At 34.5% G+C, this 72,089-nt stretch overlaps 5 protein-coding genes and 1 non-coding gene across 9 annotated transcripts; 4 read left to right on the forward strand and 2 right to left on the reverse strand.

Annotated features, from left to right (window-relative positions):
- Positions 1–8,688: 8,688 nt before the first annotated feature.
- LOC136232342 (pentatricopeptide repeat-containing protein At2g29760, chloroplastic) lies at positions 8,689–11,004 on the forward strand. The gene has a single exon (XM_066021435.1). It carries the CDS (start codon positions 8,718–8,720, stop codon positions 10,920–10,922), a length of 2,205 nt encoding a protein of 734 aa, XP_065877507.1. The 5' UTR covers positions 8,689–8,717; the 3' UTR covers positions 10,923–11,004.
- Positions 11,005–11,316: 312 nt separating this feature from the next.
- Positions 11,317–13,340, forward strand: LOC136232345 (uncharacterized). The gene is made up of 4 exons (XM_066021437.1): positions 11,317–11,506; positions 12,220–12,262; positions 12,345–12,505; positions 12,585–13,340. Exons 1-4 carry the CDS (start codon positions 11,342–11,344, stop codon positions 12,978–12,980), a joined length of 765 nt encoding a protein of 254 aa, XP_065877509.1. The 5' UTR covers positions 11,317–11,341; the 3' UTR covers positions 12,981–13,340.
- Positions 13,341–13,519: 179 nt separating this feature from the next.
- On the reverse strand, positions 13,520–18,372 carry LOC136232343 (zinc finger CCCH domain-containing protein 25-like). The gene is made up of 4 exons (XM_066021436.1): positions 18,072–18,372; positions 17,410–17,519; positions 17,132–17,319; positions 13,520–14,407 (listed from the first exon to the last, which is right to left on the reverse strand). The coding sequence occupies exons 1-4, from the start codon at positions 18,242–18,244 to the stop codon at positions 13,760–13,762; spliced, it is 1,119 nt and encodes a 372-aa protein (XP_065877508.1). The 5' UTR covers positions 18,245–18,372; the 3' UTR covers positions 13,520–13,759.
- Positions 18,373–24,889: 6,517 nt separating this feature from the next.
- On the forward strand, positions 24,890–26,957 carry LOC136233265 (alkane hydroxylase MAH1-like). Its single transcript, XM_066022875.1, has one exon. The coding sequence runs from the start codon at positions 25,073–25,075 to the stop codon at positions 26,594–26,596; it is 1,524 nt and encodes a 507-aa protein (XP_065878947.1). The 5' UTR covers positions 24,890–25,072; the 3' UTR covers positions 26,597–26,957.
- A 7,119-nt stretch (positions 26,958–34,076) lies between these two features.
- On the forward strand, positions 34,077–51,157 carry LOC136233986 (villin-1). Of its 4 annotated transcripts, XM_066023723.1 has the most exons (23): positions 34,079–34,287; positions 34,382–34,481; positions 34,582–34,650; positions 34,889–35,125; positions 35,515–35,692; positions 35,777–35,909; positions 36,311–36,476; positions 37,206–37,353; positions 37,454–37,542; positions 37,627–37,782; positions 38,317–38,385; positions 39,804–39,872; positions 39,999–40,136; positions 40,677–40,805; positions 40,925–41,072; positions 41,219–41,229; positions 41,512–41,652; positions 41,779–41,904; positions 41,993–42,055; positions 43,978–44,188; positions 44,593–44,738; positions 50,824–50,911; positions 50,987–51,157. In XM_066023723.1, the coding sequence occupies exons 1-23, from the start codon at positions 34,232–34,234 to the stop codon at positions 51,058–51,060; spliced, it is 2,745 nt and encodes a 914-aa protein (XP_065879795.1). In that variant the 5' UTR covers positions 34,079–34,231; the 3' UTR covers positions 51,061–51,157. The 4 variants fall into 4 exon arrangements, with proteins under 4 accessions (XP_065879797.1, XP_065879798.1, XP_065879795.1 ...); XM_066023724.1 differs by lacking the exons at positions 50,824–50,911; positions 50,987–51,157 and adding an exon at positions 44,844–45,294 and having other exon boundaries at positions 34,082–34,287; XM_066023725.1 differs by lacking the exons at positions 44,593–44,738; positions 50,824–50,911; positions 50,987–51,157 and having other exon boundaries at positions 34,077–34,287; positions 43,901–44,174.
- Positions 51,158–63,926: 12,769 nt separating this feature from the next.
- Positions 63,927–64,033, reverse strand: LOC136234453 (small nucleolar RNA R71). Its single transcript, XR_010691336.1, has one exon. It is a non-coding gene; the product is annotated as a small nucleolar RNA R71 (small nucleolar RNA).
- Positions 64,034–72,089: the final 8,056 nt, after the last annotated feature.

The raw sequence follows: 72,089 nt of genomic DNA on the forward strand, positions 1-72,089 counted from the left end.
TCTGTTCTTCGGTCAGTGTGGCAGTATGTTCCTCCAAATCGGGTAATGTTAAACAGACAGCTTTCTGCGTCTTCTGTTCTTTACCAATAGAGGAAATACTTGGTCTGGAAGTTGCTTTGTAGTCAGCGGCTGTCTTGTACGCTTTGTCGAGACAGCTCAGCAGCTTCATACCGAAGTTGTCTACGTGGATCTTCTCGATCCTTCTTTGCTCAGCATGCGTTTCATTACTTCGACGGCAGCGTTTTGGAGATACGCGGGCTGAGTGATCTTGGGCTTGCTTGACTTGGGCCTTGACTTCCATATAGGGCTTGGGCCTTATGATCTTTTATGTCTTATAATGAATTATAAACTCAACATTGAACAAACACATTAGTAACACTAAATCAAAGCATTTAAACTTAGTGTGTTATAGAATATTTACTTTCACTTAATTAATTTTGTCAAATCAAAATCCTGTGGAAAGGTGTTTCAACAAGCATAACATGCCAAACAATGCACATATGTTCAATAGTTGTATATTTATTCCTTAGTGGTTAATCACAAAGGTTGTAGTTGTTAACAACCACCATAGTGGTTGGTAACAACCAATTCATCCAAAGTAACAACTAAGTTAGTTCCATTAGAACTGCTCTAATACTAAAGGAAATGGACCTTAGAGAACTATTTACAAGTTGTTTAAGTCACTCTATGGATTAAAACAAACAAGGGAAATGGAATAAAGACTTTACACTAAAGTTGATTGACATTAGTTTTAATAAAAACATGTAAATTATGTGACTATGATTGGAACATCTAATGTTTATTGAATGGCTAAGTACTTTCTTTGAGTGGACTTAGCAAGGTCAGAATCAATGCATAGATGTTCAATTGTTTCGAACATACTCTTACTTATTGTTGTTGGTCTATTGCCTGTGGGTAGCATAACATGCCAAACAATGCATAGATATTCAATAGTTGTATTGGAATTGCTATTGTTGTTGGTTTAAAACATGTGGGTAGCATAACATGTCAAACAATGCATAAATGTTCAATAGTTGTTTCGAACATGCTCTTACTTATTTACAAGTTGTTTAAGTCACTCTATGACTTTGAATTATAGACCATAACATTCCAAACTAAGTGTTTCTGTTTGTGGTTATTCAAGACAATACTAATGGCCTTAATTGTATGCATGTTACCGTGTTTGTGATGTTTGTGTTGTGTTGTGAATTTAAGGAGAATACATAATAAACATGTATATGTTAGATATTAAACATACATAAAAATATAAACATATTTAAGACAATATTAATGGCCTTACAATCTTTAAACATATATAAACATACATAAAAACATATGTTTGTGGTTATTCTAGTCCAATGCTAATGGCCTTACAATCTCATGCTTTTGACTCATAATTCTAAACATATATAAACATACATAAACATTTGTTTGTGGTAGTTCAAGACTACTATGGTCATGAATTTAATCATATGCATGTTACCCTGTTTGTGTTGTGCATTTAAGCATAATAAACACACATAAATATATATAAACATATTTAAATATATTAATAATAATATAAATTGTTCAAACTTTAATATAAAACAAAAATAAATAAAACAGTCATTACATGCTCCTCCCTCCATCTCCTGGCAGTGGCATCATATTTTATCATGTTACTCCTGTATAGCCCATCCACTTATTCTTGCACTGGATATGGCTCCTCAATGCAGGGCTTTATCAACCAGGCAAATATATGCCATAGCAGCTAACAAATGCATAGATAAATTAGAACTAAATATATATAATTACCCAGTAGAGAATAGATAAAAATTAGTGGCAAATCTAACCGTGGATGTGTGATATATAAGGCAGGTTGAAGGGGGGCAATTGAGTGAATCAGCATAGTGTACTGTCTAGTTAATGTTTGAATTAGTGTGCCTTGAAATTTTAAAGATTTTTTCTAATATCATGATTGCTTTTTTGTGCAAATTTCGGCCATTTGGATTTTTTGGGGGGGAGCAGTGAATTCAAATCACAACAATGAAGATGTTATTTTTATTTTCTTATGTACAGTATGTTTAATTGAATTTCAAATCTTGATTAAATACAGATTATGTCCACAAGTATATTTAATTGAATTCAAATTTTTGGTATATAAAATTTTATATACACAAGTACGTTTAATTCATGATTGAGGTAAACACATGAAATTGGTTTCTATGCTAAGGTGAATAAAAACAAAAAATGGTGTATAAGCCACATTTTATTTAAAAAAATGGCATCTAAACGACAATACAAAGACAAATAATGAATAAAATCTTTCATCTGAACAAATATTCATTGACATAATTGGTTAGGACTTATGTCATCTGAAACACGCTTGTAGACACCGAGTCGGAGGACCTGTGACGAAAACCCACGATAAAACAGCCAAAGCGGTTGATTCCATTAGTTCGAAAATTTAAATCAAGAAAATCTCGGAGAGCCGGCACTTGTGAGTCCCACTAGCAAATTCAATATCTCCCGGATGACGTCGGGTATGTTCACCGTTTTGTCGGTGGACGAGAAGGCCCCGGAAGTCGGACGTCGATCGCTCCCGATAGGCGAGCGTCGTCTCTCGTGCACCAGACACAGAGCTCAGCGCGTCAAACGCTCGTCCGACGGGCGTTTGACGCACGCCCGATGCTCGTTGGGCGTCGCCCAACTCGTTGGACAAACGCCCGACGCATGGTGGGCGTCGCCCAACCAGCATTGGGCGTACGCCCAACGAACGTTGGGCGTCGCCCAACGATGGTTGGGCGTGCGCCCAACCCATATCGGGCGACGTCCAACACTTGTTGGGCGTACGCCCAACGTATGTTGAGCGTCGCCCGACGAGCGGCAGGCGACCCTCAACATAGGTTGAGCGTACATGCCCGACGCCTTCGGGCATGTACACTCAACCTTGGGATCCGTGCCTATAAAAGGCACGGATCCCCATGCATTTGAGAGAGCTCTTTTTGGGAAAAATTATTTTTCTAGAGAGAGAAAGTGGATTTTTTTGGGAAAAAATTTATTTTTTCTAAAAAAAATTGAAATTTTATAAAAGTTAAATATTGGACCAAAAACACACAAAAAAAACGTAACTCGTGGAATCAACCGACTTTGACTGTCAATACTGATCTTGAGGTATTATCTGAGGACTAGACTCGTTTAATTTATTTATTTCGTTTATTTATTTTATTTATAATTCTAGTTATTTATTTTATTTTTCACTTTTATTTATTGTTTCGTATTTATTCAATTTCCGTCTCGTATTAAATAAACGTTTGGTTTTGTTTTGAAATAAAAAGCTCGTTTTAAGTCCCAATACGAACCGTGACCCCGTTTGAGGGTAGTTCGGGACTAAAACGTTGTAGATATAAGATTTAAAAATGTTTTCCTAATTAACGTTTTGGAATAAAACATCGTTTTGGGAGATTCTGTTATAGACTATGACCCAATTTGGGTAGTTCGGGGACCAAAATGATAGAATAGAATGGATCTAAAGCTTTTTAACGAATATGGAAAGTATAGGGACTGTTTCTGTAAATCTGTCTTTTCTGTCACTAAAAGCAGTTTAGCGACGGATTTTCCGTCGCTAAAGCTGCTGGAATCCGAATGCCTTTTTAACCCTCTTTTCTTAACTTTTTGGCATTTATACTTGTATATATATGTATATAACTATTTAATATATTTATTAAAATTATTTTGGGAGTATATAACTAACAATTACTTATTTTGTACATTTGGGGCATCATTTTCATTAATTTGGTTTTGTAAAGACTATATGTATACGTATGTGTTTTCCTTAAATTCATTTAAACTATATTAATTACTATTTTTGGGGGTTATTTTCTATATATTTATTATGTAAAAACTATTTTGGCTTAAATGTTGTTTTCTTATTTATGAACTTTATTCATTATTTTTACATGTTTTTAAATTAAAATAAAAGTGTATTATATCTAGTATTGTATTCATTACTATTTTTACTTATTAATAACCATAGTATATATATCTTCTTTTTACCTCACTTTTAATCTATAGGTGTAATTACCATTTTTACTAAAAATGTATATATATGTATATATTCCTTCTTTTCCCTTTGACATCTATATGTATATATTTCAAATGTATTTGGTTGGGTGAGTTTTGGACTAAAATGGTTAATTGTTGTAACTATGTTTGTATTGTTTAAAGGGAAGTAAGGATTAAAGTGAGTGAAAATGGGAAAAACAAACCACCAAAAAGATTTTAATTTGATTATGTAAATTAAAGGTATTTGGAAACTTTCCAAAATGTAAGTAAGAGTTTTCAACTTCTTCTTTTTGGTTCCAAATGGTTTTCTAAACGTCGCGTTTTGAAACCTTAATCCGTTCCAACGACGGATTAAGCGAGCCTTGTAATTAATCGTTTTTTATAAATAATAGAGTTTTGAATCGTTTTACGTTTAAACGGTTTTGTACAAAAATAAATGAACTTGTATGCTTAATCACGTTTTCGGTTGAATGTGTATTTTTCACGTTTTCAAACTCTCGAGTCGTTCCAACAGTGATTTGAGTGAAAAGCAAGTAAATCAACAGGGTTTTGAAACGTGCCTAAATCGTTCCAACGGCGATTAAGGCACGAACCATGAAAATAAACACGTTTTGGGAAGAGATACTAGTTTAGATTTGATGTGTATAGCTTAGAAAGATATTCATATGTTGTAATTAATCAAGGGTTAATTACAAATAACTACCCTGTGGTTTGGCCGATTTGCGATGTGGTACATGTGGTATTTTTTTTTTTTTTGCAAACACAACCCTGTGGTTACAAAATTTTACATGTTTTTTTTACTTTGCCAAATTTAGCCAATAACGACTTCGAAATGAAAATTTTCAAGAATTAAACTTGTTTGGTATCATATTTACTATGGAACCATATTCTTAATTTTTCAAAATCATCATTTTTGGAGTTTTCTCTCTCTAAACATTATCTTTCTCTCTCATAAAAAAACAACACCTAAATGGCCTTAAACCTAAAAGGTTGAAGAATTAAAGTTGCTTAAAATATCATTTAGCTCTTGAATTTTTTTATTTCGAAGTCGTTATCGGCCAAATTTGGCAAAGTAAAAAAAATATGTAAAATTTTACAACCATAGGATTGTATTTGCAAAAAAAAAATACCACAGGTACCACATCGCAAATCGGCCAAACCACATGGTAGTTATTTGTAATTAACCCATTAATCAATTCTCCTACCTCTCTCCTTCTTCTACATATTCTAAATTCATGCAAATGGGTGATTCTTTACTAAAGTGGCTTTCAATAATATATTCTTAAAACGGTTTTCAAAACGAGAAAGAAAAGGTTTCAAATGAATTTTAAACTTAAAGAAATATGCGATTAGTCCGTTAGCGCCTAACATGCTAAGTAGGAGGCCGGTGGTTCAGAACCGGACGATGTCGGGGTGCCTAGTAGCCTTTCTCCGGAAAGGAGCTAGCCTTCTCGGCTCGTACCTAATTTCCCAAACCCTCACCGGTCTCCCACAAGGGATCGGTGTTCATTTCCCATTCGTGGGTGGCGACTCTTCCATACTCCGAGCTCCGGCCCTGCCGAGCAGCTTGATTCCGCGATTGGTTTCTTTCGGCGCCAATCACAATATCTGTCGTCAACGGTGTCCACTCCCCGGGTCTTTCGGGCGAGGCCGCGACACCTACAACGCTACATTGGTATAACTGATTAAGACCTATGTCATCTGAAACACACTACAACGGCAGACATAAATATGCAAAATGTCATCACGATAAATAAGAAGCCAATTTCCAATAAACTTTTTGACATATATATTAAATGGGCTATCATTCAAGGGTCATCCAATAAATCTGTAATCTTTCTATCATTCCCAGTAGACTTTTGTTACTTCGGTTATAAGTAGCAGAGTGTAAAATAGTGTGAGTGTTGGGTGAATGAGGGAATTACATTCGAGATTAGGCTTTCTATAAAAGGTTTGTTCTTTACCTGTGAAAAAGATCGTTAGTGGATTAAAACTCAAGAGAAGGTATCTTAAGGACTGGACGTAGGCAAGAGGTCAAACCAATATAAATCTGATGAGTATTTATTTCTCTGTTATTGCCCATTACTTCTACTGAATTATATATGCTCTGAACATTATCTCACATATCATCACTCTGAATATTCTTGAAGATGTACATATTTTACATATCACTTGCTTTATATTTTTCAACACTTCTAATAAAGAGTCATCCTCTGAATTGGGAATTGTCAAAAGCTGAAACAATCTCAATAGATTGAATTGGTGACAAGCTTAGTAGACTGAAATTGCCTCTGATACTGAAATTACCCTCTTTGATATATTGACTCAAGTAAAAAGTTTTAAAGGCTTAAAATTACTCAATAGTTCTATCCCCCCCCCCCCCCCCATTTAGAACTATTCCGCCTTATTAAGGACCAACAGACACAACTAACAAAACTGAAGGCATTAAGGGTAAAAAGGTTACAGAATAATTTAATGTCAAACTAGTAAATAGATTAATGATGGGAAATATAAATAAGTAGTGATAGGTTCAAAATTGCCCTTAGAACCACACCACGTGTTACTGTCTGACACGCAGTATGGGGCTATTTGAACCACATGATGTGTTACTGTCCGACACGCTGTGTGGGGCCTGTTTTATTGACTCCTCGTTTCCTTTAGTGGTTCCCTCATCATTCTTTCTTTCTCGAAAAAAATTGGACCCCAAGTCTTGGATAGTATAATCGAGAGACGCATCTAAAACTTTAGTGATGCCCTCATCAGTAAAACCTTATTCTTACAACAATAATATTATAGAGATTAGAACAGTGTTAAAAACGTGTTTTATGGAAATAAAAAAGATAATTTTATCAAAATTAAATAAATACAAACAACTTTTTTTTTTATAAAAAGCTCTAAAATGCTACTGTTTAGAAAAGCTAAAAGCTGTTGTTTTATAAATTTAACCAAACACTATATTTAATGTGGTTTGAAATAAAACATTAAAAGATGTTCTGAAAAGCCGAAACAAAGACTCCTAAATATTTATGGTTTAGACATATACAATAAAGTCCATGCATACCTCCACTGCAAATGAACATGTGTAGACTTTTCTTTCTTTTGAATTTTTTTGTCTCATAACGTGGTGAATTTTTTCACCTTAAAATTAAAATTTTCTTACATTTTACTGAATATGTGTAAATAAGTTTAAAATCTATCTTAAGTGTGTTAATTTCTTTTATAAAAAAAATGTGTTAATTTCTTCTGTTCATCCTATAAATGGAAGGTGACACAGATTTATCAAGGCAATGAGGTGGTAGGAGTGAAAGAAAGTAGTACGATACGGGAGAGCCCTTAGCCTCTTTCTTGACATACGGTTCATGATCTTTCAATACAATCTTTATAACAAAATAAATCCTTAATACATTTCATAAAAAAGACAAAAAAAAAATAATACATTTATGATCCTATGTACTTGTCTTACAAAATCAAGAGTGTCTTTATATTTTGAAAATATCTTACTTACCCTTTAAATTTGCTTAAAGTAACATATCCACTCATTAAGGATGATTTATTGGTCATGTGAATTTGCTAACAGTAATGATCTATCGGCTTCCTGGACTTGTTTAAAATATACTTATTTCAACTTTTTCAAAATATCTCATTGCCTAATCACATGTATTTTAGAGAGTTAATATAAGTTAACTTAAACAAGTTGATAGACTAACCTATATAAATGAATACCATTGGGACCTAGAAAATTACTATCTTATACATGTTTATTAATTTATCGATAAATGAATATTTTATCAATTTATCGATAAATTAATATTTATTAATTTATAGAATATTTTTATTTTATACATTATATTTCTCAGAGTAAACAATTACTTTTTTTTCGATAATTAAGAAAACAAAATAAATAAACAATTAATTAATGATGGTACATTGTATAGTTTATTAATCTTATGAAAAAGAAGTTTTATTAATATTGGGTTAGCATGATTCAAAATAGAATGCTTATAGATGCATGGCTACTCATTTAAAAGGTTTTTCTTGTTATAAAGACTTTGAAAATTACTATAGATACATATTTTATGAAAACATACAATTTGAAATAAAAATTGTTTAGAAAGTGCTTTATTTTATTAATTATATATGTAATTTTTATTCGTATTTAATGAATCATTATTATTTTATATTTTTAGTGGGTTTCAAAAAAAATTAAAATTATTATCTTATATATTTAGTGAGATTATTATTTTATTCCATTGGCTTAACTCGGAGTCGAAAAAAATTATTAAAATTATTAATTTATGGAATATATGAGATTCAAAATGTAGATTACAATTGATTTTGGAAACAAATACAAAGATGAAATGTGTTGGGCCCAAAAAAAACTAAAATCATGTGATGCATATTCGTCTAGAGATGATATTTTTATTTATTCTTTTTTAAACTTATGAGCAGAAAAAGAAAATACTTAAAAATCAAATTGGTCTCTTTGATCTTTTTTTAGTAGTGACATTTTTATCTAATTTAAATTCTATCCCCATTGGTTACCTCTAACAGTATAATTTAGAATCTAACACTAATAAATTAAGCTAATTTGAAATATTATTAACGAAGCATTATGTCTATTCATGTTATAATTTATATATAACATCGAAATAGCAAAGGAGTAACATCGCAAAATGGGTCTAAACAGTGGGGTTATTTCCCCTCCTCCTCCTCCGTGGAGCCCTTTAACCGTGGATGAGTATAGTTCCGGTAGGCACCCTCATTCTCTCATCGACCAGTGCACCAACTTAAACCATCTTAAACAGCTTCATGCTCGTATACTCCGTTCAGGCCTCTTCTTCCATCCTTATTCTGCCAGCAAACTCTTCAAAGTCGCTGCTCTTTCTTCCTTTTCTACTCTCGATTATGCTCTCAAGGTGTTCGATCATATTCCCCACCCAAATCTTTTCGCTTGGAACACTCTCATTCGCGCTTTTGCTTCCACCCCAGACCCTATTCAGAGCCTACTTGTATTCAACCGAATGCTTCATGAGAGTTCAGTGTTTCCTAATAATTTCACTTTCCCTTTCGTCATCAAAGCTGTTTCTGCGGTTTCTACTTTGACTCTATGTCAAGCTATTCATGGAATGGTTATTAAGGCCTCATTCGGATTGGATTTGTATATATTGAATTCTCTCATATATTGTTATGCCTCCTGTGGAGATTTGGATTCTGCTTATTTAGTGTTTTTCAAGATTAATGAGAAAGATGTTGTTTCTTGGAACTCAATGATTGCAGGGTTTGCACAGGGGGGTTGTCCACAAATGGCTTTGGCATTGTATGAAAGAATGGAGCTTCAGAATGTTAGTCCTAATGATGTAACAATGGTTGGTGTTTTATCTGCCTGTACAAAGAAGATGGATTTGGACTTCGGGAGACGGATTTGTCGGTACATTGAGAGAAATGGAATTAATGTGAGTCTGACTGTAAGTAATGCTATGCTCGATATGTATGTGAAAAATGGAAGTATTGAAGATGCAAGAAGATTGTTTGATAAGATGGAGAAGAAAGATAAGTTTTCATGGACAACTATGATTGATGGTTATGCAAAAAGTGGCAACTTTGATGCTGCAAGGAGTGTTTTTTATGCAATCCATGAACAAGACGTATCTGCGTGGAATGTGCTAATATCTGCTTACGAACAATATGGAAAGCCCAAGGAGGCTTTGGCTGTTTTCCATGAATTGCAGCGTAGTAGAACTGCAAAACCAGATGAAGTCACACTTGTGAGTGTTCTTTCAGCTTGTGCTCAGTTGGGAGCAGTGGATATAGGTAGCTGGATCCATGTGTACATAAAGAAGCAAAAGATAAAGTTAAATTGCCATCTAACAACCTCACTTATTGACATGTATTCTAAATGTGGTGACATAGAGAAAGCCCTTGAGGTTTTCGATTCAGCAGAGAGGCGAGATGTGTTTGTTTGGAGTGCCATGATTGCTGGGTTAGCAATGCATGGTCGCGGGAGAGCCGCGATTGACTTATTCATGAAAATGGAAGAAGCTCAGGTGAAGCCTAATTCCATAACATTTACCAATTTACTATGTGCTTGTAGCCACACAGGACTAGTGGATGAGGGCAGGATGTTTTTTAATCAAATGGAGTCGGTATACGGCGTTGTGCCTGGAACTAAGCACTATGCTTGCATGGTTGATATCCTCGGTCGTGCAGGTTTTCTGGAAGAAGCTGTTGAATTGATAGAGAAAATGCCAATAGCTCCTACTCCATCCGTATGGGGAGCTCTACTTGGAGCGTGTCGAATCCATGGAAATGTTGAGCTTGCTGAAATGGCTTCTAGCCGTTTGCTTGAAATAGAGCCGAGTAATGATGGAGCGTATGTGCTGTTATCGAATATATATGCCAAAACGAGACAATGGGAGAATGTTTCTGGATTGAGGCAACAAATGAAAAACTCTGGAATCAAGAAAGAACCGGGTTGCAGTTCAATCGAGGTTGGTGGTGTGATTCACGAGTTTCTTGTAGGAGATAACTCTCATCCGCTATCCGGACGAATCTACAGAAAGTTGAATGAGATAGTAGCTAGATTAAAATCTGTTGGTTATGTGCCTAATGAATCACACCTTCTGCAATATGTTGAAGAAGAAAATATGAAGGAGAGGGCACTTAATCTTCACAGTGAAAAGTTAGCAATGGCCTTTGGTCTTATCAGTACGAGTCCATCACAACCGATGAGGATAGTGAAAAACCTTCGTGTTTGTGGGGACTGTCACTCTGTTGCAAAGCTGGTATCCAAGCTTTACAGTAGAGATATACTATTAAGAGATAGGTACAGATTTCACCATTTTAGTGAAGGGGAGTGCTCATGTATGGATTACTGGTGAATCTGGTTAAGATTTCTCTGTCTGTCTGTCTGTCTGGTTTTGCCAAATTAATGAATTTGATTAGTTAGTGAAAACATTTTGGAGGAACAATTCCTAAACTGCTCTTGCTCATTTCTGAATGTACATTGAGAAACAAATGGATCAGGGAGCCGAACAAGGCTGTAAACCCAGTAAAAGATGCTTAAAACACTCTCAGTCAAATGATATTAACAGATCCATAAATTTCACGCCAAGTGTCAACAACCCACATCATTCAAGTAGTATATATAAATAAGAACAGAACCCACTAAATTCTCCACTCTCTTACTGATACTTGCATTTTCTATTACCAAATCAAATACAAAAGAAACAAGTAAAAAAGAAGCATCTTCATCTCTATTTCTCATACCAAATTTATAAAAGAAAAAAAGAAAAAAAAAATGGCAGCTTTGAGTAGCTGCTTTTCCCCTAAGATGTGCACTAGAAACAGCAACATAACTGTATTGGGTCAATCTGATATTTGCTTTTTAAGATTTACAACTTCCAAGAAACTACAATGCCATCATTTGGTTGCTAAATCTCATTTACTACCTGATGCTGTTGAGGTAAATTTACCTTCTTCTTTTTCTATCAATTTTTAGAGGCAATCCAAATTCAACCCAACAATAAAAGTAGTGTTATTATTGTGTCAACTCAATTGAATAAGTATCAATTTCGTGTTTTGTGCATATCATATGTAATACTTCTAAATTTAATTATAATTTTATTAATTAAGATGAAATGTAAAAAATATAAAAAAAAAAATAGAAATAAGATACAAATTTAGACCTTCTATTATTTGGGAAGACCTGACTTTGTACAAAAAATAATGCAATATTAAACCTAACATTTACCAATAGATGTAGTTTTACTAAAAAAAATTGATTTTTTTCATATGTAATTTCATGTTCTAATCAAACTTGAGCTTTCTGGCCACCCAATAAGGTTTAATGCTGCATAATTTTTATTAATAAAAAAACTCATTTTTTGTCAATTAGACTTAGAATTGCACTAACCGGTAAATGTTAGAGTTAAAGATTGCACTTTTGTTTCTACAGGGATGCTAAATTTGCTCCCCCTCAATAACTATATATCCAAATTTGTAACTTAGTCCCAATGAGATAATTTTAAACATTCATGTCAATTTCATGTTGATTAAAATGACTTATACTTTATTTAATAAAACATTAACCCACTAAATTAATGTCATGTTGTCGGATGATTCTTTTGAAAGTTAATCTAATAGTTTGTAGCTTGATTTCATTAATATATGAAATAGGTGACAACTGACTTCCATAACACAGCACCTGAATTTTCAACTAGTAAGTTGTACCCTTTCTCTTTTATTCCTCAAATTCTTCCATTGAACTATAATTACCATAATTTCCTTCATTTTTTTTATAGCAACATCAAAAACTATCCATGTGAAATTCCAGTTGCACAAGGAATGTATGTTTGGTGATGAGATTCTTCTGGTTGGTGATCATCCTACACTTGGTTTATGGAATCCTACCAATGCTTTACCAATGAACTGGTCCACTGGACACATTTGGAATGTTGAACTGGTAATACAGATCTAAAACACATTTTTAACCCTCAAAACCTATAATTTTAATTTTAATTTTTTTATAAATTTTTGAATAGGATGTTCCGATTGAGACAACAATGCAGTTCAAATTCATACTCAAACAAAGCTCTGGAGAAGTATTTTGGCAGCCGGGGCCAGATAGAATTTTCAAGAGCTGGGAAAGTAAGGTTACTTTAATAATTGCTGAAGATTGGGAAAATCCTGAAGCTCAAAAAATCAGTGAGGAACAAGAGATTATCACTGGAGATTTTTCAAATCCGACGGAAGATATAATGCCTAATGTGGACAGCAATGTAATGTTCTCAGCAGACACTGATTATGCAAAAGAAAAGCTTAAATTTTCCACCAGAGATATTTTGGAGGAGGTTCTTGCACCTGGATTGATGCCTCAACAAGTTCTTTCCCAGGAACCCGGATCCGCCATTGTTGATGTTGATGCAGCCATGGAGTGAAACATGTTGTTTTTGTTCTTCTTTCCATCTCTTACTCTCACTGCAAATTTCTGCCTTGTTGATTTTGTTGAATGCACACAACTATTCTCATTCTATCTGCTCTATTATATAAGCAAATGTATTTCAAATTAAATTGCATCTTCAAATCAATTATTTTTATTTTTATTTTACAAGCAAATACAGCAACTATTTCAACTTAATAAACGATGATTTCAATGCTATATTAGCGTAATGCGAAAACAGTGCAATAGAAGAAATTAAATTTTTTCATGTTTGTCTTCTTAACATAACTATTATAGAACACACAGCAAAATTCGGTAAACAATGCAAAAATGCCAACATAAATTAACTGAAATCTGAATCCAAAATCACAACCGTATTAGCGAGTGTGAAAGTTGAGCCTGCCATAAGATTCATTGGTAAATTTAACCCCCAAATAAATGGAAGCAAAGCAAGATGCAAAATTTCAGTTGATTCCTGCTATTTCACTTCTCATGAAGCCAAAACTTGGCAAGTGAAACCAAGAATATCCGGTCAAATTGATAAGAGCGTCGCGCTATGTTGATATTGCTGCAGAAAATACAACAAAATTCATCCACTTGAAGGGATAAACAAATACTCAAATCAAACATTTCACTATGTCATGTTGCAACATTGCAGTATAGTTCATCTTACAGTTTACTATCTTATTGCAACCAGACAAATCTTAACCAGCCGAAAGAAAACGAGGCATGCTCTTTGTATGTCGGAAGTCTTAAGAGTGTTCTGCTCAGTGATTCTCATCTATCCAACTCACGCCTGTGATCATACCTTTCTTTATGACGACTAGAGGTAGAATCCATACCATGCGACGATCTTTTTTCCCCTCTCTTATCTTGGTCTTCTCTGAGAGAGTATTCAGAGTCATGCTTACTTAATCTCTTTTCTTCCCTTTTACCATCATTCTCTCTCGACCTTGGCTCCAATTCATCATCATACCTTCTGGATTTCCTATCATCCCTCTTATAACCATCTTCTCTTGACTTCGAGTCAAATTGATTGTCATCATGCCTTCTGAAACCCTTTTCATTACTCCTATTAAAATCTCCTCTAGCCTTGTGCTCAAATTCGTTGTCCTTGTGCCCTTTGAACCTCTTTTCATCTCTTCTATATTCATCATCTCTCAACTTTGGTGCAAATTCATTACTTTCGTGTTTTGTTAATCTCTTCCCATCTCTCCCATGGTAATCTTCTTTTGACTTCCGCTCAGCTTCATTGTCCTCGAGCCTTCTAGATCTTTTGTGCTCCATTGAATCAATCTGTTTAAGGTGCACCTCTAAAGGCCTTTCAGTGCCAGATCTTTTCTCAAACTTTTTTGGACCATCAAATTTGTCATGTCCCCATCTCGGACTTTTATCCCCAGCACCCCATCCCGTGTTTGCAGCTCTCTGGAGACAGAATGAAAGAAAAGAATGAATGAGGATGGAACACTAGTTGAAGCATAAAACAAGTCTTTAAACCCACAAAGAATTTACACATTTTAAAGTTTTTGTTTTAAGCAAAAAAAGGAAAGAAAAGGAAAAGGTCTAAAGTGTTGACACAGTTAGAATGAAGGACATCAAAACAACAATTACCAAAGAAAAGTAGAAATTCAAAGCAAATAAAGGATGGTAAGAAAGACAGGAAACAGTCATCTCAGGTAGCAACTTTCTATAACTCATAATAATCATCATTGAGATAATCAACTGTTATGAAAACTGAAACTGTGGTTAATGCATATTTTCACAAATATGTAATTCCCTGATGTACTATTACTATCAAGAAACATAAAAATCAATCAACACTCCTACATCTGCATGAACACTTCCGAAGCATAGATCATTTTTGTGGCAATCAAATTAGAGATTTTCAGTCCCTGCATTTAATCACACCAACAACCAAAAATGTTCAGACCGCTTTTCTGCAGCACAGGATTATAGATGGAATAGAAAAAGGAAAAAAAGAAATTGACAAGAAAAAAATGACCAAGAGCAAACCAACAGAACACATGTGGGTCTCAAAAATGCAATAGAATTTTTCCTCCACAAAATTAAAAACTAAAATAAAATATTCTAAGGCCATAAGGTCTACAACATCATGCATAAGACAGCCAGAAAACAACCAATCACTCAAAATCAAGAAGTAGATCGCCAACAACATTACTTTGGGAAAGAAAACCCAAAATTTGGGCGACAATTCCGTAAAAAAGAACACTCTATAGCGTATAAAACAGCAAGAAACATGTGGAGGTTAGGGGTGAACATATACGAGGTGAACCTGCTAGGCATTTAGAAACAACATTAGTTTCAAAATTTATTAAAATAAAATAGCATAAATACTAGTTCTCCCATTCTTGTTTCACCAGGTTACCAAAATCAGGAAAATATTGCAATCCAACAGAAGCAAATTCAGTAAAAATGTGAATTCTATTTTCAAATAATAAGAGTAGGAAATCATGCTAGGGGCCTATAAAAAGGGCGGCCCGGTGCACTACGCATCCCCGCTGAGCGAGGGTCCGGGGAGGGGTCCCACCACAAGGGTGTACTGGGGGCAAGCCTTCCCCTGCCAATTTATTTGGCAAGAGGCCGCTCCTAAGACTCGAACCCGTGACCTCTTGGTCACACGACAACAACGTTTACCGTTGCGCCAAGGCTCGTAGGGGCCTATAACATATCAAATACAAATACCCACAAACCCATAACCAATGCATATATAAGTAATATGTACAAATGATTGCCAATGATTTACCAAATCACATGCTTTTCTTATTTACAATTTAATTTCTGAAAACTTCACATCTTATATTGCAACCAATAGGAAGATGATAATGCAGCAAAACAGCCTTTAGGTAGTGTCCAATACAAACTAGCAAATGTTTCATTCTTAGAAGCATGCTCTAGTTCACTTCAATCAATTGGGAAGCAGAAAAAGGGAACATACTAAAGAGTGATGTAGGGATAAATATAAGGACAACTAACAATAGCTGAGTTTGTTAGCATGTGAAAATGAATTAAAACTATAACAAAATCAGTCCAACACACTGTTAATGAAAATAGTTTTACTGGAACAAATTTCAAGCTGAACGGAAACTCTTTGTTCTGAATAGGCATGGAGTGCCACAGATAAGCAATAACAAAGATGCATGACGCTAGTTCTGCACACTGATCAATGCAGAAGAATGTGTTAAAAGAAATGCAAAGTGTAGAAAGAAATAAAATGAAAATCTGATTTATAAGCTGTGTAGTTCATTTTTTTATATATACATATGCTAAGTTGTTAAAACCAATTAAGTGAAGAAAATGATGATATTAATAATAATAAAAACAAGCAGGAAAAGAAGAGAACCTAGAACATCCAGCGCAGATTTGTCAATATTATTTCATATTTCTTATTAGCACCATAGTTGTCAAAACGAGATTCGACTCGTGAATCGAAATCCACATTTTGTGAATCGTGACTCGTGAATCGTAAGATTCCGTTCAAATTCATAATATTATAAAAAAATAAAATATTTACCATGTTGAACTCAAAATATTATCAAATATTAGTCTAGAAATGCAATTTTAATGTCAAAAAAGAAATCTTATAACCAAGTACTTACAATTCAAATCTAATGCAAATGCAATCCTAATAAAACTAATTCACAAATCAGACTCTGTTTAATAACTTAGTGGAGAGTTTGAGCTTCTTACTCTTTTTGTGCCCTTGTTGTCAACTTGATAATGATGGAATGAAACTAGTTTGAGTTGATAGCTTGCTAAATAACAATCGGACTAGAGGATAGTGGATTTAGTAGTTAGTGTTGTTGAAGTTTTTGATGAACATTGATAAAGATCCGACTCGAAATAGAGCTGAATCGAATTGAATAGTATGTTTCGAATCGCGAATTGTAAGATTCTGTTACAATTTAGATTCACGTTCACCTATAGATTCGACTCGAAATAGAGCTGAATTGAATCGTGAATCGTAAGATTCTAACAACAGTGATTAGCACTGAATTGCTCCAAACTGGTTTTGAATATTGAATATCTATGAATTAGAAAATCAGCATAGTAATAAAGGAACCCGTCTGTAGAAATGAAGCTTAGATGACCAGTTTTAAAATGCAAATCCAAATTAACCACTGGTCTTACTTGCTCATCATGGGAAAATTTACAGCTTGCTCCACGAGTGCATTCACCTTTCTGGAAAGAACGGCATACCCCTCGAGCCTCCCTCTTCTGCTGCTGTGTCTCTTCATCCTCTTCCTCTTTCTTCTTATAATTAGTAACATGATCAACCCTTACAATTCGACCAGCAACCTCTGCTCCATTCAGATTATCTGAAAACAAAGATCAAACACATCTAAGTACAGACAATTAAGTTTGTAGTTCTTACTGTTAAGAATTTACAGTAGGGTAAGCGAACCAACCTACTGCAAGAATTGTACTTCTTTGATCCTCATATGCAATAAATGCAAAACCTTTTGATTTACCAGTACCCTTGTCTCTAACCAGATTAACATCAACAATCTCCCCATATCTGAGAAGGTTTATTTACAAAACATATTAGTGTATACAGAATGTAGAATAAGTTTCACAGCTACGGAAATACTGATACATATTCACATAATCAAAGAATCAGAAAATTAGTACATAATTCTACTAGGACAAGAAAGCTACTCTAGCAAACATTAACAGACCATTAAGCTTGTTCACATTGCTGATGCAGATTAGAATAACTACTTTGAGACCGAATTACAACACTGCTAACTTAATTTCTCCCTAAAAGAAAGATTTATAAGCACGAATTTCCTCCGGTTCCCTAGATTTCTTCCTTCCATTTTTCATCCCTTTCCTCACTAAGCAATTAAATCAATTCAAATTGAAGCATACAGTCCCAAAGTTGACAATAACTCTAAGCTGAAAAATCAAGCAGCCAAAACCCTAAAATCCTTAAACACAGTATTTATACGTTTCTAATATCAGATTCTCCATTTCAAGGTTCCAGTTAGAGTAGGAAAACACTTGCACTCATTGTATTGAGAATACATAAACAAGAAATAGAAGATGGAAGGTGAAAAGAAGGGTTTACTGAGCAAAGACGGCGAGAAGATCGCCTTCGGTGAGATCGAAAGGAATGCCGCCGACGAAAACATAAGCTGAATCTTTGTATTTGGCATGCCATGAAGCTTCATCTGATATACCTAACTCAGCTTCTCTGGAGTTTATGTTCTGTATTCGTTTCACCAGCGTTAATGGATTCATTATGCCTTTTTCTCCCTCCCTCCCTTTTCTCTCTCGATTCCTCTCCTCCCTAACACGATTTAATCTTCAGCAACGGATTATTTAGTTTCATCCCATGTTTCAATTTCTATTTGATCCTGTTAGCTCCTAAAATAATAAAAGCATACTATATGATAATTTTGTATAAAGTTTGAAAAATTAAATTAAGTAATACAAATGAAGTATATCTCAAAAAAAAATAATAAAAAAAAGTAAATAAAAGAAATAGGGCTCCAAGTTTGGCTTAATTATTCATGACTGTAGGGTCATTCTTAGCTCCAACTCTAATTTTAAGTTATGTTTTATATCTCGTTTAGCGAATAGGGCTGCACATTTGGTAGCTAGGCATGCCTATTCCAATTCCAATGCTAGCGATTTTTTGTCTATTGTAATGCCGACATGGCTGACTGATGTTATTCTTGAGGATGGTAATCCTATTTTATGAATGTGGATTTGGGTTCAAAAAAAAAATTAGTTATTTATATTTTTCAATACCACCAATACCATTTTGACTACTCGTTTGGGATACGAAATAATAGGTTTTTTATTAAACGATAGGGGTTTCTGAAACTAGATATCTCGACGAATTTAATAGTTATTTTTAGAGCCAAAATGAAGTTTTCTTCATTTTTAACCACCACCAACCAACACAACAACTCAACTTTATTATTTTTTTTCTCTGACTTTCAACTCCAATTTTCGAGTTTCTAAACTTCTAAATATTCATGTCGAAAAAAAAAACTTCTAAATATTCTCTAGTAACCAATTTTCAATTTCCAATCATTCGTTTGTCAATCTCGAGCCCGAAAGTTAACGTTTTTTCTTGCCTAAAGTTCATAAAAATCCAATTTCTACAACATTTTAAACATTATGTCCAGCTACTTTCATTAATTATTTCGACCCTTTAAAGCTAATTTTGTCTAAAACTTTCGCTCTATTTCCAGCTCTCGTTTTGCTTCAATCCGCCAAAATCTCATTTTACAAGCCATTTTCAACCTCCAAAATTCATTTTTTTTTTCCAAAAATTTGGTTGTTTCTAATTTTCCAATTAATTCGCTAAGCCAACTTTGTTAATGTTTTCACCCCACCACAACGACTTCTGAGTCAAAAATTCACTCTTTTGCCACTCCACGGCATCTTAAGCCGTTAATCTTGTTACCAAATCCGAAATTAACATTTTTTAGTCATTTCCAAGCATCCCAAATACATAATTAGCTATCGACTGTTCTATTTTTTTGTCAGTATTTGCTGAAGTCTCATGGACTAAATCGTCTACGTTTATTGCAATCGTTCAAGTCACCTGTTTGCTCGTGAATTTGAAGCTGATTGCAACTCAAAGGCCTCATCGAAATAGCCATTTGTTGGCTTCAAGTTTGTTATTTCAATTCCAATTCTATTATTGTCAATCCAATTTTATATTTTTATTTTCATCATGTCATATATATGCCATAGCATCTAACAAATAAATATATAAATTAGATGGAAACATGGAATTTAGAAAGAAATAGATAAGAACTAACTGTGGCAGTGGGAAATGAATGGCGTATACAAACTGGGGAAGAGAGAACAACCCTGGGGACTAACATTACGATGATAAATTCTAGCTCTGAAGATAAACTGATAATAGGAATAGATTAATCTATATATATATATATATATATATATATATATATATGCGCTATTAAATGTAATATTAGTCCATGTATTAAATGTAATATTAGTCCATGTTCTTTATTACTTAATTTTAGTAACAATCAATTCAATTCAGTAACAATCAGTTCAGTTCAGTTTTAGCATTAAGTAATTTATCATTATTTATAATTTTTTTTGGTAGGACAGGAAAGGAAAAACAAAACACCACAAAACTAAAAAGACTTAGCCCGGGATCAGTCTAGGAAAACCGACCTCCACCATATCATCCATCAGAAGAGAAGAAAGGAAATTAGGAGGAGAAGAGAACGTAGAAACTCCCAAAATCCTCATGTGACCTTCTTCTGCAAGACGGTCTGCCACCCTGTTTTGCTCCTTGAAGATGTGACAGAAACTGATGGTCTCGAAGGAAGAACAAAACCTTCTTTTTTTTGGTAGAAACAGGAAAAGAAAAAGGACAAAACCTTCTAATCCCATTGATTATTGTTTATAATATATATATATATATATATATATATATATATATATATATATATATATATTATTTATTATTTATATATAATTATTTATTATTATTATTTATCTATAATTTATCATTATTTATTGGAAAAAAACATAATTAAACCACTGAACTTTGAATGTTTTAAGGATTAAGCTTCTCATCATTTATTTTTCCATATTGAGCCCTTGATGATTGATTCTATTATGGATTAGACCATTATTTAACATTTTCGTCGAGTTTGGACGGCATACATCGTTACGGTGATTTGGCTTGTTGACATGGACCAGTAAAATTAAGATTTTCTTGATTAGGAGAGATAAAAATTAAAAATTGAAACGGAGTTATAGAAATTAATTTCTATTATATTCTTCCAAACTCGATTTTCTCATCTTCCATTTTGTGATTTTCAACATTAGAATCGTCAAATCAATCTTCTCATCTCCTAAACTCGACGGAAAAGTTAAATAAGAGTAAAATCCATAAACAAAATCAATGATCAATGGCTCAATATGGAAAAATAATTGATCAGGCGCTTGATCCTTAAAATATGTAAAGTTCAGAGGCTTAATTATGCTTTTTGCCTTATTTATTTTTTTTTTTTTTTGGTAGAAAAGGAAAAGAAAAATGAATAACAACAAACTACCCAGGAATTAGCCTAGGGAAGCTAACCCCAATCCTATCTTCTAAGAGAAGATGAGAGATGAAACTAGGGGAAACAGGAAGGGTAGTAACGCCTAACGTCCCTTCATGGCCCGCCGCCGCCAAGCGATCAGCAACACGATTCTGCTCTCTAAAAATGTGTCTGAACTCTACGAACTCAAAGGAGGAGCAAAGCCTTATAATAGCTTTGATGAGGTTGCGACTGTTAAGACCCATAGAATGATTCTCAGAAATCATTTTGATTGCTTCCAAATTATCAGACTCCACAGAGAGCCTCTTAACACCCAGCCTTTTAGCAAGATTGATTCCAGTAAGAATAGCCCAGAGCTCCGCAGAAAAGGAAGAACCCAACCCTAAATTCTGGGAGAACCCAGAAAGCCAGACTTTTTGCCTTATTTATTATAATTATAATTATTTATAAATAATTTATAATTTATTATATATTAATTTATCAATTTTTATTATAATTATAATTATTTATATATAATTTATGTTTTATCATTATATATATAATTTTATCATTATTTATTATAATTATAATTATTTGGTACAACTTGTTTGCAAATTTTATGAGAAGTAAATAAATATTATATCAATATGTTTACGTTATAATGTTCTAAAAAATTAACTGTCTCAACTACATTTTAATTGTTTTTAATCATCTTTGTTAACTTCATCATCATCGTCATTTTCATTCTCCGCTAGACGTGATTGAATGGAATTTTGTATTTGAATGGAATTTTGTATTCATATGGAAATTTGTAGTTGTATTTAATTTCGTAGGCTTTAAATTGTATGTAAATTTGTGTTTGTATGTAATTTATATTTTTAGTTAAAATTAGACTCAATTTTATTTAATTTCATAAGCTTTTATCGAGCTGAGAATTTATTTGATATTCAATTTAGTTTTATCTTTTATAATATAATTATTTATTATTGTTGTTGTTATTATTATTATTAGAACCATTATTATTATAAGCTTATTAATGTTTAATGTTATCATTGCAATTATTTTAAAGTCTAATATCATCATTATTGTTAAGTTCAGTTAAGCTCAATTGCATCCAGTTGAGTTCAGTAACATTTAATTAAATTTAGTAGTATTCAGTAGCATTCCGTTCAGTTCAATTCAGTTTTTTTCAGCGATAAAGAGCAGAGCCTTACTACTTAATACTTAATTAGCTTTGTGATATTACTATTGGAGGTCTGGCTGTGAATTCTAGAGGGTAGCAGATGTGTATTTTGAATACACCTCCTTCATATGGGGTGTACTTGGGGCCTTTAATAATGAATGCCCATTTTAACATGTGAACATCTAAAGGTCTTACACGAATATCAAACATTGAGAAGAAGAAATGCAATAAGAAGAAGTCTGCAGAAGTATGCGTACTGAGATACCTTCAATACTTATAAGCCATCTTGGCGACTCATGAGCGAGGCTACACAAGTCCAACCAAATGCATCTCTGCAGAACTTTAAGTGTAGCCATTTGCTGGTATGCTCTTTTCTCTGAATGTTTTTAAGATTAGGGCAAACCTCAAAATAGAAACAACGTTCTATTTATAATGGGTTAGGGGTGGAAAAGTTAAAGGTCACGCTGAAGATGAATCAGTGGTATGTACTATTGTGTCAGGTTTATTTGCTTTGGAATTTTAGATTATTTGCCTAATTAATGATTGCTTTTCCATATAAACAAGACATTTGAGGATTTCTTTTTTAGGGAATGAAGACTACCCTTTATTATATGATTCGCAACAAATTGTGATCTGTATTTGTTCTTGACTATGGTTTCATAAATTTAAAATAACTCGTGTATGTTGCTTTTATCTGTTCTTGACTAGTTTCTGTGATTTGATTTCAAATCTTTGATATATAAAAATTGATGTTAATTTAGCATGTCTGCTTATATACCAATCTGAATATTACCCAGAAATTTTATTGAAATATCGAGCAAAAAAGAAAGCAAGTCACATTGATTTAAAAAAAATGTCATATAAAAAACAATAGGAAGATAAATAATACATAAAATATGTCATCTGAATAAAAATCCATTGACACAATTGATAAGAACTATGTCATCTGTAACACGCTACAACGACAGAAATCATTACACAAACTGTCATCACAGTTACCAATATGCCAATTTCTCATAAATTTCTTGACATTTTTTAATTAGCAGGTTGTCATTCAATGGTAATAGAGGTGACGGTAATAATAAATAAGTCGTCATCGGAATATGCGTAAGATGACAACTTACCAATAGACTGATGTCATGTGAGGTTGATTCAAATGACAGAACGCAACCATCGTCTAAAGGAGCATTAGATGGCAGCGAGCCCCATGATAGTTTTATTTTCTTCGGGATGACGGTTTGGAACCGTCATCTATAGAGGCTATTGGCGTAGTGTATAACTGTTGTTAATTGATTATCTTATATTGTTTTGATTGAATCAACACATCGATGCGTTTCTTTGAATATTGAGGTGTCGGTCTGTCAATACCAATTTACATACGGATCGGACTACGATCGATAGGTTGTTCTTCATCATGACTATCATCATATGATCATTGGGGTTATAAGGACCCCAAATATCTTCTTCATAAACCGTTTCTTCGGGATAAAAAATGGACTTGAGCTTATATCATCTAAATTGGGGTTGGATGTGAGGTTGAAATTTGTAACCTGTTATTTGCATGGCCGATGAGTGTCAACTTCAATAGTGGGATCATAACTTGATTGAACAACATTCTCCTTCTTCATAACTCGCAGTAGTTGTGCATCTATTATTCATGGTTCAAAAGTAACATACAGTGGGATCACATCGTTTAGATTCATTTGGCAATTCTTTATGAAGCACTCAACATCACTAGAATCAACAATAGGAACTACTATTCCAATTTGGACCATATGTTGTTTGCATGGCCATACGTAGGATAAATGATGTTGAATCAATACGTGCAGAAGTGTAGACTTTCTCTTGTAAAATCTCGAAGTTGATTATTGTTGAAAGCCGAAGCAACTTCAATTCACCACTCACGTATGCTATGGTTTTTTCCTCTGTTTTCCATTAGCCATATTCCACATGACCATAAAAAAAAATGGTCGGTTGACATACTGCTACTGTTGAGAAACAAACACATTATCAAAACAATATTAAAGAAAAACAGTCAAAAGAAATTTTCTTCGTATTTCAAACAACTGCGAAACAAGGTAGAAAATTGTGAAAGATATGTGCTTCGCATCTAATGTAACTGCGAAGTTAAGTTGTTTCGCATTTCTTCACAATTAAGTTAACTGCGAACTCTATTCTCATAACCCCTTTATCCAAACGTGGTTCGCAATTTATGATTCTGCGAAGCGAATTGCTTTGCAGTTTACGGTTCTGTAGAGGAAAATCATAAAATGCGAACCCAACAGGTTAGATAAACCCTCCAAATTTCAGTCTCCAAAATGTAAACTAACTTAAAATACATAGAACTAAAATATTCAAAGAAATTTATGTATGTAAAATCAACAAAATACTTACATGAAGAGTTTGGATCTTGGATTGATATATGAAACTCAAGTTGGATTGCAAATGAAATGAAGTGAAATGAGTCTAATATATAAATGAGTCGATGAATTGAGTTAGTTTTGTAATTTATCCAAAAATCAATTACTACACGGTACAACTCAAGTTGTCTTTGGTCCAACAAGTTTAGTCCCACATGTCCAACTTTGCCAAATTTGATAGCAATTATTTTATTTTTACATTTATTTATATTATCTTGTTTGAGAGGTGCATTTATTTTGAGAATCTTTTTTCAGATTTTGATTGTATAGGTTTTGTCTTCCTGAAAGTGTTTTTGGACTGTAATTTTATTCAATGTTGTTCCTCTAAATCTGTAAAAATCTCATGATTCTTCTTATTGATAGGTTTGTAGGCCAATTACTTCTCCAAATCAGCCCTTACTTCTTTTTTATTTTTTTGCTGATATGAAATTTGAATTTAAATAAAATGAAAGAAAACATAATTAGAAAAGAAAAGATAGAAATGGTGTATTTCGAAATTGCAGCAGCTTTTGTTTCGATAGTTGTTGTTTGGGTATGGTGGTCTAGCAGAAACTCACTTGTCACCGATTGGCCTGTGGTCGGCATGGTCCCTGCCCTTCTCTACAATGCATCTCAAATCCACGATTTCGCCACTTGTCTTCTTCAACAAAATAATGGAACATTTCTTGTTAAAGCTCCATGGTTCTCTTCCATGGCCTTTCTCCTCACTAGTGATCCCATGAATGTTCATCACACCTTCAGCAAAAACTTTTCTAATTATCCTAAAGGCTCTGACTTCAACGACATCTTCAATTACCTCGGAGATGGCATTTTCACTGTCGATTCTGATAGCTGGAAAATTCAGAGGAATATGATTCATTCTTTGTTGAAAGACAAGAGGTTTGAGCTTGCTGTTCACACATCTTTACACCAAAAGATTTCAAAATGTTTATTCTCTGTTTTGGATAATGCCTGCAAATTAGGAATTGAGTTAGATTTAAAAGACATGTTTCAACGTTTTACTTTCGATCATATCTGTATTTTATTGTTTGGTATGGACCCTGATACTTTGTCCATGGAATCCCCAACTGCTCCTCAGAAAGCCTTTGATGATATTGCACAAGTTTTCTTTTATCGCCATATTGTTCCTGGTGTTATTTGGAAGCTCCAGAGATGGTTACAGATCGGACAAGAAAAGAAGATGACAAAAGCATCTCATACTTTTGATATTTTCGTGGAGAATTGCATTCAAAAAAACCAACAAAAAGAGAAAAACAATAACGAATTCGATGCGTTAACATATTTTCTGCAGCTGGAAGATCAAAAAGACAATCTATCAAGCAAGTTTATAAGAGATATGGCTGTCAACCTTATGGTTGCAGGCAGAGACACAACAAGTGCTGCTCTTTTTTGGACATTTTGGCTAATTTCAACAAACCCATCTTCACAAAATAACATCTTGGAGGAGATGGAACAACATTTTGGGACTCATAATGATGACAATAAGTTGAACTTTTTGGATATGGAAAAAATGGGGAAACTTGTTTATCTACACGGAGTTATATGCGAGGCTCTAAGATTTTATCCATCGGTACCATTTGAACGGAAAGTATCAATTGAATCAGATATTCTGCCGAGTGGTCATCATATCTCTAAAAATACAAGGATTGTGTATTCTTTGTATGCAATGGGAAGGATGAAGGAAATATGGGGTGAAGATTGCTTAGAATTCAAGCCGGAGAGATGGATTTCGGAGAGTGGAGGAATCAAACATCAACCTTCATACAAGTTTACAGCATTCAATGCTGGACCAAGAACTTGTTTAGGTAAAAATTTGGCCTTTCTCCAGATCAAATCAATCGTTTGTGCAATCTTGTGGAATTATTCTCTTCACTTCACTAAAGATCAGAATGTTTGTCCATCTAGTTCTATACTTCTTCATCCCAAAAATGGTTTCAAGGTTACATTTTTTAAAAGACACCCTTCTTAGGGTCTGCTTGGATGAAAGTTTCGTAAGGTTCATTAAAGGGAGGGGAAGGGAGGGGAGATTAGAGAACCTCCGGATCCCACCAATTTGGTGGGACTGAAATTGGAGGTTTTTGAACCTCCATTTAACCCTCATTTAAACTTAAACTCCTTCCCAAGCAAGGTTAAGTAAGGTTAGAAAAATAACCTCCATTTAAACTCCTTCCCAAGCAAGGTTACACAAATAATCTCCCTTTAATTAACCTCCACTAACCTCAATCCAAGCTGGCCGTTAAGGAATATTAATAAATATATAGTATATGCACTACGCTTGTTCATTGACAAGTATATCTAGTCTTTTATTAAGACATTAATATTATGTTGTTTGTAAAACTATGTTTTCATGTCTACATAATAAATAAATGAAATAAAAATATTTGATAGTTTCATAAGATTATTTCGTTTATATATTGTGGGGGAAGGAATACTAACTAGGGAAAAGTGTAAAAATAAACTCTATGATTGGCTCGATTTGCAAACACAATTCGCTTGGTTTAAAAGTTGACAAACAATACCTTGTGGTGATTCCGTTAGTAAAGATAGTTAAAATTACTAAGGCTATGTTCTTTATCGCTGAACTGAACTGAATGTTACTTAACTAAACTGAATTTAACTAAACACCATTGTGCTATTTAACTTAACTGAACTTAACAATAATGATGATATTAGACTTTAAAATAATTTTAAGAATAATATTATTAATAAGTTTATAATAATAATAATAATAAATAAATATATTATTAAAGGAAAAAATAAATTGAATATCAAATAAAAGCTCGGCTCGATAAAAGCCTATGAAATTAAATAAAAATGAGTCTAATTTTAACTAAAAATACAAATTACATACAAGTACAGATTTACGTAAAGGGATAAGGTACCGAAATAGGCCTGGTTTTTGGGAAAGTATCAATTTAAGCTTCACGTACAAAATAGCACCAATATATGCCTAACGTTTAAAAAATGTACCAATTTAGGCATCGAGAACGGATTGGACAGGTCATTGATATTACTCCGTTAAGTTCTGATTTCTCCCTCCACGTACAATTGACAGAACTTAACAGAGTAATATCAATGACGTGTCTCGTTTTGTTATCGAGACCTAAATTGGTATCTTTTTTAAATGTTAAGCTTATATTAGTGCTATTTTATATATCCATAACTCCATATGAGAATTCGCAAGTGTTGGATTTACGTCTTCCTTGTATAATGGAGGAAAGATTTGGGATGAACCTTGAGGAGACAACATGGAGGTTTCTTCATCCTTTTTCCCTTGGGCTCGACGTTGTCATTTACGTTTGTTTCAGCTGCCTCTTTGTAGCCGTTCTTGCTCCAAGTTCTCTATGGTCTTCCTCTTCATCTTTGCAAGCTCAAAATCCATCTCCCCTGCTTCGGCTTGGAGGACTTCAAGGCTCTTAGCGGCATACTCTTTTATGGCTTGTAGAAAACTCGGTTGAATCATTGTCGAAGAAGTCTCCGTTAGGAAAACGATCGGCTTTGATACCAATTGATATAGATTATTTCAGGACGAGTTAGTTTTAATCATAAACTAACAAAGAGGTTCTTCTCTAACTAAACTAGAAGGAATTGATCCACGGGTTTTACGGCTAAGCCGTAAGGAAATAAAAAAACCCCATTGTTGAAGGTTTCAAACCTTAACAAAACTTCATAAAGAAAAAGTTAATTTTGTATTTGATAAAAGTTAAATTGATTACAAAGAAAGAGATGCATTTATAACATCCAAAACCTAATTCACAAATTACATCAAAGGGTAAAGACATATAATATTAATTATATAAAACTTAAAAAGGGGTAAAATGGGTTGAAGGTAAATGGGTGGCATGGATGGTAATTTATGAGTGGCAAAGGTTGTAATTAAGGAGTGGCGGGTAAATTACATACGTGGTGTACAACATTTACCTGTTTACACACTTTGGTGTACAATCAAAAATTTGTCACACTAAAGTGTATAACCTTCTGATGAACTCCCAGTAAAGTGTACACCAGGTGAAAATGACTGGTCAACCCAGTCAACATGCTAAATCATCAATTTTTAACCCATATTTTAATGAAAATGGGACCCACTCATCTTCTTCAACCTTATATCTTCTTCTTTATTTTCTCTCTTCTCCATTTTTATCAAATATCATTTCTCTCTCTGACTCTCATCTCTCTCATTTTCACTTTCTCCCTCTAACTCTCATCTCTCTCTCTCTAATTCTCCCTCTGTCTCTCCCTTTCTTATTTCTATACGAGTAAGTAGCACTTCCCCTTTCGATTTACGTCTATGCATTTTACCGAGAACTAAGAACATATACCAAATTTCCAAGTATGGTAATTAAAGCCTCTTGTAGAAGCCATATCTCAACCAAACAAAAATAAACTGAGTTCTCTGAAACACAAAAGCTATGCTGGTTACATGTTTGATACATTACCTGAAAGACAATTTCATTAGCTAAAGCTTTTCAGCTCAGAAGAAAATAGATTCTAAAATTGGGAAAAATCAAAGGAAAGAATTGATTGAGCATGACAAAGTTGAAAAAACTTCATCTTCTAATTAATTTGATTACATTCACAACTTTTTTGGTGGAGGATTTTTAAATCAAACCCTGTAAAGATTATAACACTGGCCGGTGGATATCAGTAGCGGTTTGCTCCACATAGAATACTGCAACTGGGTAATGGAAGAAGGAAAGGGGGAGAAGAGGCGCAGAGCAATTTTATCTGCTCGGAAGAAGATTGTCCAATGTCAAGCATGAAGTTATCCTTCTCCAACGTGGTTTAACTTGAGGTTTAGTATTATTATTTTTTTATGGAGAGGTTTAGTATTTCGAAAATGAAAGTTTAGTAAGTTTAGTAAGAGAGAGAAAGAGAGAATTAGAGAGAGATAGATGAGAGTTAGAGGGAGGAAGTGAAGTGAAAATCAGAGAAATGAGAGTTGGAGATAGAAATGATATTTGATAAAAATGGAGGAGAGAGAAAATAAAGAAGAAGATATAAGGTTGAAGAAGATGAGTGAGTCTCAGGTTAAAAATTGATGATTTGACATGTTGATTGGGTTGATCGGTCATTTTTATCTGGTGTACATTTGACAAAATTTTTGTTGTACACCAAAGTGTGAAAACAGGTAAAAGTTGTACACTAAGTATGTATTTTACCCAATGAGTGGCCGAATTGTAAATAGGAAGAAGTTGGAGTAAGGAGCAAGACTAATTCACAAGGCATTTTAAGTGATCCCACTTGGAGCGTGGGTTAGCTGCTGATCCAATAAGTGGCACTCCCTCCGGATCAGATCCTCCTCCACGCGGAGCGTGAGACTATTTTTTGCCTATTTACTCGCTTGATTGTTCGTGTTTGGTTCCTCCTCCATCTTTCCTTGCCCGGACTTGATCCTCAAAGGAAATGTTCCGCATCATTTTGTTCAACGGATTATATTTTACAATAACGTAACCGAAAACTTTTTAGATGTATGAAGGTTCAATTGAAAGACGAACTATTAAACCACAGTTCAGATTGACCAATAGATTATTAGAGTTGATAAAATAAAGAAAAACAGTTAAAAATATTATCTAATTAAGTGTTCGGGGGTAGTGTTAATAATTATGAATGCAACACAAATTTGTGTTGATAGTACTGTTAATATCTATTTTATAATTGGCCTTAGACGAATACAACAGAAGTCAACGTCATTTCTGATCATCGTACAAATTCTAAACAAATGCGTCTCTGGGGTGATATATATAGAGTCCTAATTTGGAGGTTGGCATATAATTCCTACCACAAGCACTGGAGTTACTTAATGTTACGCGTCTCACTGTGTTCCAATAATATATAGAAAGCTTAGCTTACCAACATAGTTATCATGTTTTAATTCCAATAAAAAAAACATTTAACTTAAATCAAGCTTTTATTAATTTAAATCTAACTAGAGCTGTAATCGAGTCGAGCCGAACCGAGCTTTGGCCTATTTAATCTCGGCTCGCTATAAAATTAACGAGTTCGAGCCCGAGCCGAGCTTTGGCTTGCTCAAGCTCAGCTCAGCTCATTAGAAAATGAACGAGCTCGAGTCGAGCTTCGAGTTTGTTTCGAGCCCAAAATCCTCTTTGAACTTGGTTTATTAAGAAAAATTATCTAACCATGAATTGTTTGTGAGTAAGTCGTAAATTATATTTATGAAGTTTGTCATAAATAGCTCTTTAATTGTGTACATAAACAAGCTCACAAACAAAGTTTGTGAATAAATAAACAAGACGCTTACAAATAGTTCGTCTATTACTCATTTATTATGTTTGTGAACGAACTCATCTAATAGCAAATGAAATAATATTAAGTTTTGATATTTGTGAACTAATACAAAACTATAGAGTTTTCTAAAAAACTAAAATTTGTTCATAAATTTTCTAATCAAGTCTGCTCGCGAGCTTTGGCTTGCTCAAGCTCAGCTCGTTTACGAACCGAGCCAATAAATCGTTCTCACGAACGGCTCGTTTACAAATCGAACCGAGTTTTTATCGAGCCGACCACCGAGCCGCTCATGAACGGCTCGACTCATTTATAGTCCTAAATCTAAGCACAAAGTAGTTATATTTGTGCAGGTGGACTTTAGTCATCGCAAAAATATTTTAGATTCAGATATGAAAATTTTACTTAAATATATAGATGCGTTATTTGGAGCGTTATTTATCCTGATTATAATGCTTGAATAGTATTTGACAAGCGCATTTATCTCATATTTTACGTAGTTCTATCACTTTTCTAAATTCATTAGAGTATTTTACACTTGTTTAGAATAGGATTCCCTACTCATATTCAAAATGTCACACTCTTCCAAAAAAAAGTACATTCAATTCACATAAAATAGTTCTTCTCTTTATTCTTGCAATATTGTTTTGTTATTGTTTTTTTCTTAGAAGTCCCCGTCGGGACACAACCAACTTCTCTCTCTGTCTTGTAGGAAAAAGAAAGTAGCTTTCATCTAGATCATCCACCAAGCCATTTGGATCAATTAGAATGGTTTTTACACTTACTTTATCATTGATACGGTGAACATGGACTTGAGAAACCATAATGAGTTCATTATATTTCTTTTTGAAGAAGAACACTAATCACTATGGAAAAATAGTCTTTGGTAATGTTTTATTGGTGACGGTCCGAAATCAATGCCAACAAAAATATTTGCGACGGTTTTATAAAAGGTCGACACTCAATCATCTTGTTGGCGTAGGTTATAAGTAATAAACTGACGTCAAAGACCCTCCGAACTTTTGAAAGAGTCTTTAGCATCAGCTTTCCTTTAAACCGATGCTAATAATATATCATTGGGGTTTGTCCATCAAAACAACTGACCGCAATAATTAATTTATATGTAACGATTCGGTTCGGAATGGGTGGCACTGAGAACGCCTGAGCAAGGAGCGACCCTAAAGGATGGTGATGGGAACATGAATAATCTAAATCCAATATTGGAAATGAAGAGAGAGTGATTGAAGATTATTAGTAAGGTGTGAATCCAATGTATGTAGATGCGTTTTAAAGCCGTGAGACCCAAGGTGCTGGATTTGGGCCAAAGGAGACAATATCTACATGGTATTTGGTAGGATGTTACAAATGGTATCAGATGCGACTCTCCATGTACGATGTATGGTTCGAGGACGAACCAGGCAGAAGCTGGTGGGTCTGTAAAGACCCGGTCCGGAGTGGATGACACTGGGGTAGAAGGCCTGAGCAATGAGCGACATTGAGGAATGGTGAAGAGTACATGAATAAACTGAACCCCCTATTGGAAATGGAGAGAGATTGATTGTGATTTACTAGTAAGGTGTGAATCCAATACATGCAGACGCATTTTAAATCCGTGAGGTCTAAGATATTGGATTTGGATCAAAGCGGACAATATCAACATGTATTTGGTAGGATGTACATAATGTATATTTTAAATTTATTTGTAATTTACCTATCAACATAATAATTAACAATAAACTTTAAAAGTACGAGTCTTTTGAAAAAATTCCCCTTAATAACAAAAGTTAAAGGGATAAAAAAAAACAAAAGTTAACTCCTATTACGTTGTATTTCATTATTATAAATTCAACCCGTGCCATTTGGATTGTTGAGTAACTCAAGCTCAAAGTTATATATGAAAAACGTTTTTATGAATAATGGGTTATGGACTTAAATTGGTTTAAATAATTAGATGAGTCACGCATATTATTTAAATTCAATATGCAATAATTAAGAATAATATATAAAAATTATATCAAGTTATTAATGTGGTTAATAACCTAATAAACTAGGAGTCATATTGTGATATGATTAATTACAAGAATTTATCTATTTGAAACTAGTTTAATTTATTGAGTTTATGGTAATTTAAATAGGATCCTACCTCACTAAATAATTTATAAAATTCTTCAAATTGATGTAAATGCTTCTTCATTTGATTTAAAAAAAATAGTGGGAATCATCCTATCTGAAAATCTAAAGCATAATTTAATTAAATCAAACGAATAACATAATCTCTTTCTGCATCTTCCATCCAGGTGGTATTTCTTAAAAAATGGATGTACAGTAAAACCTCTATATAGGAATACGTTTGGGACCGGACAATTTGTATAACAATTGGGAGGTTATTCTTATATAGAGTTTGGTACCCAAAAAAAAAAAAAATCAACACTTAAAGTTTATAAATTTAACAACAATAAGAACTCTCTAATCTTTTGGAGGCATGATTGATTATTAAAGGAATATGAAATGGGGTCGCTTGAAATTGGTTTATATACACAATGTACAATAGAATAGATTAATAAAACAAATTAATGTTTAGCATATCAAGTCTACGAGTTTTATTTCCAATACCTAAAGAATTGGAAGAGTTTTGAGTTTAGTTTCCAATACATAAAGAAAAGAGTTTTATGGAAAAATGGTAAGAATTTATAGTTAAAGTTGGAGTTTGTGTGCCAACTCATATTTAATCTCAATAATTTTTAAATTTTTTAATAAATTTTGTTTAAATCCTTAATACATATATACATTATTTACATAATTATTCCTATATAGAGATATAGTTTCTAAAGATGAGACTTGGATTATATATAACAATTAACATTTGAGAGGTTATTCTTATTTATAACCGGTCCAAATTGGGACCGACATTTTTTATAACAAATTAAAGGTTATTCTTATATAGAGTATTCCAACACAGAGGTTTTACTTATATAACATTCTTTTAATGGAACAAATTTCAGCAACTGGTTTAGGAGGATAAGATTTCCTATGTGGCAGAAACATCATCGCCTGCCAAACCGACTAATGAGATCATTAAAAAGCTATCTAATTGACGGTGACGGTGTTCAAATTTGAGAAAGTTGACTTTAGTTACCAACCAACTAACATTTCAGTGCAAAAACGACATAGAAAGGAGCGGGAAGGTTCCCTTTCTTTCATTTTCATCCTTTGCTGTTTTTCATTCAGAAAGCAAGCAACCCAATAATTTATGATTTGTGTGCCCCCACCCCACCTCCGATAAAAGCCATTTTTCTTTCTAATTTTCCCACTTTCCTCGACTTCCTCTTATTACACTTCCGTTTCTGAGCTATGAGGCACTATGGCTTTTCTTACTAACGAAATTGATTCAGCTTTTCATGCCGCAGGAGCTAAGCCGTATCCTTACTACTCTTTTTCTTTTTCTTTTTTTTTTAAATTTTCACTTTTTAATTGTGGTTTCACGTTTCATCCTTAACGACATTGCGCTCAGCGGCCTAGAGATCTGGTGCGTCCAGAACCTCCACTTGATTCCACTTCCCAAATCCTTGCATGGAAACTTTTACTCTGGAAATGCCTATTTAGTTCTCAATGTGACTTTTCTGCACTCAATTTTACTTTCTTTTGGAACTTAGTATCATTTTTGTTCTCTGTTCTTTTCCTATCTGAATCATTTGTTTCTTTCCGAGACAGAATGTTTTGCTAAAAAACGGCCCTCCTGAGCACGACGTACATTACTGGATAGGGAAAGATGCAAATGAGGTTTTTATTTCGTCTTTTTGGTTTTGGTTGAATAGACTCTGATGAGTGTATGTGTTGTTCAATAGTTTCTTATAAGACTGCGACTATCTGTGCCCTTTTAGTGTTTTGAATAAATGATCAGATACAACGATTGTTTGTTCCTTTTGTAAGACACCAACTTTAACATGGACCTCAAATTTGATACTTGGTCTTTTCTATTGCAGTATGATGTTTTAATTTACCTCATGCTTATTTGTAGGCGGAATCAGCCTTTGCATCAGAGAAAGCACTCGAATTAGATTCAGCTCTAGGGTCTTGCACTGTGCAGTATAGGGAAGTTCAGGGTGAAGAAACAGAGAAGTTCTTGTCATACTTTAAACCTTGCATTATACCAATTGAGGGAGTATACTCGTCACAGTCACGGAACTTTGACGGTGAATCCTACAAAGTCACACTGTTAAACTGCAAGGGTGATCATGCTGTTTCTGTGAAAGAAGTAAGCATTGAAATTCATGAATGGAAATTATCATACTTGCATATTAAATTTCAGCTATTGTCCATCACTTGCTGCGACAGAAAGGCTGCGTCTTCATTAGGAATTTCATTGTATTATCTACTTCATGAAAACTTGAGTTTGCACGTAATCACCATTCAACCTGATATAAATGCTTGTCCTTGTCTCATGTTCATGTGTCATATTCTGTAATATTGTTGCTGATGTATTTCATTGAGTTAATACAAGAGTGAACTTCTAATTGCACTGACCTTTGGTCTTGATTGTGCGTTTCTTTTATTCCTTTTCTTATTAATAAAAATAGATGTCCATAATCTGAAAGCCCTGTTAGACTTTAGTGAGTCTTAATTTTGAGGTGTCTATGCTGTCAGGTGCATTTTTCCCGGTCATCCTTGAACCACAATGATGTATTCATACTTGACACAGCATCAAAGATTTTTCTCTTCAGTGGGTGCAATTCTAGTTTACAAGAAAGAGCTAAAGCTTTGGATGTTGTTCAGTATGTTAAGGATACCAAGCATGGGGGCAAATGCGAGGTGGCAACTATAGGTAGGAATCTCTCTCTTGCGCTCTTTGACACACATTCTGATACTTGTTTGAGGAAAATTCCAGTTAACCGCTCTGGCTTTTCAGAGGATGGGAAATTTGTTGGTGATTCCGATGTTGGTGAGTTTTGGAGTTTGTTTGGAGGTTATGCTCCCATTCCGAGAGACCCGCCTTCTGGTACTCGGACAGAGTTTGATGCATCACCTGTACAATTGTTCTGGTATGCGTTACCCACTTTATCAGGCTCATCTGTGCTAGTTTAGACTTGTAGATTCTCCACCTCCTGGATATTACATAAGGCCTTTAGTACCTTTTCAAACCTCAACTAGATCTCATAGGATTGCGTAGCATCATAATTGTCTTATAAATAGGTCAGAAGAAGGATACAGTTTACGATTTGTGTCCCATATTCACGACAATTATTTTTTCCCTAACTTGCTGAAGTTCATTCACTATTGAGTTTACTCGGATATTGGAGCAAATAACTTCATTTGTAGTGCATGAGCCATGAATCATGATTGTCATCCTCCCTGTGCTGGCATTGCATGTCTTTCTGTTTATTTTAGTAGATATCACCTTACATATTTTCTGAGGAAACACTGAAGGTTCTTTTATCAACAGGATAACCTGGCAGGGTAATCTATGTCCAAATGAAGGTAAGTCATTGAACAAAACAATGCTTGACTCAAGCAAGTGCTATATGCTGGATTGTGGCGCTGAGAGTTTTGTGTGGATGGGTAGAAATACTAATCTTACAGAGAAGAAGACATCAATTTCTGTTATTGAAGTAAGGAAACTTTTCCTCATATTGTCTTCTTCTTTTATGCTCTCTTTTGAAACTCCTGCTTGCTTTGTTGTAAGGACAGGGAGTCAATTTGTTACGACGTATGCACTTTGTGATGGGATATTCTTATTGGGAATGTTTTATTGGTCTAAATATGATGATACACCTAGCAATGTGGCATTTGATAGGAAGAATTGGAAAAGAAATATTCCATCTTTCCTGCAAACATGTAGCTTTTTACACCTGCTAATAAAGTCTTCCTTAAAAGAAACACAGACGACACTTGTAGGAAATATATCTGTTGAAATGGGAAAGTTACTTGAAGACTCATGGGAGGCCATGAGTCACATATGAACAAGAAAGTACATGAATTCCATGATAGATTTTGGAGATTAAGCATAATATTCTTGTTATTAGCCTAAATCGTAGTTGTCACTATGACCAACGTACTTTTGAAGAAATGATAGCTTTATTTGTTGAGGAGTGCAGACTTTTTCCCCTAGTGGACTTTTGATATATTTTAATTGCACTTAAATTGGTTGGATTTCCTTTAGATATTTTGTGAATACCATAATTATGTATCAGCTTTATTATGTCTAAATTTGCACGATGCATAGGCCGTCCTCCAAATATCATTATGCATTACTGGAGGGTTGCGTATATTAATTTGCTTGTGCATAGAAATTGTTAACCACATCATTCTGAACTTAATTATTTGCTATTATTTGGCAGGGATTTCTGAGAGATCAGGGAAGGTCCACTGCGACCCATTTAACTTTCCTTACTGAAGGATTAGAGACTTCCATATTTAGGTCATATTTTGAGAGTTGGCCAAAAGTGGAGCCCAAGTTGTATGAAGAAGGTCGAGGAAAAGTAGCAGGTTCGTTACTGCAGCAAAGTTATAATAGAGATCCATAATTGGTTCCTCAATTATAGTTCCCGAAATGCTTTCTAATTTCTGTCTCACTTTTTTTCCCCAGCAATATTTAAGCAACAAGGTTATGATGTCCAGGAGCTTCCTGATGATGAAGACTATCAGTCCTATATAGATTGTGAAGGAAAACTACAAGTAATTCCTTATTGACATGGGATCTAGTTTTTGAGCCTTGCCCAGAAATTATTAGAATGATGGATAACTTGTTTGTTCCACTAGGTTTGGAGGGTGAGTGGTGATGACTTGATAGCTGTTTCAGCACAGGAGCAGACAAAAATTTATAGCGGAGATTGTTATATTGTTCAGTATACATATGCAGCTGATGGAAGGAAGGGAAATTTATTTTATGCATGGATTGGTCGGGAGAGTGTACTGGTATACATGACCTTGAAATTTCAATAGTTTCTTATATATCTATAGTTTAAAATATGGGAAGATGAACATCAGTGCGACCAAGGATTTTTATGACAAATTATAAGTCTTGAATTGACAGTAAAGACAATAGTTTGCTTTCACATGTTATCTGAAATGCTTTTACTTGATAGATTGGTTTCAGGACAAGGATTGCTTTCAGTAAAATGTTTGCTCTTGCGTTTGCAAGAAAGTGTTCAGCTTTTGCTTTTCTTCTAACATTTAGTTAAGCAAAATTAGAGTTTTGGTGAAGTTACATTCCTCCAAAAGAATTTCCACTGAAAGGAAGAATGGGTGGAAGTGTGATACAAAATAAAGATAATCGGATGAATTTTGCCTTCATAAGATGTTTAGATTGGAGTAGTCAAACTTGTTGAGGCTATAACTCTCTTACAATTCTCAGAATTCTTCTCAACTTTTGATTTGATTATTTCCTAATCAAACTAAAATTTGGACAGGCTCATTAAAAACTATGCTCAATTTTCCCCTTATTTGCAGGAAGATAGAGTTGATGTTATCTGCCATATGAATGCAATTGCAGACTCAACAAAAGGGGATTCTGTTTTGGTTAGTTATATTCTGTGTTTGGACATGCATCAATCTCTTGGGCCTATAATTATGATGTTGCACATTCAATTTAACATAAGGCAACATGTTAACTTAGAATGTTCAACTACTAGTCAAATGTTCTCTAGCTGCCTTATGGGATTAAAATATTATCTTAAGCTGAAGTACTGAAAATGTCAACTTGAAAATCCTTCCCTTGGCGCAACGGTAAAACGTTGTTGTCGTGTGACCGAAGGTCACGGGTTCGAGTCTTAGGAGCGGCCTCTTGCCAAAAAAAATTGTCAAGGGAAGGCTTGCCCCCAGTACACCCTTGTGGTGGGACCCCTCCCCGGACCCTCGCTTAGCGGGGACGCGTAATGCACCGGGCCGCCCTTTTTTTAGAGAGATTGAAATTATACAGACATTAGTGTGATGGACATGGACCAGCAATTATTTCCTTCCACTTTTTTGAAGTATCCTTCATTGTTTTAGAACCTGGCAGTTGCAAAATGATTGCTGATGCCTCTGCTTTAGTGACATTGATAGCAAGCATGATCCAGGAGCAAACATGAATGCTAAAATCAATAACTTTGGTGTCAATTGTAAGTTAAAAGTTGCCCTCTTGCCCTCTGCATAGAATAACATTTTTCAGTGTCCAATTTTCTTAATGATATTTCGCGTAATAAATCATTTCTGTTGTTCTGCAAGTATGATCCAGCTGCAAACATGTATGGTAAAATCAATAACTTTGGTGCCAATTTTAAGTTAAGAAGTTTCTGTTGGCTAAATTGTATAGGCTGTTCCCAAACTTTGGAGGACGGCCTATGCATAAAAATCTATTATTTTCATTTGCATAAAATACTAAAATCACTGAAATTCAATACTTATCTCACAGGAATAATGAGAACGTTAACGCCACACTTAGTTAAGCCGCTAGATTGCTCCTTATTGCTGGATCTATATAGGTATATAGTATGAAAACTAATAAGTATGTTAATGAGATAGAAAATTTACCATCATCAATGATTTTTTTTCTCTCATCTAAGTACTTAAAAAAAAGATCTTGTTTAGTGCTTACATGGAGTCTGTGGCATGAAATAAGTGCAAGTTGGTGTTAGTTTAGCATTCCAAAAAGGTTAGTGCTGCATTTGATGATTTTTTTTTTTTTATGCAATTCAATTGAAGTTATGAGGTTTTCTGCGACAAATTAAAGTTCAATGGCTTTTGTAAAACCAAAAGTTTGGAGGTGGTCTATACAGTTAGCCCGTTTCTACTTGGACCGCCTGACATTTTCCAATGTCCAGTTTCTTAATTAATTTCCCATAAATAAATCATTTGTCTCTCTAATATGTTGTGTAGACTATTTATTATTTAATTGAATACTTTCCAGGCGAAGCTAATCATTTCCTTTAATTTTAACGCATACACTATATATCCAGGCCAAAGTTTTTCAGGATAAGGAGCCCCTTCAACTTTTCTCAATATTACGGAGAGTAATTGTTTACAAGGTTTCTGCTGAAAACTGTTATGTTTTCTTTCCTTTATTTTTCTTTACATTCCTGTAGCCAATTATTCTTTTTCTGTTACTATAGTTGATGGTTGGTGTGAGGAACTTATATTCTGTTTTATCCTAGGGAGGACTGAGTAAACGGTACAAGGAGTTAATAGCAGAAGAAGAAATTCTGGATGAAACTTATGATGAAGGAAAGACAGCACTTTTTCGAGTTCAAGGGACAAGTCCAAATAGCATGCAAGCCATCCAAGTTGTTCAAGTAAGTTTGATCATTGATCTGGAATCAAAAGACCTTTTTCTGCTTAAATAACTCTTCTTTCTCAAGGATGTTCTGTTTTTAGACATTCTTAGGCAATAAGGCACCTGCTTGTTCTAATGTTATAAAGTTAACAAGTTAAATTCAGAGTATCTGTTCTTGACACCTGATAGTGTCACTGTTAATACATATATACAAAAGTTTGCCTGCATTGATAAAGAAAGCATCATCTACTTAATAATTTGTTATTGGCCTGCTTTGTAGGATGTAATCGATTAAGAAATATACTTAAGCTCGTAAAAATCAGCTTTCATAAATAAAATTGAATTTGCATACTGTGGCTTTATTTTTTGGTAATGTAAGAATTGCTTTCTTTATTTTAAGCATGATATTAAAATTGATGAATAGCTATTATATTCAGGAACTGTTTTACATATTCTCTGTCTGTTATCCAAGGTGCAATATTATTTTGTCTGTACTGTACAATGAAACCATACATGCATAGCAATTTAGACATTGATCGTTCAGCTGAAACTAATGCAGGCTTCAAGCTCCCTTAATTCATCCTATTGTTACATCCTGAAAACTGGAACTTCTACCTTTAGTTGGATTGGGAATTTATCATCTACCACAGACCACGATCTTCTTGATAGAATGCTGGAACTGGTTAATGTACGCAATCTTATCTTCTGCTATACAAAATTCTTGGATTAGTCTACTTATTTCTTTGCTTAATTATTACATTCGGCCCTACAAATAAAATAAGAAATAATCTCTTTATACTTTTGCAGCCAACATGGCAACTTATAATACTGCGGGAAGGGAGCGAACCTGATATATTCTGGGAGGCACTTGGTGGAAAAACAGAGTATCCTAGAGAAAAGGAGATAAAACAACACAATGAAGAGCCCCATTTATTTACTTTTACGCTTAGAGATGGTAGGCTATATATAATTTCTTTCAACTTTTATTCTCAAAAGATGATGTGCTATGGCTGGTTCTGAAGTATTGCAGGTGGAATTGTCGTGGAATGGTATCTAATGGTCGATAATCGGTCTCTTGCTGATCGTTAATTTTCTTTTCAGATGATTTCAAGGTACACTAAAGCACATTTCCATGTGCATGCATGCTTGAAATAGATAATCACTGCACGTATAAAATATTACTATAAGTTTTTACATGGAGGTTTTCCATCCCTAGTTTGATTGTAACAGCAGCTTTGCTTTTAGAGTTCGTTTTGGTTTCATGTTCATATAATAGGTATTCTAAAATTGAATAGTTGATATTCATGTCTTACAAAATGTTTTTCCATTGTAAACAAGATTTTAACTACTAGCACTAAGTACTTGATTCTGATGTATAAGCAATGTATTTTCAGGTGAAAGAAATATACAGCTTTACTCAGGATGATTTAACTACAGAAGATGTCTTAATTCTTAACTGCGATGATGAAATATACGTCTGGATTGGGTGCCATTCAAATGTTAAATTCAAGCATGAAGCCTTTACTCTTGGCTTGGTACATTTTTCAACTCTCTTAGGCCATCTTCTCATTAATTACCTTTCATTCAATCTTTATGCTATTTGGTTTTTTTTATCTTTATCAATGTTTCATTACTTTTATAAATTTACTTGAAAATTGCAGAAATTCCTTCAGACCGTCCATCTGGTTGAAGGACTATCTTTGGAGACTCCTATTTATATTGTTACAGAAGGACAAGAACCTCCATTTTTCACCCGTTACTTCGAATGGGATCATTCAAAGGCAAATGTATCTCTCTGAGCTTTCTATTCCTTGGATAATCTTTCTTGTTATGGCGTTGAAAATATATCACCGTTGAATCTTGGTGATCTTGCAGATGCACGGAAACTCATTCGAAAGGAAGCTTGCCATTGTGAAAGGAAACAAACAAAGTCTCGAAGTAAGTGACAATTCTCTATTCTAATTCAGTTTTGGATCTTGTATGCCTCTTTGCCAATTGAATGTTTCCTACTTTCTCTGGCTGGGGCCTATATCTCACTTGTCGTATGGTACACATTTAAGTGGCTCATGAATAACTCTATATATGATGTCTGATATCATTGCCTCTTGCTTTGTCTCAAGTCCCTGTATCTGCAACACAAAATGAACTACGAAGCCGGCTTCTCCTACATGTAGACTCCTGTGAAGCACGGAAATTTTGTTTTTGAAGAGTTTCATACTTGAACGGAGCATTTCAGTCATGCTTGTGTAACTTATAGAAGCTTGAAACTCGTTTCTTAAAGTGAAATGTGTTTCTAGAAGCAGATTGACGCATTAAAACATTTGGGTTAACTGGTCCATCCTGCACCGGTCACATCACATTTTAGATCCCTAATTCTATTCTGAATAGTCTCTTTACTGGATTTTCAAATGAAATAGCTCGATTATTTCCCTCTTATGAACTTATAAACTCTCAGAATATCATTATTACAATTATACTTTTGCTTTTTTGTACTTGATGGTTATATTGTTATAGAATAATATTATTTATTTTGGTTACAATTACGTTTAAAATTTATTTTATACGTAGTTATCATGATTGAATTTGTAGGTTATGAATAATTTTAGGAATTAGTCCGTACCAGTTTTTGAAATACTTTGGTGTAATTGAAATTTTAGGTTTTAGTTTTTTATTGCTCCGCAGTGATTAAATAGCGGATTAGAGTCTCAATTTTTTTTTCTATTGCATAATTTGAACGGAAATAGGAAATAGGTTTTTCTTTTTGCAATTTTTTTAACTCTTTAATTAATTTAACTAGGTTTCTTGCTGTTGCTTCATGCTTTGAAGAGTGAGGATGTTGGGTAGGAACCTTTCAATTTTTTCTCTTATGTAGTTTTTATAGGGTTTTAGTGCTATTAGGGGTCTCATATGTTGAGTGAGTGATTGTCATGCAGTAACATGCTTGGAAGGTGTTTTTGATTTCCTCTTGCTGTAGGATCGTTACTTTACTCTTTGACTATTACAGATAGCTATTTTCCTCAGTTCATCAATAAAGTTCCTGAAATTCTTCTCTTTATCATTTTAATTTGCATTCACCTAGCTCCATTGATTGTTCTTATCAGTATGAGTCCTCATGTTATCATTCGCTCATTTGATTAGGGTAATTCTCAACTTACAGTTTCTTTTTTTTAGACTCACCTTACAGTTTTGAATGTTGAGTTGTCCGTCCAATTTTTGGCTTAGGTCACATGTTCCACCATGTGAAATAATGGCACTTTCTGGTTCAAAAGTAAAAGCAACCTTATTAACCTATCAAAACCTTTCATCAGAGGGAGGTGAGGGAAAGGTTTTGATGGGTAAGTGTTTACACTCCAAATTGGAGTGTTAAGATTTAGAGCAAAATGAACCTTTCATCAAACCTTATTAACCCTTACCCTTACAAATCCATCTTTCCAAAGAATGGTTTTATCATAATACATGTTGAAATTCTATATATGTGTATGTGCGTGCCTGTAAAGGTACTATATGTTGCGAGGATGTCCCTGCGGATGGGGAATCCTTGCCCTAGCGGCATCCTTCAATGGTTACTGCATGGTTTGTGTGATATTTTCAAAGAGAATGCATCTTCGTTGAAGTCTACTGTATGAACCTTCTACTAGGTTTTCAGAAACCTAAGGGGAATAAGTTTCTAGATTTGAACTCTTGATCACCTGCTCTACAAGATAAGCATTCGAACATTCGTATTGCTAACCCAATGGCATTATTAGATCCTTTCTAATTGTTGGCGTCCAAATTAAATATCAGGTTTCTTTTGACACATCAAGCTGTTGGACAATTCTCTCCTTTTACTGCAACAAAAGTTCCATGCTTTACTTATGCAGGTTCCTACAAGGAAATCATGGAAAGCATCCTCACGGGATAGTACTCCAGATGGTTTGAGACGCAATTCTGTCAGTCCGAATGGGAGGGGCAGAAGTGTATCTCATCCATCCGGTGTCTCTGGCTCATATTCCAAGTCTTCAAATAAGCACCACTTTTCCAGCCTACCTCCAACTGCAAGGAAGCTCTTTTCATCTCCTCATGGTAGCAATGGTAATGACAGAACATGTAATTCCTTATTTTTGTTAAATCCAATAAAGTTTGGCTGTAGTCGCATAGATTTTTTATTTGTGCTGTGCATGATGATCTAGCACCTCCATGAACCCTTGAATGCACTAGAATGGTTGAAATGAAGTTAATAATGTATGCTATACTATGGTATTATTCGGGCCTTCATTGAGGCTTGTATTAGCTAAAGGATTAATCATGTGTTCATTGATAACCTTGGAAGAGTATTGTGTAGATTTTGGCATTTTCATCCAATTGTACTTGAAGAGTGAATTAGTGAACATTAAGGTCCTAGTAGGTGGCTGCAAAATGCTAATGAAAATGCAATAACTTGATGTCATTGTTCTGCATTGAGTTTGTATTTGAATAAGAACGTTTGGTCATTGCAGGCTCTCAAGCAAGCTCGCAGGGGGATGCAAATTTACTTCAGGTTAATCCCATTGACACTAATCCGAACTCACTGGTATATCCATTTGTTCGATTGAGATTGGACTCGAGTGATCCCGTGACAGACATAGATGTGACCAAAAGAGAGGTACACTTTCTTCACTGATTTCTTAGTTTTTAGGAAAAGACCTTGTACTCAATAATGGTATTTTTTAGCTGAACTGGTTGAGTAATAGGAGTTGTTTGTTTTAAGGCATACCTAAGTGAAGAAGAGTTTCAGGAGAGATTTGGAATGTCGCGACAATCTTTCTATCAGCTTCCAAACTGGAAACAGAACAAACTGAAGATATCTCTACACCTTTTCTAAGATACTAGCTTTGAAATCAAAACACTGAGTGAATATCTGATTGTGATGTTTTATTTAAGTGGAATCACTGTTAAGGAAAACCGCGGCCTGGACCGTTTAGGCTTTCGAAATCGAGAATCCTTTCCGATTTTCTCCGATTAGGCCCTTTAGGCGTTTTGTTGCCTCCCTGGTCATTTTTTGGCCACCTGGACAGCGTTTGGACGGTGATCGGAACAAAAAAAAAACGTTTTATGACTTATTATTTTGATTTTTTGTTTATTATAATTCACTTTTGAATATTATATCATGATTGTTGGTGAATTGTTTTTAATATTTTCAAATATTTTTATTTATTGTTTCCTCTGTTTATTTTCATGATATGATTTAAAACTGTAATAACATCTTCGACTCTTGTTAGGCTTTAAGTTAAATTTTGAAGTGTTTGGATTAAAAACCAACTCTGATACCTCTTAGTCACTTCTCAAACAATTATTATTGGGAATAAATGGGATGAGATAGGGATACAAAATCCAAAGTTAATTTATTCAATGTTTGTTTAGAGACATGGTAGGTAGATAAGGGTGGGATAAAAAAAAAATTCCAAAATCTATCATGTCCCTCAAATTAATAATATGTAGTTTAAATTTGGACGATATAGTAAAATATATTATTTTATTCATCCATGTCCAAAGAAACATGTAATAATAATTTTCAAACTATTTTATTTTTATGTTATCTCAATCTTTTATCTTTATTCATATCTCAACATATGTCTTTATCCATATCCTCATCAAATATCAAACAGCCCAAAGAGTATCTCCAAGAGATTTTTAATCCATACTTTAAAAATAATATAAACAATCGACTTTTAGTGATTTGAGAAGTGACTAAGAAATATCATCTCTAATAATATTTTTTGTGTTCACTCTTTATTTATTATTTCATCAATTTTTTATTAAGTATTATTATATTTACCAATTTATAAAAGTGTAGAAACTATACAATAATAAATTATTAATAGAAAATGAGCTTCTTGTTTTGTTTAGCTCAATCTCCTCATATTTTAAAGTGGATTGCTAAATATCACCCCAAATTATTTATCACCGCCTCCATTTGGACTTTTTTGTCCTTTTATAATTTTGATCAAAAACTGAAAATTCTCTCCAAAATCATAAACCCGAACCTTGGAAATGGATGATTACAAGTCGGAAACATTAAAATTTACGTTTTTTTATAAAAGAACTCATGAAAATAATATATATATTTATATATTTTATGACGATTTTGTAATTTTTGTCATAAAAAATTGGAGAATTTTGCATATTTTATCACAAAAAATTGAACGATTTAGTATTTTTCATCACTAAATTTTTTACGATTTTGCACCGGCCAAAATTTGACCTAAAAGGATGCCGCATCCGCTCGGTATATGGCGGGAACATATGCCGCATCCGCCTTCGCCATAGCTGAAACGGATGCCGCATCCGTTTAGGCCAAATTTTGGCCGATTCTTTAAAAAAAAAAAAAACCAATTTTGAAAAAAAACTATGAAAAGCAAAAATTGTCCAAAATAGGGGCAGTGATAATTAATTTGGCGGGTGGTAAATACCAATACCATTTTAAATTTAGGTTAAGAGTCCAACTGACAGTTGTTGGAGATGCTCTAAGAATCTATCTCTCCTCAATATTATTGATGAGTTTCTTGTCATTCTTAGTCCACTCTTTATTTTATTTTTTATTAATAAATTTCTTTTCACTCACTATTGATAAATATAACAATTTTGATCTAATAAATAAAAAGTGAGTACGTCGAGTATTATTGGAGAGATTATATGTATTGTTTTCTTTTTGAAAAAGTGATTACATATATTTTAACACTCTTAAATAGATAAGAGTCAATTGTTTATATTATTAATAGATATTATTTTTTACTTATTTCAATTGTTCGAATGATTTTTTTTTTTTGTTAACAAAGGAAGCCTAAACGCCCAGGAGAAAAAAGAAAAAGAAATTAAGAGAGTGATAAGATAACTCTGCTAAATGCTAGATCTCTAGTGTCATCATTGAGGATATCCTGGAGGCTTGCAGGAGGCACACCAAACTCATGGCGAAGGACATGATCCTCCGAAATTCGCTAGCCAGTCAGCAGCGCCGTTACCTTCTCTGTAGGAATGAATGAATATAGTATCCCACTCTCTGTCATGGAAGGAAAGGCATTCTTGGATGAGCCAAGAGAACGGGTGATGTATGTCAACTGCCTCTGTCACGAATCTAAGCACGATTCTTGAGTCGACTTCAATTATTACCTTTCTAAATCCCTTTTGCCAAGGAATTTGAAGTCCAAAATAGAGGCCCCACAATTCAGCCATTGAAGAAGTACAATATCCAATATTAGCTCCAAAGCCACTACACCATCTCCCATGACAGTCCATAATCAGTCCTCCAGCTGAAGCTAAACCAGGATTTCCTTTGGAGGCCCCCATCCGTGTTTATTTTTACTCAACCCTCACCAGGCGGTTGCTGGGCTACCCAAATTGTTCTCGGTTGATGATAAGGGTTTCCGGCTTAGGCAGCTTTTGCTCATAGGAATTCAATATAGAAATGTAAGCTTATATTGATATGGTTTTCAGGCAGTTGTTTCGTTTGGAAAACCAACTCATTTCGAAACTTCCAAATCCACCAGATACTACACGCAAAGAACAGAGGCCATGGGATATTCTTGTACCGATCCTTACTTCCGAGATTAAATTCTAATCATGGTCATGTAGGTGTTACCCTAGCAAGTGTACTAGGTCCAAGTAATAAAGTGATTTTCCACGAGGATAGAACAACCGCACGCTTACTCTCTTCAAATTATGTCTAGCCAAGTTCAATAAGTAACCAAAAGCTTAAGTTGATTAGAAGGTGGTTTGATGCAATATGAAGTGTAAAACAATTAAAGTGTTTGATCGAAATTCAGATGAAAAAGCAACAGGTACACAGCATACACAAATCGGTTCCAGAACAGGCATACCCTTCCTTGTTCATTAGGTGAGAACAGCTTTGGCTTAAGGTATCTTTCACGAAAATCGGTTGGGTCAGCTCTCGCTATATTCCCAACGTTCTTTAAAAACAATTAAAATAAGTCTCCTTGAGATTAATATATTCCTAAGCTTTAAGAACAAGAAAGCATTTAGTTGGAGCAACTAAAACCCTTAACACTTAATTAATTACGTCTCCGTATCATAATTAAATGTGTTCAATGAAAGTTCAGCTTTGCAAAGAGAGTCTCCTCGTGATTGCTCTGCTTAGAAACAGGTTAGCTACTCCTATTTAGCGTTAATTACTCATTGAACAGCCAAGCCATACACACTTAATGAATTTAGAGAGGGATTATCCTTCTCTGATTACCTGTATTTGTTCAGCTGCATACCTGCTTAGTGAATTACTCACTCATGGTTGAATGAGATAAAACAAAACAACAATGAAGAAAACAACAATATATTAAAACACATAAAACAAAGTTTTACACAAGGCTTCAGATCCGAAAATCTGAATGAGTCACATACAAAACGAGGGCTCCTTAAATAGCCCAAAAATTGTTCAGAAATCATTGTTCAAGATAAAATAAAATAGAGAAGATATGGTCTGCCAGACTGTTCTGACAGTCAGGAACAGTCTGCAGTGCAGCAGTCCGTCCATGCTTGCTGATTTCTTCTGTGAGGGATGGTTGTTCTGCCTCCAGCATTAATTTTTCTTCAGGAAAGGTCTTCAATGATTTAAGGATGATTGATTCAAGTTCTACGGGTACAAATTGTTCCCATGAGTTCTTGTTCTCTTCCTTATTCTTCGCTTGTCCGCACTCCTTTCCTGCTTGTTCACCGTGTGGATTTAGCTACCGAACAGGCAGCTGCATTATCACAAACAATCTGCAAAAACAATGTATTGTGAGAATGATATGTTGCATTATTGTTCATTTATTCCCAAAATTGTTACCAAATATTATACATATTTAACACTCATCAGTAGGAAAATAGACAAGCCTATGCGTAGCGAAATAATAAAATTTTATCTATTTTATCTATTTCCCTTTTCCAAGATCTGTTAATTGTTATTTCATATAAAGAGGGATAGAAAGTAATACCTTCGGTGAAGAACTATCTACGGTTGCAAACGAAGTGCCCACAACTTCTTATTATCAATCCGTGAGCAACGAACGTTTTTGTTCAACACAGAAAAACAAAACTAATCAGTAATCAACCTTTAAAGTATAGCAATCGCAATGATTGCCTCTAACAGAAATCGATACGAGATCAAAGAGGGAGTAAGAAATAAAGTAAATTAGCCGAGACGACGACGGAACGATTCCTCCTCTTATTCTTTGTGTTGGCCGAATTTCCTAGGCTAGAGAGTCTATTTATAGATTTCTCAAAACCCTAGTCCTAGTTGTGTTAGGTAATTAATTAATTAGGATCTTATTCCGAATAGGATTCCTAATTAGATAATTAAATAATCACTTTACTATTATCTAAATAATAACTAATTATATCTAGATAATTATTATTAATCAAATTAATAATTAATTAATATTAGGGATAATTAATTAGAGTTTCAATCACATAAAAACTTCTAATTAATATTATCAAATAATCCTTTAATTTAATTCATAACCATAATCAAATTATAATTATTAATCAAATTAATTTATCCCCTAATTAATATACAAATTTCGGCCCATATATACATGTCTCACTAATTACATTTTCGTCCTCCGATTCCAAGTCCCATATGCGACCCATTAGGTTCTTTATTGCCACTAGCCGTATATATCCTTTGAAATTATTCATCACGATTAATTCCAACATATATATAACGGAATACCGTCGCAAGCTGTTACTAGCAGAACCTATGATATTCCCCCAGAGCAATTAAGAAGTCAGGTTGATAACTGACGTTAACCTTTCTGCATTAGGTACATTATAATACGATCCTTCATCAACTATATCCTGTCGGTCAATTCCTTATAACCATGGAACGTGTTAAGGTTACATATAACGAAGAGTCTGGTTTTATTTGTACAGGTTGAATTCACTCTGAAAGATAAGTTAAGTGAAATATCCATTTCTACTCTTAACTCTATCACCTTGCAAGGATTTCAGTCAATTCACCACAAGCGGCCATTTGGATATATCTCCCACTTATCGAGAGTGACGAATGCTCAATCTGACATTAACTATTCTGCAATTACTTTGTGTGATACCCAACCCTGCTCTCACACACCCCATGCTCTCACCTGTTGGATCGTGCTCGCACAGAATCAAAGTATCAGACTCCATAATCCAGAATCACTAATTAACGAATGTTTGAGTCTGAGGATTAGTTATACCTACTAATACCAATGAGATGAACAGTTGATACATTAGATAAATCAATCCATTCTGTTATCTCAAGTCGAGTCTCAATCCTAATGAACTCCTTCACCGGATCCATGTAACTGTCTAGATATCTTAATATCTAAAGCTTGTGAGATCAGCTTTCTGTCTCGACGGAAAACATTGTTACATGCAAGTCTCAACAGTAATATGCCAACCCCTATAACATATTACTTGACTTGGGTTTACTTTAAATCTATTGGTCTATTATAAAGTACAGTCTCACTTCATGCTTGTATGAACACTTTATAACTACTTAAATAAACTTAGGGTTACTTTCTTTATGAAAGATTTGTGCCTTTATATATAGTTACATTTTAATGCTATATATCTGATTAAACAAATGATCAAATAAACAATTTATTCATTAATATTAATATCCTAAAACAATTGTCTTTAGGACACTAAACTCCAACAGGGCGCATCGTTGATTGGAAAAAAGTTGAACTAATATTTCTAGGTATTATAAAATACAGGTATCGCGAATGCGTGGGCAATCCCGCAAAACATGTGTGACGGACTCAATAGCATTGCATCGGACACACCGAGGATCAGTAGTGAGATGTCTGTGCATCCTATTGTCATTACAAAGAATAATACTATGCCCCGTTTGCTAAAGGAATCACTTTACTTTCTCAGGTGCCTTGGTTCTCCATATTAAATGCCATAGAGGATCAACCGTGTTAATTGGAGATGGTTCCAAGATTTTGTAACCCGATTTAGTTGTATACTCACCCGTCGAACTCTCGGCCCAGAACCGCATGTCAGGAGTTTCACTTTGTGGACAAACTACAAAGGCTGCAATTTTAAGAAAGCATGAGGCACTCAGTAAATATACGTTATTGAAATGTTGTTATTTGTATATTTTGAAAAATATACCTTATAAATATATTTGTATATATTATGGTTTTATATTATTATTTTTAAGTAGTATAATATATATTTGATATAAACGCTTGTTTGGCTAATGTGGTATCAAATTTTTTGTCATAACATTTGCCCCATATGATATCCTCATAGTTGTTATTTAAACCATTTTAGAAGAAAATTTATCCGATTCGTTAATTACTCATAAATGACACAATTTTTGACATGTGACAAGTACATATGACAAATTTTTTTCATATAGACTTTATACGTGGATAAATAAGAAAACAAATTCTTTACTTATTCACATATTAAGTATATATGGACTTTTTTGCCCTTCTCATAATTTTGATAAAAAACTAAAAATTCTTTCTCTAAAATCACAAACTCGAACAATAATAATTGAAATTATGAAAATAATTGATATGCGACAATCTAAATCCCGAAAATAGATGATTATGAGTTGGAAACAATAAAATTTACATTTTTTTCTCAAAAAAATCATGAACATAATGCATATTTTTTGTGACGATTAGCATTTTTCATCACAAAAAATTGGAGAATTTTGTATTTTCCATCGCTAAAAAGTCTACGATTGTGCCTAGGCCCAATTTTGGTCTAGGTGGGTGCTAGATCCGCCCAGCCAATGGGCTGGGCGGATCCAGCATCCGCCCAGCCAATGGCTTGGGCGAGATTGGCTAAGCGGATGTACATCCGCCCAGCCTAGGGATGGCAACGGGTACTCTACCCGCGGGTACCCGGCATTACCCGACTCTAATGGGACTAGCCGTACCCTGTATAAAAGGGTATGAGACGAGTATGGGATCAAAACCATTACCCGTTAGGGTAATGGGACGGGTATGGGAAGACCCCCCAGGGTACCCGGTACCCGTTACCCGTCTTAAATTTTTTATATATTAAAAAATATTATTGTGTTTTGGATGTAAGATGTGAGATTTGAATACTAAACTTTTGTTCTTTAACCATTAAGTGATACCATTAAACTATTTTATTTTTATTGATTAAGGTTCAATTTGTTCAATTTTTAAATCGATGATTTATTAAATTTATACTTTGTTAAATTTGTAATATTTTTATTTTATTTATTGATTCTTAATGGGTAAGGGTACCCGCGGGTACCCGCGAATTAAATGGGAAGGGTATGGGATGCAAAACATATACCCGTTAGGGTAATAAGAAGGGTACGGGTAATTAAAAAATAAAAGGGTAAGGGTTTGGGATTGGCACTACCCGCGGGTACCCTACCCGTTGCCATCCCTAGCCCAGCCTAGTGGTGGGACGGGTGCTGGATCCGCCAGCCCATTGGCTGGGCGGATCTGGCACCCACCTAGACCAAAATTACTGTTTTTTTCCAAATAGAGGCGGTAAGAGGTAATTTGGGGGCGGTAAGTAGTAACACCCTATCTTTATCAGCATTTGCTAAAGCTTGATCTTGAAACATGTGGCTGTTGTCAAGACTTTATTTTTCTTTCACTTTTTAATTTCCACATAAAAGATGCAGTTAACCTAATTTAGTAATGTAAGTATTTTCTCCATGAGTTGCTTACATAATTTTGGACGTATTTTTTTATTTATTTCAGTATCTACCTTGTGACTAGAGTCATGCAAGTTGAAAATAGGCTTAAAGCTCAATTAGTCTAACTTATATCTTAAAAATCAATTAGTTCATTAACCTTTAGATCCACGATCTATATTTTCAAAGTTAACTAGGTTTCTGACATTCTAAATTCGCTAATTACGTCTCTAACATATGATGAAATCGTTAATTCACTCCCTACCCGATGAAGCGGATAAAAACAGTTTTGCTAGCAGTTTGTTGATCGGGTTGAATGCCAGAAGAAAGCTAAGGTTTTCTATTAACTTGTTGATTCTACGGATATCAGGGGTATAGGAATAACAAGAACACATTTTGCTGCTAACAATTGATTCGATGCACGAATATCTTACTAAAAAACCTTCAAAATTCTCAACAACTTTAGTAATTCGAAAATATCAATTTCATTAATCTCATAAGTTGTCTCTATACAATAATAACAAGCCTTTTAAATAGACAAAATACTAAATTAGAATCACAAAAAGGAATAGAAAATGAGAAACCTAATTAGAAAAAGAAAAAAACAAAATGCAAATTAATTTTTCACGATTTTGAGGCCTCAAACAATCAAATTTGGCCAAACAAGGGTGGGACCCATCAAAGCTACAAGTTTTGACTGTTAGCGCGTTTCCAACCAGAATAGGGTTCGAAAATACAAAAATCCGACACTTTAAAACTTGATAGAACAAACTGAATCGCTTGATCTTCGACCACATCATTCTCTATGGGTGGAAGCCAATTCGCCCTCGAATTTCATCATCAAAGGAATCACCATCACAAACTTCCCAATAGAAAGCCACAAAGCTAAGTTTACCATCATGAGAAGAATCATCATGACAAAATTTTCAATAAAAAGCCACAAAGCTAGGCTTTTCATCATTAGATGATAATCATGATTCAAACAGAATTTTTAACTGGATTTAATACTTGCACGACTTTATAGAATCCATTTAAAACTGATTGTTCAAATCAACATTCAAGAACACTGACAAACATCTAAATTTATCAAACAACAATTGAGAAATATCGTCCCGGCCTTTCAATTCGATTTCGCTGTTTACTCGAGGAACCTCTCTGTCACCATGTTCGATCCACTCCTCTGTCCTGTCATCACCGATGTCCTCGCTGAAAATAAGTTATGGACCAATAAACACATCTTCCTCTTCCACCTCATATGTAAACAATTCGACCATTCGTTGAGTCATCTTTCCAAGCTTATTTGTGTACTGTTTCTCCAAGTTTGGCTCTCATACCAACAAGCAGCGAATAAAAATAGTTTTAAAACTTAAAAATTCTCAACAATCATTAATAATAATCTCCTACAACACATGGAGACTTTTAAATAAGTAAAAGAAGTCCTAAATGTTAATGTATGCCCTAGTCTCAAGATTTTGTAATCTGATTATTAATAAGGCTTAATAGGTATCTAGCTCCCTAAACTTGTAACTTTTTTTCACCTGGCCCCCTCTTAGGGGACAACCTCTCAACCCCCTTAACTCTCCAAAATATCACATACAACCCCTTAAACTTGTAACTTTTTTTCACCTGGCCCCCTCAACTCAAGGGACAACCTCTCAACCCCCTTCAACTCTCCAAAAACATCACATACAGCCCCTTACACCCCTATATCCGGTCAAAATATTGACCCGTGTAGAAAACGCGCTGGACTGTTGACCACACCAATGCCATGTGTCATTTTTTTCTTAAATTTTTCCATGTAAATCCAGTAAATTACCCCATAATTTGGACATCCGTAGAGTCTTCTTCCTTGATTTGCAGGTTCCCACGAAACCTTAAGTACAACATATTCACCACAAAAACATGATTCATGAGTACCCACCATGAAATCGGTTTCAAGAACAACACAAGCCCTAACCTAATTGACAAAAAAAAATATCTCAGAAGAAGAAAGAGGCAAACCAGAAGAAGAAGAAGAAGAAGAAGAAGAAGGTAGATGACGAATGAAGGAGATGAATACTTACTGTTGAACTTGAATCGGAGACCGATCGGAGACAGAAAAGAGGTGAATCGAAGGAATCAGAAAAGAGGAAGGATTTCTGAGGAGAAAAACGATAGGGATTTAAGAAGAAAGGGGATATTTTTACCGTTTAAGTTTCTAAAGCCAACCTTCACGCACTTTCTAATGAGTGCAATCCCAACTTATTCCATGTCAGAGCCATATAGGCGTTAAGGGGCTATATGTGATGTTTTTAGAGAGTTGAATGGGTTGAGAGGTTGTCCCCTAAGTTGAGGGGGTCAGGTGAAATTTTTTTGCAAGTTTAAGGGGTTGTATGTGATGTTTTTGAAGAGTTAAGGGGGTTGAGAGGTTGTCCCCTAAGTTGAGGGGGCCAGGTGAAAAAAAGTTACAAGTTTAAGGGGCTGGATGTCTATTAAGCCTATTAATAATGACATTAATCTTTCAGTTACATTTTAAGCTTGTGCAATATTTTTATTGAAAGAGTATCCGAATATAGTGATCTGCAGATATTTGGAGGTTTGAGGATTCGGAAAAGTGACACCATATGGCAATAAGATACTATACTAAAACGTTCCCAATCTAGTATCATCATGGGAATAATGATGAACAAAAGACTAGTATGTGTCTTGGTAGTGATGGTGTTTCACTAGTCAAATCAAAGACATATGAGTTTACAAGATGGTAAGCACTGGATTGATCCGCTTATGAAAACATCACATGGTCAAGTGTCATAGATGGTTCTCATGTAACGCTTATAGTGGATTCCTTAAACCTGAAGTCACTACTGAACCTAGATGAGACACAACATACTTTTATTATCGCCTAACGGTAACTTGGTGCCAAATATGGGTTAGCTAGGTGTGTCTGAACCATGATGAGGGACTATGAATGAAGTGAAGGGATTACTACTCTACTATGTGAGAGAGGATATCACATGCCACTTGATAGGTGAGACTGACAAGTGTACGACCGTTTGGTAACTTTTTATTGAAGCTTATCATTTCACTAGGAATCAAGGAACGTATTAGCATATAATGGGGGTGACATGAACTGTGCCTCATTCTAATCAGATATCCATTAGTAAATGAACACAATAAGGTTATTATTAGGTTCTCGTGAACATACGAGTTACACTATTCAATCTGGACGATCTAAATGACTTGCTAGAGTGCATTTTTTTTATGGAATGATGGATGTAATCGGGTCCATTACCAGATATGAATTTACCTACAGGATCACACGCTAAAGAAATCAGACTAAGGCAGTGCATAAAGTTCAGAAGTAAATATAACAGTTATATTTATTCCAAACACAAATTGATATTTATGTAAAAGGTTGTGGCTGATGTAACAAGCCCACTTCAGATGGACTGGTATTAACTTAGATAAATTAATTTAGCATATAGTTATTTATAGTTAAATTAATTAGATTGTATTTTAATATTTTGCTAATTAGATTAAAATATAATTGGATTATTTTTTTGTTTGAAAAGGTATAATTGGATTATCTTAAAAACTAATTAAAATGTAAAATACTTAAACAAATGATTAAATGGATAATAGAGAGTTATTTTAGGAAAATAAACTACCCATTCCCTACAGTGTGGCTGGCCCCCTCTCTCTCCTCCATCTGTCAGTTTTGAGTTTTGCAGTTTGAAAAATAGAGAGATCTGAACCTCAGATGTTCATGTACAAAATTCCCTTAAAGCCATGGTGACTGATGCTAGCACATCAATAAATTCAAATAATTTCTCTCAAACTCCTCAAACTTGTATTAATAGGACCGACTCTCGTTCCATGATGTTCGATAATTAATTTTAATACCCTTCTGAGTGTTTATACAATTATTTCCGCTTTTGATTTTCTATATTTAAAGCCCAATCAATAGTGGTATCAGAGTTTCATTGTATGCTTTTAATCGGATTAAAAGGTGTTTTGTTTGTTAATGATATTTTTTTATTTTAGTTTTGAATTTTTTTTTTTGGAATTTTCAGATTGCATTAAAAGTAAAATTAAAAGTTTTTGGATTGTTTTTTTATTTTACTTTTCAATCTGTTTTTTGGAATTTTCAGATTGCATTAAAGGTAAAGTTAAAGTTTTTAGGTAAATAATTTATTAGAAGTGCTCGAGTTCGACTCTCGAGGTGGTTCGTTCCAGTCGAAGATTCCAGTCCTGTCGAGAGTTAAGTCCCTGATATGGTTCAGTTGACTAGCTTCAGTCCAGTGCCAATTAAAAGGAGAAGGCCCAAAACAAACCTAAAATCCCAAACTGAAGGTGGAACAAGCCCCAAAGCGGACAACAAAACTGGATAGAAAGACAGATACCAAAAGCATAAGACGAAGCAATAAGTCTAGTTGGCTTAAGTCGACCAAAAGTTGTTGCTTGCCTATCTCAGTATGAAATTGGAACAGTATCCGATTTCAAAGGCGAAGCCGAGGAGGTCCCATTCTAATGAGAATCAAAGGCAATCGGGAATGGGTTTTCATCTCCCCTTCCCTTCCTTTTTATCTAACATACTGTTTAGGCTCCCTATTTTGAAAAATATATTGTAAAGTCCCTAATATTATTTGTCATTATTAACCATTTGGTCCTTCTCTCTATTTTTTTTAGATTTTTAACCGTTATATTTGGTATAAAAAGACAGATAGAAAATAACAGAGTAACATGGTCATTTTGTATCGTAGTCATATCCAATTCATGTTCTAAAATCTTGAATTTTAGATAAAAAAGTTGCTAAAACCCGGGTTTTTCCGATGAAAAAAGAGAATTTTAGAAAAGATGCTATTCCTGAAACCTAAGATACGTTCGATTAAAAATCTAAAAAAAATATAGTCAAAAGGACCAAAGTGTTAATATTGACAAAAGATAGGAACCTTATAATGTGTTTTGTAAAATAAGGGGACTAAACAGTGTGTTACGTAAAAAGGTGGGGACTAATAAATAATACACCCAAAGTTTTTGGATTGTTTTTTTATTTTACTTTTGAATCTGATTTTTGGAATTTAATATTGCATCAAAGGTAAAATTAAAAGTTCTTGATTGTTCAGGTCAGTGAAACAGGGACGGACGGGAGTCCGGCTCGTCGTGCCGACGCCGTTTACCATGACAGAACAACAAGCTGGGCTTGCTATCCCACCATGAAGGGCGACGATAGGAGCCGAGTTCCTACCATTTTCCTTATAAAATATTTTAATAAAAAAATATTAAAAAATATTTTATTGTTGTTCCGAACAATATTTTAAAGGGGTCCTTGCATTGGACAACACGAGAAAAGAAAAAATGTACATTTGGGATCCGGAGTCCGTCAAATGTAATTTTTAGTAAATATTAATTGGCTATGCCCATTAACCAAATCCCGAAAATCAAGTTCATTGAACATTAAACGAGATAAATTCTAATGGTTAGAATTTATATTTTGTTAATTGGATGAACAAAATTAAAGGAGTTTTAAAGGTAAGATTAGAATTGATAATTTTAACGTTCAGAATGATTCTCAAATTTGGAATTTAACTAGAAATCAATAAGGGCACAATTAATTATAGTAACATGTTTGAATAATTTCATTGGATGAAAATGATTAATGATTGATTAGAATTTCTAGATATGTGATTCCTATTAAATTGTCTATAAATTTAATATGTTATGTTATGATACGTTGTGATTTGTTATAGATATACATGGCTTATAAAGTGGATTACTATACCCAACCCCAATTTCACACTTGCAACCCCGAAAAAAGACGTAACCGCCATTTAATCAAAAATTGAAAATTCCAAACCCTCTCAAACTCTCTCAAACTCTTCCAAATACATTTTGATCCGAAATCAAAGACAACACGTTTGATGGAGAGCAATCCGTTATCACCGGCAAGAGACGAGAGTGACGTTGTCCCTGAAGTCGAGGTATTTTTCCGATTAAACTTCCATTTAATTCTGTAAATTTTTTTAAAAAAAAATTTCTGGTTCGGCCCTCGGGCGTGTGAGCATCACGCCTCACCATGTGGTGGCGCGTTTGAATATTATGCCCCACCCCATGGTGAGGTGTGATGCTCACACGGCCCACCATGAGGTGGGACGTGATACTCATAGGCCCCACCACATGGTGAGATATGATGTTCACACGCCCCACCATGAGGTGGGACGTGATGCTCATACGCCCCACCACATGGTGGGGCGTGATGCTCACACGCCCGGACATATTTGTTGCTGTTTTTTCGGGTTTAGACTCTGAAACGCTGTAGAAATGTCGCGTGTTGGAATGTAATGTTCGTTATTTATCATTTGCAGGAGGTTTCGTTTGAAGATTTTGACGGAAACGGCATTGATTACAGTGTTGGGGTTTAGTGTTCTATAGACAATTGTTCTAGGATACAAACTTAATGTAAATGAAGTGTTCTTTATATCATTTGTTTTAATGAGATATGTTTTCATAACTATATAACGGCAATCCCTTTTAAGAACTAAATAAAGTCTAATAAAAGGAAATCCATAAGTTTGTTTAAAGTGATTATAAAGTGTTCATACAAGCATGAAGTGAGACGAAACTTTATAATAAACTAATAAACTTAAAACCACCCCAAGTCAAGTAATATGTTTAGGATTGACATATCACTGCTGAGACTTGCATGTAACAATGTCTTCTATCGAGACAGAAAGCTGATCTCACAAGTTTCATATATACAGATATCTGGACAGTTACGTGGATCCAATGAAAAGGAGTTCATTAGGATTGGGGACCCGACTTGAGATAACAGGATGGGTAGATTCATCCTTGTCACATGTTCATCTCATTGGTATTAATAGGTATAAGTAATCCTCAGACTCAAAGGAATGTTAATTAGTAATTCTGGATTACGGAATGTGACGCTTTGATCCTGTTGTAAAACGATCCATAACAGAGATGACTCTAGGGTGTGAACGGCAGACGTTGGGTATCACAGGAAGTAATTGCAGGATAGTTATACATTGGATTGAGCAGTTATCACTCCCGATAAATGGGAGATACGTCCATGGATCGCTTGTGGAAGACTTGACTCTAAATCCTTGCAAGGTGATAGCTTAAGACTTGAAATACAGATTTCACTTAACTTATATAATTGGAGTTGACTCGGCCTGTACAAGTAAAACGAACGTCTCGCTATATGTGACTTGACATTATCCATAGTCATAAGATTCAGTTCAAGGATGTAGTTGATAAAGGATCGAATTATACTGTAACTAATACGGAAAGGTCAATGACAGAATCAACCTGTCTTCTTATAGCTCTGGGGGAATTAATTGAAGGAAGCCCAACTGAGCCCACTAAGGCCCAGTACATAGGGTGGGGCGATTTTCATGTATGAAAATACATGAATAATTTAATTTGATTTTAACAATCCTAATTAGATTATGATTGTGAATTAAATTAATTAAAGGATAAATAAGTTAGGAGTTTTAATTAGATTAAACCGCTCCTATTATTATCCTATAAGGTTACTATTATTATCTTTATATTTAAGATATAATTATAGATAATAAATAAGAATTATATTCCGAATTAAATTCTTATTCAGTAACCTAATTCTATCTAACTAGGGTTTAGATACAAGAGAATATAAATACCCCCCATGTGCAATTTCGAAATACACATACTAAACCGGGAGAGAGAATTTTCGACCCACACCATAAGGACGAGATTATCCACCGTTTCCTTCCGTTCAATTGATTACATCTCTTTTCTCTTTATCCTTGATCTTGTGTTGATTAATTAGAGACAATCTATTTTGGTTGTTATATACGGTTGAATTCTAACTTGATCTTCAATTGTTTGTTTTGTGCTTGGGAACTTGAAGTAAGAGTTGTGGGCACTTCGTTTGCAATGGTAGATAGAACTTCTAAAAGGTATTTCTTTCTATCCCTCTTTATATGAAATAACGATTAACAGATCTTGGGTTAATGGAAATAGGTTAAAATTTTGTATTTCCGCTGCCAAACGTTAGCCTATTTTTCCTTCATACAGTTCGCAGTTTTTTCCCAAACAAACGTTTCAAACATATCATGAATCTGTTAACTGGGCAAAACAGACAGCAATTGGGATCCGCTTCGAGTTAACCACAACGTCGCACAAGACAGGGGGCATGTCAAAATGGATATTGGTTAAATGTGCTCGTGGTATTAAGAATTATAGAAGGAAAAGGGATATGGATATGGATATGGATATGGATATGGATATGGAGGAAGTAGTACGGAAGGATACAAAAACCAAGTACTGTGGTTGCAAATTCCAGATAAAGGTTCTGGAAATCACTGAATTAGGCGGTTGGGTGGTGAATGGGATTGATGGAGATAGAGGACAGCACTGTCATCAGTTGGCTGTATATCGTTGTTAAGCCCAAAATATACCTAAAATATCATATATAAATACGTTAGATTTACATTGAAATCGTGCTAATTATATTCATTTAGAGTACTTTTACGTCTTTATTTACTTTTTTGATGCAAGGTACTTAATTATTTGGTTAAATCTAAAACGGAGCTAAAACGGAGGAAAAACCTAAATTACGTGCCAAGAATATGTATCGATCAGGAGACCGACTCAAGGAAGACAAGAAGCAGCCGAGAGACGGGGAAGAAAGCCCCGAACACCAGTCACCGGAAATTCGAAGTTTTCAGCTCGTCCCTTCACCCCCTGTCGCGACTGAGATTCTCGAAATCTCATATGAGACAGCGAAGAATTCTACACAGATTTCACATGTTTAATTCCAAAAAACGTGTCTGTTCGTGTGGATAAAAGCGACCCTTCACCAGCGGACATGACCCTTCAATTACAACCCTTTACCAACTATAAATAAGTGATCCATTTCAAGAAATCAGAGTTGGCTAAGTTAGAAAAGTTAGAGAAATCAGAGAGTTATTATGTTGAGTTTCTGATTTAGAAAGAGTCAGAAAGTTAGATTTCATTTCTGTATAAACAAACTTGATGTACATAAGTTGTTATTAGATTAGTTATAAACACAGTAGTATTAGTTTAGTTTCAAAGGTTGATCAGAGATAAGTTTTCATTCTGGTAGTGGACTGACCGGTCTCTATTCCGAAGATTCAACGAGAAGAACTAACGGCTGAAGCGCAAAGAGGTCTGACAAACCTACGGAGTTTGAGGGAAAGATTGACAACCCGGATCTCAAAGTTTTTGTCAAAATGCTATCCATGTTTCTTCTTCTCTGTTAACTTGTGAAGATTCACAATTCACTAATAATATATTTATTTTATTCAACACATTCTTCCTGTTGTTATTTTGATCTTGTTCTGACAAAATGATTTTCAAAATGATAAATTGGTGTTTTTATTAAAACGTTTTATACAATCATATTTATAAAGAAACTTTGTTGAACACTTGAAAGAATTAGTTTTTACGGAAGATATGATCGTGACCGCGACTTATCGGATATAAAATACTAATTTGATTAAGGTAGAAATCTGCTCCGACCCAGAGAGATTTCTACGGTTCAAAGCCATTTAATTGCATAAATTCTTATGTTATTACATGTTAATAATCTTACCAAAGTTATAGTTGCTTTCTTTGCTTAATGAAAATAAGTTTTATACCTTCGATTTGTTCCAAATACGAAAGCGTCTGTCTTGTAATCAAAATCTCAAGACAGAATTGTTCTCTAAATTCAATATAATATTCTTATCTAATCCTAATTTATCCAAACCAATACAATCAATTAAACGATTTTCTTTAGTCAAACCTAAAGACGTAAATAAAACTGAATTGAATAAGTTTTTAGTTAAAAAGTGTTCCCTGTGGGTTCGATATCTTTTATTACTACAAGCGTATACCGTGCACTTGCGGAAATCGCTCAACAAGTTTTTGGCGCCGTTGCCGGGGAACGCTAAATTTTTTAACAAAAATTTAGATTTTTCGTGTTTTATTTCGAATCTAGGTTTAAACATACTTATTTTAATTTTTGTAATTTATTAATTTTAATTTACTAATTTATTAAATTTTCAAATTCGATTTTGTAGGTAGTTTCAGTTCGTGCAAGATTTCAGGTTCATGTGCAGTTCTCGAAGTTCAGGCATTGTACCAGACCCTATAGACCCAGAAATTGAAAAAACCATTAGAAAGAACAAGAAAAACAAGAAAAACAAAAATAAGACTCTAGTAAAAACACATACCGAGCCGGAGAAAATGGCAAACCCACCAACACTTATGGATTACGTTAGGCCAGGTGTGGTCGGTGTAACCAATAGTGTAGTTAGACCCAGAATCACCGCAAACCAATTTGAAATTAAGCCAGCTTTGCTTAATATATTGCAAAATAATGTAACATTTTACGGGTTACCTAACGAAAATCCTAACACCCATTTGACAAATTTTCTTGAAATTTGTGACACTTTTAAAATTCCAGATGTGACTGTCGAAGCAATCAAACTTCGCCTCTTTCCTTTCACTTTGAAGGATAGAGCCAAAGAGTGGTTAACTTCAATGCCAGCCGCAACTTTTGAAACTTGGGAACAATTAGCCCAAGCCTTTTTATCAAAATATTTTCCTTTAGCAAAAACCGCAAGAGTCATAAAAGATGTAACACCCTGATCCAATACCATGTAGATATTGTCCGCTTTGGCCCAATTCCAACACATTGGGCCTCACGGCTTTAAAACACGTCTGCATGTATTGGATTCACATCTTACTAATAAGCCCCAATCACTCTCTCTCCATTTCCGATGTGGGATTCAGTTCATTCCTGCCCCCATCGCCATCCCTTAGGGCCGCTCCTTGCTCAGGCCTTCTACCCCGGCGCCACCCACTCCGGACCGGGTCGTTACAGGCCCACCAGCTTCCGCCTGGTTCGTCCTCGAACCACACATCGTACGTGGAGAGTCGGCTCTGATACCAATTGTAACACCCTGATCCAATACCATGTAGATATTGTCCGCTCTGGCCCAATTCCAACACATTGGGCCTCACGGCTTTAAAACGCGTCTGCATGTATTGGATTCACATCTTACTAATAAGCCCCAATCACTCTCTCTCCATTTCTGATGTGGGATTCAGTTCATTCCTGCCCCCATCGCCATCCCTTAGGGCCGCTCCTTGCTCAGGCCTTCTACCCCGGCGCCACCCACTCCGGACCGGGTCGTTACAAAAGAGTTAACATCTTTTTCTCAAAATGATAATGAAGCTCTTTATGAGACTTGGGAACATTTTAAAGAACTTCAACGTTTATGCCCACACCACCAATTACCCGATGAGCTTTTAATACGAACATTTTACAATGGACTAAATCCTACAACTAGAGGTTCATTAGATGCCATGTCGGGAGGGCTATTTATGAAGAAAACATCAGCCCAAGCAAGAGAACTTTTGGAGGAAATGGCAATCAACAGCAGTATGCGGCCCGCGGAACATGGACATATACCGGTGGCGAAACCATCATCCTCAACCACATCATCAGTTAAAGGTATAGTGGAACTTGATCCAGTCGCGATGTTACAAGCCCAATTTTCTTCTTTGTCGCACAAAATTGATAGGTTTATGGCACCGTGCGATACCAATGGTAATCCAATCCAAACGAACGTGGATTATGAAAATATGAGTGAGATCGAACAGGTAAATTTTGTCCAAGGGCAAAACCAAACTAATAATCCTTATTCTGCTACTTATAATTCTGGATGGAGGAATCATCCTAACTTTAACTGGAAAGATAATAATAATGCAAGTGCTAATCAAAATCGTACTAGTAATTATCAAAATCAGTCAAGAGATACGATTAGCACTTTATCTTCTAAAATCGACAAATTCATAGATGTTATCAGTGGAAAAATAAGTAATCACGATGATGGTTTTAAACGGATCGAAAATAAATTCGATCAGCTTATTAAAAACCACTCATCTAGCATCCATAATTTGGAGGTCCAAATTGGTCAACTTGCTAAATCAATTCCATCCCGAAAAGAGGGAAGTCTTCCCAGTCATACGGAAGAAAATCCGAAAGAGCAGGTAAAGGCTATCACTCTTCGTTCAGGGAAAAATTATCTCGGTCCGGAAATGCCCGGAGATGCAACATGACCAGGAACTGATTTACCAAAGTCCAAAGAAGGTATCTTAAACACAAAAAGTTCACCAATTGACTTAGGTACAAAACCTTTGGTACCCAAACCACCTTTTCCGCACAAAGTCCGAAATAAGGACTATGACAAACAACTCTTAACATTTTTAGACAAACTTAAAAATTTGCACATAAATTTGACGTTCATGGATGCAATTACGCAAATTCCTAACTATGGTAAGTTTTTAAAGGATTTAATTTCAAAGAAAATCAGTTGGGAAGGAATTTCATCCATTTCGTTAACTGAAGACTATAGTTCAATTGTGTCAAGTAATTTTCCCACTCAACTCAAAGATCCCGGATGTTTTACTATTCCGTGTAAGTTGGGAGATATTGAATTCCCAAGTTGTCTTTGTGATTTAGGAGCAAGTATAAATTTAATGCCGTTGTCTATTTTTAATAAGTTGGGCTTAGAAGAAGATATCAAACGTACTAATATGGTTTTGCAATTAGCGGATCAAACCACTAAGAGACCATACGGTATAATTAAAGATGTTTTAGTCAAAGTCGATAAATTTATTTTTCCTACCGATTTTGTTATATTAGATTTTTCATATGACGTTAATTATCCACTAATTTTTGGTAGACCGTTTATGAACACAGGACGTGCTCTAGTTGTAACATCCCTACAATTTCCTCAGCTCTGAGTGCAGATTCTACTAACAATCTAAAGCTCGTTTCATGTGCATGAATCCCCATTCTAACATCTGGGTGTAGACCATGTTCAAACCTACGACATTTTGCTTCTTCTGTAGCCACATTTGCAGGTGCATATTTGGCTAAGGTGTTAAACTTAAGCTCGTATTCAGCCACAAACATATCCTCCTACATAAGGGTCAAAAACTCTGTTTGTTTCCTATCTTTGTATATCATTGGCATGTACTTATTAGTGAACAACTTCTTGAAAATATTCCATGTTATTTCAGTTCTAATTCTTGTCCTTTTTATAGATCTCCACCATTCACGGTTTCTGAGTCGTTTCATTTCTTGTCCCAAAATCTCTAAAGGTTGCTCACGAATAGTCAAGTCTGTGTTCACTATTGCAATCTCAGGTTCAAGAATCATATGACTTGGGTCTGATCTATATTTTCTTAATACTGACACATGAAATACATCATGTATTAAAGACAATTCCGGTGGTAAAGCTAACCTATAAGCCATGGCTCGCATCTCCACTAGTGAATTTAAACTATAACTCTTCATACTAGCCACAATATCAACACTCTTTCTACTCAAAGCATCTGCAACCACATTAGCTTTTCCTAGATGGTAATCTATTGTACAATCATAATCTTTTAATAGCTCAATCCATCTCCTTTGTCTTAGGTTCAACTCCTTTTGTGTAAAGATGTACTTCAAACTCTTGTGATCAGTGAGAATCTGAAATGTCTCCCCATATAGGTAATGTCTCCATACCTTAAATGCATGGATGACTGCTGCCAACTCTAAGTCGTGTGTGGAGTAATTCATCTCATGAGGTCTCAGTTGCCTAGAAGCATATGCAATGACTTTCCCATTTTGCATTAGAACACATCCCAAACCTTGTCCTGAGGCATCTGTTCACGTACTCATATATCTCAACACATGTGCTTCCGGCTCACAAATATCATGTGATCCAAGTGAGGCGGTTACATTTAGTAGATGTGTCGGAAGGGAAAGTGGTTTTGAGGATAGGAGAAGATAAAATCGAGTTTAATATGAACAAAGCGATGAAATATCCTATGGAGGAATTCGCTTGTATGAAACTTGATTTAGTTGAAGAATGTGTCAATGACGTTATTCAAAATGACGAGATAATAGAACCTATAATGGGTGAAGAATTAAAAGATAAGGACCCAGAGCCTTTGATTCGAGAAGATGGACCAGTTCCGCCTTCGATTGTATTACCCCCTAAATTAGAACTTAAGGAATTACCCAGTCATTTGAGGTACGCTTTCTTAGGCGAAGGCGATTCTCTACCTATAATTATCTCTAACAAATTAACAAATGATCAAGAAGAAAAATTGAAAGAGGTTGTTAGAAATAGGATAGGAAGTATGGGATGACAAATTTCAGACTTAAAAGGAATTAATCCTAGCATCGTAATGCATAGAATTCACTTAGAAGAAGATAAGCCACCTAAAGCGGATAGGGAAAGACGCTTAAATCCGAACATGAAAGAAGTAGTCAAAAATGAGATTACTAAACTTCTTGACAATGGAATCATTTATCCGATATCGGATAGTGAATGGGTTAGTCCAATCCATTGTGTACCTAAAAAGGGAAGCATAACTGTTGTAAGGAATGACGAAGGTGAATTGATACCTACACGAACACCACCGGTTGGAGGGTTTGTATAGACTATAGGAACCTAAACAAAGCAACTAGGAAAGATCATTTTCCTCTACCTTTCATTGATCAAATGATCGAAAGGATAGCCGGACATGCATTTTATTGTTTCCTAGACGGTTATTCCGGATTCTTTCAAATTTACATTTACCCGGATGACCAAGACAAAACAACCTTCACATGTCCTTATGGAACATTTGCATATAGGAGAATGCCCTTTAGTCTATGTAATGCACCAGCAACGTTTCAACGATGTATGACAGCAATATTTAATGATTTCATTGAAGATATAATAGAAGTTTTCATGGATGATTTTTCAGTTTATGGAGATTCTTTCGATGCATGTTTACAGAACTTAAATAAAGTATTGTCTAGATGTGAAGAAACGAATTTAGTATTAAATTGGGAAAAATGTCATTTCATGGTAGACGAAGGAATTGTTTTAGGTCATAAGATATCTGAAAAAGGTTTAGAAGTGGATCGAGCAAAGACTTCAGTTATAGAAAAATTACCCCCACCAACTACTGTTAAGGGAGTAAGATCATTTTTAGGTCATGCAGGTTTTTACAGAAGGTTTATAAAGAACTTTTCTGTAATCTCCAAACCACTTACTAATTTGCTTATGAAAGATTCAACTTTTGATTTTAATGAGGATTGTTTACAAGCTTTCAATACATTGAAAACAACTTTAGTCAGTACACCTATAATATCGAAACCCGATTGGAATTTACCTTTCGAAATTATGTGTGATGCAAGTGATTTAGCTGTCGGATGTGTATTAGGTCAAAGGAAGGATAAGAAACTTCATGTTATATATTATGCGAGTCACACATTATCCGGTGCACAGTTAAATTACACCACAACTGAAAAAGAAATGCTAGCGGTAGTTTTTGCATGTGATAAGTTTAGATCATACCTGTTAGGATCTAAAGTCATCATTTATACAGATCATGTAGCTTTAAGATATTTATTTGCTAAGAAAGATGCAAAACCGCGTCTTATTAGATGGGTCTTATTATTGCAAGAATTTTACATAAAGATTAAAGATAAAAAGGGAGTTGAAAACCTTGACGCCGATCATCTATCAAGACTTGAAAATGAAAACGGTCCCATCGGTGAAACATTAGGCATTCGAGATGATTTCCCCGATGAATATCTCATGCAAGTACAAAGTTTCATAGCACCATGGTATGAAGATATAGCCAATTACTTAGCTGCACATGTTGTGCCAGATGGATTAAATTCTCAGTAAAAGAAGAAATTCTTTTCGGAAGTTAAGAAATATTTTTGGGAAGATCCATTTTTGTTCAAAACATACGGCGATGGAATGCTTAGGAGATGTGTTAGTGAGTTTGAATATAACTCTATAATGTTGGAATGTCATGCAAGCGCTTATGGAGGTCATAACAGCGTAAGCAAAACAGTAGCTAGAATATTAGAATGCGGATTCTTTTGGCCTACTCTGTTTAAAGACGTCCGTTCATTTATTATCTATTGTGATAAGTGTCAAAGAACCGAGAATTTAGGAAGGAAAGATGAGATGCCTCTCACAAACATGTTGGAAGTTGAAATCTTCGACGTGTGGGGAATCGATTTCATAGGTCCTTTTCCTACTTCTTTTGGCAAAAATTATATATTAGTAGCCGTAGATTATGTTTCAAAGTGGGTTGAAGCAATTGCAACCCCGACAAATGATTCTAAGGTAGTTGTTAAGTTTTTAAATGAAATATTCTGTCGATTTGGAATCCCTAGAGTTATGGTAAGCGATGGATGTACTCATTTCGTAAATAGAAGCTTTGAGTCACTTATGAGAAAATACGGAGTACACCACCATGTATCTACGCCATACCATCCTCAAACGAATGGTCAAGCGGAAATATCAAATAGAGAACTCAAATGGATACTTGAGAAAACAGTTTCATCTTCTAGAAGAGACTGGGCACATAAACTTAACGATGCGTTATGGGCATACCATACTGCATTTAAAACACCTATAGGAATGACACCTTATAGATTAGTCTATGGTAAAGCTTGTCATTTGCCAGTAGAGTTAGAACATAAAGCATATTGGGCTATAAAAACCCTTAATTATGATTTGCAAAGCGCATGAAAGAAGCGTTTGTTCGACTTAAACGAGTTGGATGAATTACGCTATTTGTCCTACGAAAATGCAAGAGTTTATAAGGAAAAAGTTAAAAAATGGCATGATGCCAGAATCAAAATTAAAAGCTTTAATGTTGGGGATAGAGTTTTACTTTTTAATTCCAGATTAAAGTTATTTTCAGGTAAGCTCAAGCCTAGATGGAATGGACCGTTCTTGGTTGTTAAAACATTTGATTATGGAGCTTTAGAGCTAGAAAATTCCAATGGCGATCGATTTAAGGTTAATGGTAATCGATGCAAAATTTATTACGAAGGAGCTCCAATTCAAGCAATTGAATTCGTGGACGAATTCTATGAAAATTAATTTATTTAGTTTTCATATTTTTAATTTTTAGTTTTTCTTATTATATCTTCATGATTTTTATTTTTCTTTCTGTTTAATTTTTAGGTTAATTTATTTTTTTGTTTTTATTTTTATTTATTTTTATTTTTGAATTGGTGTACAAATAAGGTTTTGTAAAATAAAAATCAAATCTAGTCATGTTTTTAAAATTTTCACTAAGTGTTAAGTATTTTTGAAAACAATATATATCCAACAATCTCAGTTGAGATTCTCCTTGTTTCAGGATTTGGAAAATCTCAGTTGAGATTCCGAAAATCTCAGTTGAGATTTTTAGTATTTTAAACATTTTGATGTAACTGTAAGAGATTACAGATATTACATTTCAAAAATTCAGTCAGTTAAATCCAAGAGGTATCACTTTGACATCTTTTATTTTTTAACAGACATAACCTTTCACTTATATCACCTATATATTCCTGTAGGTTCAGAATTCCTTCATTGCATTTTCATCAATTTCAGAATTTTGAATTTCTTTCTTCAATTCTAAATCCTACAGACACCATCTTATCTCACAAACATGACCAAATCTCTGAAAAATGTTAGGAAGAACACTTCTGCTCGAAGCAAGAGAGTTGATATCTCTTCTCGCTATGGAGCATGGTTTCCAATCTACAATCATGACGAAGGGAAACGTTATTTGCAATTTAGATGTGCACAATTTTATGGCATGCTGTATCTGGATGAGTTCCTGAACGAAGAACTCGGGATAAGCGATGACATGAATCGCTATCTGACAAATTTGGGATGGACCAAGTTTGCTTCCATGAAGTTTCCTATAATTGGGAATTGGGTTCTAGAGTTTCTATCTACCGTTCGATTCGTCAATAAGAGGCGTGTTCATCTCAGTTTTCGTTGTGAAGGGAAGATATTCACTTTTGGATATCCTGAACTTCATAATGGGTTTGGTTTTCCACCACGGGACACCACTCCACATCATCCTGGCAAAGATATGACTTCTACAGATATCTGGAGAATGTTGATGGGATTTTGGAGATTCAATCCACATCTTGCATACAACAAATCAATAACTTCTAACTCCATGCTGTTTTTGCACAAATTTCTCTGTCATAGTCTATTTGGTCGAGTCAGAAGCAGTGTTGTCCAGGATACCGATTTATATGTGCTAGGTGATATTTTCCAAGGTAACACAGTTAATTCCTCAAAGATTTTGATGGAGGGATTAGTTGCCGCTTCCCGTTCGAAGAATCGGACAATAGGGTTTGGGAATATTATATGTGGAATAATCCTAGGAACCAAGGGATCAGTTTCTGTTCCTTGGACTGATAAGGAACCATTTCCCATAATGAATTACGAGTTTCTGAAAAATGAGGGACTTGTAAAGAGAGAGCTTCGTTCTGGTCCAAAATTTCTTTCTCCTACAGAAAGGGAAATCTTCATTCAGGCGAAGATTGACCGGGCCACTGTTCATCGTATTCCAATTCATAGGAATTCTATTTGAATTTATGTTGTTTGTTTCTAAATAGTGTATATATGATTGTTGTTTTTATGCATAGATATTTTTATGTATATATGGAATAAGGTATTTTATTGTATTTCTTTTCATTATGATTAATAAAAGTGCATTAATTCTTTCCTTAATTTCTTTTATTTAAGGAACAACCTTTGGTTTTCCTTCAATTTAATGTTTCATTTTTGTTTATTTCAGTTTCAGGAATTAAAATTAGCATTAATGTCACTTAATTACAAGAGGAGTTGAATTAATCATGTTGATATTGTCAAATAAGTCCAATTTTCACCCAGAAATTCCAGAATCTCGGTTGAGATTCTGAAATCTCGGTTGAGACAGCAAGAAACAAATTTTTCAGCAGAATTTATCCCACTGGAGTGCTTGCTGTCGCGACTGCTATGACGGGATTTGGATGGTGTTTTTCATACCTATTACTCTATCCTAATCAATACCTACTACTTCCACCTATTTATATCACCTCTATTTACACCAATCACTCATCTTTTACTCTTCCCAACACAAAGATTCACTCACCTTCCCCATAAATCTTTACCCTATTCATCTTCTTCTTCCCTAAATCACCACCATTATCTTTTACTCTTCCTTTCATTCTTTCAAATTTCTTCATCTCTTTCACCAAATTTCACAAACAAAAATGCCTAGACAAAAGACAGTTGCTAACAAAACCAAAGCCTCCGAGGTCACTAGATTTCGCGTTCAATATGGAGCACCGCTCGATATTGCGACGGAGGCCGAAGCACGAAAATTTCGTCATTTTTCTAATAGCGAAGTGGTGTTCGTCGACATGCCTTTCCTTGACACCGAAACGGTAAACATATTTTCTTTTACCGACCGTATTGATGAATATCTATCTGTTCTTGGTTGGAC

The sequence above is a fragment of the Euphorbia lathyris genome, chromosome 6, assembly GCF_963576675.1.
Source record: "Euphorbia lathyris chromosome 6, ddEupLath1.1, whole genome shotgun sequence".
In the NCBI taxonomy this organism is placed as follows: domain Eukaryota; kingdom Viridiplantae; phylum Streptophyta; class Magnoliopsida; order Malpighiales; family Euphorbiaceae; genus Euphorbia; species Euphorbia lathyris.

Bases quoted from the DNA above. Each gene is read 5' to 3' on its own strand.
- LOC136232342 (XM_066021435.1), top strand. From the start codon at position 8,718: ATGGGTCTAAACAGTGGGGTTATTTCCCCTCCTCCTCCTCCGTGGAGC.
- LOC136232345 (XM_066021437.1), top strand. From the start codon at position 11,342: ATGGCAGCTTTGAGTAGCTGCTTTTCCCCTAAGATGTGCACTAGAAAC. The intron at 11,507-12,219 runs GTAAATTTACCT...TATATGAAATAG, and splicing joins TACTACCTGATGCTGTTGAG to GTGACAACTGACTTCCATAA. The intron at 12,263-12,344 runs GTAAGTTGTACC...TTTTTTTTATAG, and splicing joins AGCACCTGAATTTTCAACTA to CAACATCAAAAACTATCCAT.
- LOC136232343 (XM_066021436.1), bottom strand. From the start codon at position 18,244: ATGAATCCATTAACGCTGGTGAAACGAATACAGAACATAAACTCCAGA. The intron at 17,520-18,071 runs GTAAACCCTTCT...AAACCTTCTCAG, and splicing joins CTTCTCGCCGTCTTTGCTCA to ATATGGGGAGATTGTTGATG. The intron at 14,408-17,131 runs GTAAGACCAGTG...TTCTGTCTCCAG, and splicing joins AATTTTCCCATGATGAGCAA to AGAGCTGCAAACACGGGATG.
- LOC136233265 (XM_066022875.1), top strand. From the start codon at position 25,073: ATGAAAGAAAACATAATTAGAAAAGAAAAGATAGAAATGGTGTATTTC.
- LOC136233986 (XM_066023723.1), top strand. From the start codon at position 34,232: ATGGCTTTTCTTACTAACGAAATTGATTCAGCTTTTCATGCCGCAGGA. The intron at 34,651-34,888 runs GTTTTTATTTCG...GCTTATTTGTAG, and splicing joins TAGGGAAAGATGCAAATGAG to GCGGAATCAGCCTTTGCATC. The intron at 41,653-41,778 runs GTACATTTTTCA...TGAAAATTGCAG, and splicing joins AAGCCTTTACTCTTGGCTTG to AAATTCCTTCAGACCGTCCA.